The sequence below is a fragment of the Tamandua tetradactyla genome, chromosome 14 (assembly GCF_023851605.1).
Source record: "Tamandua tetradactyla isolate mTamTet1 chromosome 14, mTamTet1.pri, whole genome shotgun sequence".
Lineage (NCBI taxonomy): Eukaryota > Metazoa > Chordata > Mammalia > Pilosa > Myrmecophagidae > Tamandua > Tamandua tetradactyla.
The window spans coordinates 49920037-49992125 of record NC_135340.1 but is presented as its reverse complement, the minus strand read 5'-3'; the positions used below and the strand labels follow the sequence as shown (position 1 = coordinate 49992125).

The window sequence follows — 72089 nt, the reverse complement described above, 5'->3', positions numbered from 1 at the left end:
TGAAGGAGGATGCGATTTTGCCCGTGAATGCATTTTCTCTAAAAGTGTTGGCTTCGTTCCTCCTTTGGTAAAGAATATCAACGGATTTGCTAATGTGAGTTGCTTTTAGACTGGTCTGTGGTTTTCCTTCTTTTTTATTTTTTTCCCTCCCCTTTGGGCATTTTTTTTTTTTTTTTTTTTGCCTGCTTCAGTAAGGATAGAAATCTTTTTATAAATAACTGGAAAAGGAAACTACTCTAGGTCCTCTTTTTAAAGAGCATTTGTCTAAGTCGGGTTTTCTTTTGTCTTTATCACTTCATAAAGTAGCGCAATTAAAAAGGAGACATTGCATGAGTGTAAAGGGTGAATCCATAACACGGCGACATCATACGCTATTTTCTCGGCTGAAAGTTTGCAGTTAAATTACGATTTAGCTTTTTCTAGACTTAAAAATCAATATTTTCTCAATTAAAGAGAATTTTAATGCTTTACTTGTGAGTTGTTAAAGGCGCTGTAAATTTTGTTGCAATGTTTCTTGGCTTCGGAGTAGATGCAGGAGGAGACCGGTTGATTCTCCTGGTCTTTCCTCTCAAAGAACCTAGCCCAGGACCGACCCGTGGTTTCAGATCAAATCGAGGCAGCCAAGGTAAGGAGGATTCCAAGAGGGACCGGGCAAAGGGTGGGTGGCCCCCCAACGGGGCCCTCCAGAGCCAAAGGCCATTGTCTTGTCTATTTTCATCTCTCTCTCCATCCCACCTCCTGAAAGTGACAGAAATGCCCATTTTCCTCTAATCTTTCTCTAAGGGAAGACTCCCATGTGCTCTGTCAGAAAAGGAGCTGCATTGGGGGGAGCCTTCTAGACTCTTACCAATGCCCTCCTTTTTAATCTTTCTTTTCATTATTCCATCAAATTTTAACTCTAAACTTTTAGGCTCTTTCAAAAATTCTGCCATGTTTTATGTGTGTTCTGGCCTCTATGTCAGAAATCATTCCCTACCCTCCTGAGCCGCCACTTTGTACAGATGTTTTCTCCTTCCACACGTCCCACCCAGTAAAAGTGCCTGCAGAGAATTAACTGTGGTGTGTTAATAGCCCAGGTCTGCTACTGCTCTCTCTCCTCTGCAAAGTCGAAATCTGGTCAGATGGAGCTCGGCATTGAACGCACGTTTCACAGGAGGTCTGCAGAAGCCCAAAGACTTGAGAATTCCAGGCCCAGGGACTTGGTGGGAAGCAAGGTAGTGAAACTTTGAGAAAGTAAGGTAGAGAGGAGGATAAGAAAATGAGGCTACAGTGGAACCTAACAAGAGAAGGATAAGGGGAGGCGGGAAAAACGAACCTTTGGGACCTCTTTGTAATTTTCAAAGAAATGATAATGAAGAGAAATCCAATCTCTTAAGGCTTGCTATTAAATTTTTTGAACCCAACGTCTGTTTAGGAACAAGTCCTTAAAGATGCCAGGAAAGGCCTGCATTTCCAAAATGGAACTACTCACAAAGTTCTTTTTTGTGCTTCCCTGTTCAGTTAATTTGCTGGAAAAGGGCTATGTGTGTGGTGTACCAAGTGCTTAAGTAAGGGTGTGACGGGAAGGGGCACCTAGATATAATGAAGCTGCTGTTTTAAGCTGAATAGAAAAGGGGGGAATAGAGAAAAAGCCATACAACACCTCAATGCACTTTAAAATAGTTCTCACCCACCTACCTCCCTTTGTCTCTCTAATCACACACTGTATTGAATAGTATACATAGGTGGGGAAAATTTCTAGTTCATCATCTTTTGTCTGTGGACCCTCCGGCTTGATCCCCCTTCCCTTAGATTCCTGACATGTAAGCCTAGACCATGGCCTTTTTATCAAGTGAGTGGGGCTTTGTTAGTGTATTTGTACTTTTCTGCTTTCAGACTAAGTTTCTCCCTTTGGAGGAGGGAGGGGGTGCAAGAAAGGAGGGGGAGGGGAGCAGAACACAAAGTCTTTATCTAGTTCTCACCAAGCAGGTTTCAAAATAGGAACTTAATGGGAAGAAAGACTAAAGAATTAAAAAGAAGAAGAAGAAGGAGGAGGAGGAGGAGGAGGAGGAGGTGAGAATTGTTTATCACAACAGGTTTTCTTGTCTGGAAGAAAGATGATTCTGTGACTATTTTTCCATGTGCTGATTCTGTTTGCTTCATATTGAAACATTTTCAAATTTTAATCCTTTAGCAGACAAAACCTCAATATAAATATGACCAGGGCCACTGGCAAGAAAACGAACTTAAACTCAGTGCTAAAGGGGAGGGGGGTATGGGGAGGAGAGAGAGAGGGCCCTTTCTGATTAATAACTAGCAGGGTACTGTTGAGGGCTTTTTCTGCCCGATTGCCTTTTTGAATTAGAGCCGATTTCTTCACACTTCAATAGTGCCTGTCTCCTTTAAAATGACTGGCAGATTTGTTTCTCTTTTTTTCTCTCCCAGAGTCTTAATGATGTAAATTTTCTAATTAGTTAAATCATATTGCTTAAAGGCCTAATATTTACCGTGTAAGAAATGATCATCCTGATTTTGACCTCTTGAAATATTCCGAGAAATAACATTTGGCTCTTAGGTTGAGGGATGACAGAGGGAGAAGCTCTATTACGGGAAGCCGTTTAGAAGAGAGGAGGCAGGGACCCCTGCAACATGCTAAATTAATAGTTGAAGTTGAGCTGGGCTCACACCCCAAGTCCGCTTTTATTTTTCAATCAGAGAAGATTTAATTGGCAGCCCTCAGGCCCAGCGATCTGATATTTTCTCATTAGTTTCCCATCACTAATCTTGAGTGTTAGATTGGCCTAAAGGTTGTCAACATTTGACCAATTTTATTTAAAGAAAAAAAAATCACGCATCATGATTCTGGGATGAGATCTGCAAATAAATCCTGCTTGGATCAGCGGAACTAACAGGCGAAAAAAATGTTGACTATTCATCGTCGTATTTGATAAGTTGCATTAATGTCTATCTCAAGGTTAGGGAGAGAGATTATACATGTGCTGCGTAGATGCAGATGAAAAGAAAGCGGTTGATGGGGAAGGGAGTGCACAAATCGGGTGGGGAGTAAAGTGAGACGTAGATACGTGTCGAACCGAGGGTGAATAACCCAAGTGGAAGAGCTGTTGAGGGTTTAGGAGCTTACAATTTCTCCTCCCCTTCCTTCTGCAGCTGCGTTAGCCGCGGCTATTTCATCCAGAGATAACATTAGAGCGCCCCCTGCTGGCCAGCCGAGCAGACCGCTGAGGGTCAGCCCCCCGCCAAGCGGATGGTGGTTTTCTGCGCCTCTCGCCACCCCCGCCCACCCCCGCCCCCACCTCACGGATCCCTTCCACCGCCCCCCATTTCTGTTCTGCAGTAAAACCCCTGCGGCAGGGGAATAAACTGCCAGTTTAAATGATGAAAAGTAAAATAAAATTAAGGAACCCCCACCTTCATTTGGCCTCCAGGGACTAAACTATCAAATGCTTAGGAAACGGACTCGTTTTCTTTTTCTAAATCTCTTTACTTTCTGGGTTTTGCTGTTGTTTATTTGTTTGTTTGGGGTGTGTGTGTGTGTGTGTGTGTGTGTGTGTGTGTGTGTGTGTGTTCCTGCCGTACTGTGCCTTTTGAATCCAAGGAAATGTTTTTTAATAAATGCTGTAGAAGTTCTTTAACATGGATATCTGGTGCGGAAAGTGGCCAACACAAAACAATATTTGGCATCCTCGCGAAGTTGATCTCCCGGGGAACTCGCTCCGTTTTAGAAAAGCCCCCAGGAATCGCTTTCGGAATTCAGACAGTTCCTTGTCACAAATGACTTTTTTCCTGCTCCGCAAAGAAATATCGGCCCCTGCCCGTTTTCTTCCTCTCTCTCTCTCTTTCTTTTTTTCCAAAATAGAGATCGCCTTTAAAAGTTGTTGTCGTACCCCGCCCCACGCGCACGCATGCACACACTCACACACACACACACACACACACACACACACACACACACCGGCCTTTTCCATTCGTGTACCTGTCCTTTTCAGCCCGTGTTTCCCAATTTTGCTTGAAACGGAAAGGGTGGTTGAAGTGCACAAAAATAAACCTCCATGTCTCTGACACTTGATCTTACTACGGTGCTTCACGTCAAATGCCAGGGGTGGGACTGGCCCTGTCTGAGGGTGTCCGGGGTAGTTTCCAGCCGTCCGGGCGCGCCGCGGCGTGGTCCGGGCTCGGCAGGGCCCCGCGGCCGGCTTTGTGCCCCCCCCCCCGCGCCCCTCCCCCGCCCCCGCCCGGGCGCGCAGGTACCGCGCCGCCCCCGCCTCCCGCCCGGGCCGCCGGCGCTAGGGAGGCAGCCCCGGGCTCCGCAAAAAAAAAAAAAAAAAAGTCTTCTGACCATCCCTAGACCCCACAAAAACAGTGTAGGTGCGCAATGCCGAACGAGTTTAGTTGGCGGGGAGGTTTTGCCTTTGCTTTTGAAAGCCCCGGCCGGCAGGATCTTGTGAGAACAGTTCTGAGAACTGAGGCACCGGGGAAGCAACCCCGGGCGGGGAGGGCGGCCCGGGAAAGGTGGGTTTCTTGACTTTCATTTCTTACCCGGGTATCAGGATTCTCTGGTTTAAAAAAAAAAAAAAATCCCTTCTCTTCCCTCAGAACCCTCCGTCGCCCCTTTTCCGAGACCCACTGTGTGGGAGCGCTCCGGGCCGGGGCCCCGGGACTCCTGAGGCCGGCCAGAGGCGGGCGCAGCCCCGGTTTTCGCGGCCCCGAGCGACGCCTTGGTCGGGTTGGGTTTGAAGAGTCGCTGGGGCTATGGTGACCGAGGTAAAGTTGCATATTTATACTTCAAGCTGTTGTTGTTTGTTTGTTTGTCTGCTCTGAAGGTCAGTGCATTCAGACTTGCTTTGAATATAAACCCTGGTCTGGGGAAGCAGAAGCTGCCGCTTCCACTGGGTTTTTGATTTTTTGAAAGGTCCCCCATTAAACTCAGGAGTGGGAGAGAAGTTATCTGCAGACTTTACGGGGCCACTCGAATATACAAAGGCAAGGAAGACAAGTGTCCCCACCGACAGTTGATAGCCAGAGGAAAATATTTCTGGAAAGGTACACACACAATTGAAGAAAATATGAGACTCTTATTGTATTTGCCTCATTTCAACTTAATGAAATTTGGAGACATCGACAGTCTGGTCAGCGTTCTAAGGAAACGAATGAGAAGGTCTTTAGGAAGAGACTGAAAACACCTCCTGCCATTAATCTTAAACCACTTGAAGATTATGATTAAAAGAATGGGATCACTAAGCATTATCATCTCAAATAGCTGTTAACTGAAGCTCCCTCCCCCCCCCCCCCCCCTTATTGTGGCAACAAAATAAACTCTCCACTAGGAATGGCATGTCTTCCTTTTATATGTTTGTTTTTGTTTTGCTTTAAGGGCAAAGAAGGGAAAACAAAAGCAAAGAAACCCGTCTCAACAAACCTTGGAATTGCCACTATTAAAAAGCTACTGTTTGTTTCTCATCTCATCTTTTGCTACAAAGGAAAAAGAAATCGAATGATGCGTTCACATGTCTTGCGAAGAAAATAGTAATATTTAGGTGCATTTGTTTTTGTTATTTCCCCTAAAAAAATTTTTGAATATCCACCAATTTAGTGATTGAAAGCTGTGGAGATGTAAAAGATGTTCACTTATCCACATCTATTCTCTGACTTTTGTTGCTTGGGGTTTGTAGGCTTTTGTATCAAACAGAAATAGTGGGAAAGAGAATTAGGCAATTGTTAAGGAACAACAATGTTATACTCTTTCAAGTGTCTCCACCTAATCCTGTATTTGAGTGCTGATAGGGAGGAGGGGTGCTATTTTCTCCTAAAAAAAACCCCTCCAAAGCCCTCATTAGACCCGAAAGAGAGGGGTGAGAATGCCATTACTGGGCATTTTGACAAAAATGGAAGCAGAGCCCCTCTGTTCTTTGAGACCTAAGAAAGGACGCCTCTGAAAATATTCAAAAGCCGTTGTTTCTTCCCTTAGAGCCCTTGGTTGGGCGGACCTATCAGAGAAAGACACAATAATTAACATTTTAAAAAGCAAAATGCTGAAACAAGGACGGGTGGCTAACAACAACAAAAAAATAAACCGTGCTAAAAATTACTCTTCAAACCCTGCACATTTCTAGATGCCACAGAAAAATCAATGCAAACGCTTTCCCATCCTAAGAAGACACTTTCCTGCCGCGTGAGGATTCCAGTTTAAAGTGGAATAGGAGATCCCGCCTCCGCTAGAGCAATAGGAGACGTTACCCCGAGCCTTGGGTGAGGTGACTTAGGGGGGGTCACCCTTCCTCACCCTTCTCCCCGGCACGCGCTTCCCATCTGTGCCCTCGGCCCCAAGCTGGGGCACGGGAGAGGCGAGAAGCTGCGGTGCCCCCCGCCCGGGGTCTCCAAGGGGGTACCCGGAGCTACTGGGATTCTTACCAAACTAATGAGTAAACACAAATAGGGTCCCCAGAGGCCAGAGACCTAGCCAGAGGGTCGCAGCATCCCGGTCCCGGGGCGCGCTCAATGGCCTGCCCAGTCCGGGACGAGAAGCTCTTGGGCCACCGGCTTTGGTCCCGTGTGAGTGTGGAATGCCATGCAAGGGACGGTCTCCCCCACCCTCGTGTGAAAGCGTGAATGTGTGCGTGTGTATGTGTGTGTGAGAGAGAGAGAGAGAGAAACACGTGCGCTTGGTGCGGCCCTCCTGCAGCACACGTCAGCTGGGAAAGTTCACGGTACCCGCTTCCCGGGGCCGGCACCCAACCACCTCCTGCTCTATTTCCCCTCCCGCTTAAGCCCCTCCCGCCCCCCCGCCATCCTTCTCCCCAAATCTGGGCCACGCCCGGACAGGTGTGGTGGCAAGCGCCGGGGAAAAGATGCACGCGAGGAAAGGCGGCGGCGGGAGGTGGGCGGCAGGGGGAGGAGGGACGGGGAAGAAAGATGGCACTTCTAGGGCTCACACATTCCTATCTTGGAGTAATTGTCATCACACTCAATCTTTTCACCCTGACCTACGGTATCCAAATAGCAGAGATTGATTCGCCGGGAAATCGCGCTCAGGAAAACCTCGGGATCTGACGCGGACTCCCGAGACCCGCGCAGGCTTTGCTTTGATTCAAAAGTATGATTTTAATTTTCTTAATGAAGCCGCGCTCTAGAGCTCAGCTGGTAATGGCTGTGCTGAGTTTAATAGACTTCTGTCGAACAGAAAAAGACGGATAACTATCGGTTATAAGTAATCTGCTCTAATGCAATTATTTTCCCAGGTTCGAATGTCATTGTGCCGAGGGAGCAGGAGGGAATTAGGGCCCCAGGGACGGCGGACGCCGGGCAGGGTGACGGCCTGAAATACGGGCCGAACCTGTTCTGTGAGATGCACTCGGGTTAGGGGCCGCAGGCTTCAAAGCCCGCGTCCTGCCCGTGTGCAAAAACAACCACCAAACCTCTCCTGCTGGCTCTCTCCCTCTCTCCTTCTCCCTCCCTCCCTCCCTCTTTCCCTCCCTCCCTCTTTACCCTCCTCTCATCTCCTTTCCTGTCTCTCTTCTCTTCTCTCCATTTCTCCCCCCCCCAACCCCGCAAGCTTTTCCTTTTTCTCCGTCTTCTTTATTCTCACCTCTCGCAGGGATTATTTGTCAATTTCCCCTTCCCTCCTCTATTTTGCGTGTTTTGGGGTATTTCAAGCTGATTCATTAAATCCAAAGTGTTTATCTGAAACACTGTCGTATAGAAAGGTAGGCTCTCGGGGCTGTGGCAGTTCGTTCACCTTTCAAAATCCAGAAGACTTGGAATGTTTTGAGATACTAATGACGCTGTGTGAACACACCTGGGCAAAATGCCGGGAGGGGTATTTCTATAAGCCGATGAGGGTCACTTCAGTCCCCTTGCTTCCAACATAAATTGCCATTTCTTGGTAAATTTTACTAGGAATTTTCCGAACTCTTCCCAGCTCTCTATCTCGTCTGGTAAACACAACCGCAGGTAAAGGTGGTTTAAAAAATAATAATAAAACGATGGACGTTTCATAGTTTCCCTTCTTACAGAGACCCAGCCAGGTCGGTGGAAAGGAAAGCCTCGCGTTCTCACCTAGACGAAGGGTTTGGCGCTGTCCTCAAACAGGCGGGCCCGGAGCCCGGGGCTCAGCACCCCAGCTGAACCTGCGCTCACCGCCCCGCCAGCCCCCGTCTCCCGGCCAGCCCCTTCCCCCCGAACAAAGAAAGTCCTCCTTGGAACTGAGGCAAGAAAAGGGTTAAATGGAACCCTGCGCTGTAAGTGACAGTTCCAGACCCTCGAGGTGAGGGGAGAGTAGCTGGGTCGGGTGCGCCTTTGAGTCAAGTTCCACAGTCCAACTTGGTCTACCGGCTTCTTAGTCTTGTAAATCACCCTCCCTCCCTTCCTCCTTATTTCCCTGTTTCGCACGCGCGCGTGCACACACACACACAGGCGGCCTAGGCACGCGTGCACACACATCTACGAAGCTCTGCAATTACTATTTCCCCTCCCCCCTGACCCCGTCCCAGCCCATTGCCCTTTGCCTCTGCAACCACGCCTCTAAAGAGGACATCAACACAAACACAAATTCCTTTTGCAACCCCCCCCCCCCCAAGGTGGTCCCCCTGCAGGAGGAAGAGCTCAACTGGTGCCCTGACGCGGGAATCGGGGCGGGGCGGGGGAGCGCGGCCCCTCGCGGCTCCGGACCTAGCTGTGGGCGCCCCGCCCTGGAGGGGGTCGGCGTGGGGTTGGATCCCGGCCGCCTCCCACCCACTCCTCCCTCCACGCTCTTCCCGGGTTAGTGCGAACAGAATTGGGAAGAAACGCGGTCCTCAGGCCCCAAGTCACACGACAAGGAGACCGAGCGCGGGGAAGGGGGGCACCTTGGAGCTGTGCGGCTAGGCGGCCGAGTCCGCAGGCGAGAAAGTCGGAGGCCAGGAGAGCCGCGCCCGGGATCCTTACAGCGCTCAGCCTGGGGCGCCCTTTAAAACGACGGGGGAGGTTGTTCGACCCAGACCAGGCCAGGCGCGTTCCAGCATCCTCGGCTGGCAGGGGCTCGTCAGAGCCCTTGGGTCACGTCGGGTGGCCCTGGGAATGGAGGGTTCGCTTCTGCAGTAGCCGTAGCGGGAGATCTCTCTCTCTCTCTCCCTCTAGATCTCTGTCATCTCCTCCCACGGCCCATCCACAGGAACTCCCGAGTGGTTTTGGCCACCGGAGAATAGCAAAATCCCAGAAAACCCCAACAAGCTCTAGGTGGGTCCATTTCTGCTTTTGAAAAGTAGGTGGGAGAGGAGGAGAAGAGACCATCCTCCCCCTGCGAGTTTTCCAGAATCGCCTTCATCCAAGCAAGGTTGAGAAGGGCTTGGTGGAGGGTGAGGAAAAGCCAGTTATCCCCAAGAGCCCCCAAGGAGAAAGCTTCTTGGAGTAAGAAAATCACAACTTCCAATCCAGAACTTCTTGCTGACACATCTTGGGGTCCCATCCTGCGGCCCTGCCCAGGTCTCTAGGCGCTCTCAGTTCATTTTCACCCCTGAAGAAACTGACTAGGTGAGGTCTGGGGACACACAAGGAGGGCCACTCAGAATTAGGTTTGTTTGTCTCTCATTCACCCTTCCATTGTAACAGTAAATAGAAGGAAAGTGTTTTTGTTTTATTTTAAGGGATTAAAATGCACAATTCACATGGAATTCAGGTGTAAAAAGTATCTTTTCTCCAACTGTGCTTAGAAATGTCTACAGAAGGACTGCCCCCCCCCACAGTATGCTTTTGTAGAACAAGAAACTTAGATTTAAGTTTTAAGAATTAAAAAAATATTGAGTGCCTGATGTACCTTTCTAATGCTTTCACATAGAGAATAGGTCTCAAGATAACTCAGGTGACCAGAACTCTTAGATGAAACTAAACAATACATAAAAATAACAAACACTATTACAACTTCAAAGTCAGTTCCCTAAAAAGAAGGTAGAGTCAAATACCCGGCAGCTTTTTCTGCTCATTTATGGGTCCAGGTCTCTTCATTTTAATAGAGATTAAATAAACTGCTCAAACAGAATAATATTTTTTTTTAAAAAAGGTATAGTATTGCTCACCATAATACAGTGAGAGTAATTCAGATTATACTTTGAACCTTATCCTTGGGTCTTAGGCTCTTCCAACGTTCAAGTGAAGTGTAAATACAATAAGGTCACAGGTGATTGGCAAGTTCAAGCTACTTAGCTCAATAACAAACTTTTATTACTAAATTGTGTTCAATTTGATTTTCCTGCTTCACTATAAATAACTTCAGAGAGTCCAATGGGAGCAATGATATACCATGCCCTGTGTATCATTATTTATTTGTAAAAACATCTTGTTGTGTATGCCACCTTTAATTTTTCCATGAAGACCTAGACTTTTAAAATCAGAATTAGCAACATTGCTATCATGGTAGTTCAAAAGCAGTAACTTCAAAGACTCAGTAATCACTAAATTTTGACAACTTTCTAAAATATCTCTAAATTTCTACCTTGCTGGCAGAACCTGCAAACTGTTCAGAGTCTAATTCTCTGGATTTGGACTGGCTATATTCAGTCCCCAGCTATGCAAACACTAGGCAGGAGTGCAGTTCATAATACATACTCTACAACTCAATTTTGACATAATATCTCAGTGTTCTCATATACATTGTTTAGTAGATAGCCAAGCTCGTCACATCAAGGATCATGCAGCCACTATTGTTTAGTAGATAGCCAAGCTCGTCACATCAAGGATCATGCAGCCACTTCTGGGGATATTTCCTTTCCTTCTAGCTCTTCCTCCATTCACCGCCACCCAAGAGAGAAATAGCTGAATCCTCCCCTTCCACCATTATATGATAGCATCAGCTTTTAACCAGCAAGAGGCACTCCTATTTAAATTTACAGGATGACTCTTTATTTCATTTATCTTTTCTTTTGGAAGAAAGTGAAACAAGAGTACTACCCTTATTAATTATAAGATTGATGGGGTGAAAAAAGCCAAATGAATTTGGGTTGCAAATTATGAGTAGAGATATGAATATTTATAACTGTGCCGAGAACTGCAGTCATGAACCCAGGGTATCAAGCTTGGGAGACAATCTGGCCGAGGCAGGCAATGAGGGTTCAGTCTCCCCAAATCTGACATGTCAGAAATGGGATACTTCTAAATTAGACCCAGAGTAGGCTCCCATCAAATCAATTCTTTTTTTTTTTTTTTCCCTAATCTCGCTAAACCTGAACTTACTTGCGGTAGCTTCCATCGTAAAATCATAAAACTTTAAACACCTGTTAAGGTAGGGGCAGATGCCTAGAAGTTTTATGAAGAAAGTCTACTCTTGTTTTTTCTCACTTGAAATTCATTAATTTTTTTAGCGCAAACAACTGTAAAATATTTGTGACATTTTTATGTCACAACTTAAATTATTTAAATTTAAAATATTTTTATTCAGTGTAATAGTATCTTGGGTATAATGAGAGTTAAGAAGACACAATGTTGGGCGGGCCACAGTGGCTCAGCAGGTAAGAATGCTTGCCTGCCATGCCCGAGGACCCGGGTTTGATTCCCGGTGCCTGTCCATGTTAAAAAAAAAAAAAAAGACACAATCTGAGTTAGATACAAGAAGGGAGAGAGTGGAAAAGAAAACAGCAACGAGAGAGACGAGAGGCAAAGTTTTCTTTGCTTGTTTTCCATTTTATATGCTAAGCTTACCCATGATTTAGTCCCAACATGAGGAAATTTAAGTGAAACATGAAGGTAGAAAGGGAGAGGGTCAAAATAAGGATTTAATAATTCAGTAAAAGACAAAGTGTGTTTCCTTCTGTTCTTCCTCTTGATTATGCATTTAAGAGTTTCACAGTGTTGAGGGTAAAGGGGCTTAGGAGCCTGAGATATAATGAGTGCAACGACTCTACCATCAACAGTTTCTTTTCTGTAAAAGGATTTTTGAGTGGGAGGCTGATCCAATCCTGTGAAAATGGTTCATTCTGACATCAGAGCCAGCTTAGCACATATATTTTGAAAAAGAAGACAAGTTGCTTTCAAACAGAAATGCTAAGCACTCTAAAAAGCATAAGCAATTAAAAAAATACTCCTCAAATTTTCTGAAAAACTCCCAACTACATATATATGCATGTGTGTGTGTGTGTGTATGTGTTAAATTGATGCTTTATGTACATCCTGTCTCAACTTGTCTGTTCTTTGTAAGGATATAATTTTTTTTTAAGAAGTGATACCACTGACAACAATTTACGTAAATTCACAAACCTTGAAATTGATGCATTTCCTATCAATCACACTCAGTAGATACAGTAAAACACATTCAACATTTGTATATCAACAGTGGCACACAGACAAATCTGTTTTGTTCAATTTAAATGCTCTTCAATGTGTCATTTCATATTTTTCCTGAACATGTTATGGGTTAGTCATCCTGTTTCAGCTGATTGTTAAATCCTTACCCTAATGAAAATTCAAAATAGAGCATTTACTTGTGGATTTTAGAGCCGAAAGGTGGGCTGTAGGGACAAATTGCTTGGCCCCTCATATCTTTCTGACAAGGAAATGGAGATGCAAAGATGGCAATATCCAGTTCAACTCATAGAACTAATTAGCTACAGCTTTTGAGAAAATCCCAGAACTCTTACCTTAAGGTTGATTTTTTTTACTGTATAGTGTTTTCCCACTTTCTGCCTTTTATATTGGAGCAATATGTATAATATTATATGCAGGCTTTTCCACTAATGTTTTTCTTTCTAGCATACTGACAATGAAATTCTTATTAAATAATAAGAAGATATTGACTGGTCTGTTTGCCAATATGAAGATTTGTGGCTGATCTGTGATGTCTGTATTGATTAGGAAAGAATGAGGTCTGCTAGATCTCCGTATTGGCACAGAAACAAACTTTGTATTATTAGAAGTGCTAACCTTCTGTATTTACTGTTTGCACCTCAACTCAGCCAACCTAGAAATAGATGTAAATAGCAATAATCGAGAAGGGCACCTCAAAATCTCCAAAAACGCTCACCGAGGACACTGAAACTAATTCAAAAGTTCTTTCACTTGCGCACTAGTAGCTTGCTTTTAGGTAACTTTCTCCATCTGGCTCTTCTTTTCATTGAATCCTACATGTGTTCCATACTTTTTACATTAAGGGGACTCCTAAACGTGCCTGAAATGATCTTATATTTATGATGGCCTCTTTTGTCAAATTGTTATCTCGTGTCAGAAATATCACTCAAAGTTTTCTTCCCACCTCCCTTAACCATCTGCCGTAATAACTTAGAAAATCTAATCCAAGTAGAATCTATAGCTAGGAGAACTTTTTTCTCACCCCTCCAGCCCCATCCTCACCCTATTTGAGGGCTGCTCATCTCTCCTTCCTGTGTCAAAATTGTCCATCCAAACAGTTTCTCTTAAGATTCAAATACCCAACTTCTGTGAGAAAAGTTTGTATATCAATGTGGCTGGCTTATATTTTCTGAGTCTCTAATGCTTAGGTTAATATTTAGACAATAAACAAAATGACAATGAAACAAAAGAAGATCTCCAATTGCAGAAATTTCTGGAATAAAAATAGCAAATATTTGATTTTTAAAAACATAAAAGAATAAAATATTGAACTTGTTCAGGTGTAAACTCTTTCCTTTATCAGAATTGCCACCGTTTTGCTGTTACTATTTCATTATTTCTGCATGAATATGATAAATGGTCATTAATTCTAACCATTTTTATTTAATGTTCATAAAAACTGGTAGGTTTTCAAACAGATGTGGCCTGATATGGTTCAGTGAATTTAGTGGACTTCTCATATAAGTGGAATAATAACCATAGGGAAGATAAATTTTATACCCATGTTTACCTCTTCCAGAACTCATCTTATTATAATTACAAATAGTGTTTATTATGTTTTATGCAACAGACATACCATTGTCCAGACACTGCACAAAACATTAACTTGATCATTGCCATCTAGAGTTTATAGTCTGAGATATGCCGACACCAAAAATACCCAGAAGCATGGACAAATAGAAGATATGGCATGATATATATTCTTTTTTTAATAAAAAGAAAATGTAGTAGAGTCTAGTTCATGAATGAACAAATATTTCTCTTCTTCCAGTTTAAATATTTTTCTTTCATCCAAATAGGTGGTTGAGAAAGAAAGTTCATTTCATTTATTTTCTATCCATTAGAGATGACTTTGAGAAATAACTATTTCTTTTTATTTTTTAAAGAGATGACTGTATCAGTCAGAGCTAGGTGGTGAAGGTATAAGGATATCACTATCAAAGGCAAGGGAGCACAGTGGTTTCAAATATAGCTTCAGAGTCAAACTGCCTGGATCTAAATGCTGGTTCAGCCACTAAGTAGTTATGGGAACAATTCATGAAATTTAAACAACTTTTAATAATCATGTAGAAACACAACAACTTTTGTTAGTATAGATTCCCCACTTATTCTATACCCTTTAGGTCACTTCATTGGTTATATTTTTGTTTCTGTATACTTATCCTTTATTACTTTTTCTTTTTAAAGGCCTACATGGAGCACATATTTACATGCAAGTCATTTGGTAAATGGTTTATTAGGTTGTGGGAAGTCCACTGGGCTGGAAGCCAGAAAAACTGGATTCTAATTGTATTTCTGCCACTGATTGGCTTATGTGACTGAGCCTCAGTTTCCTCACCTGTAAAATAGTTGGAGTAGAAAATACCCAAAGTCTGTTCTGGCTCTAATAGTTGATTATTGCATGATTCTCATAGGAAACTTTTCCTAGCAGAAATCACATGCTAGGCCCTGGGACCTAAAGAGAAATAAGTAGAGTGTTGTCCTCAAGAAGCTCACAGTCTAGTGGAGGGGCAAACATTACATTGAAGCATGGTAAGTGCTATGCTAGAGGTAAATGTTGGCACCAGACAGATGCAACGTGTATTCAATGTGAAGCAAACACATAACCAATGGAAAGATCAGGGAAAGCTTTGTAGATGTGGTGGCACCCAAGGGAGTCTTGAAGAAGAAAGAGGAATTAGTAAAGATGTAAGGAGAAAGACAATCCAAAACAGGAATTGTGTATGCAAAGAAACAAAAGGGAGAAAATACCAGGTCATTTAGGGAACTCCTGGTAGTTCAACAATCTGTTTGCGTAAATCTGTAGAGATGAGGCTTCTCTTCACTCTTCCATCTCTCCCTAGTCAATTTCATCTCTCCTTCAGTCTTAGTTACCATCCATCTGCTTATGTTTCCCAATTTATATCTTTAGCTCAGGCTTGCTTTTGAACTTTAGACTAAAACACACTAGCCACTGGACATCTCTACTGGTCTGGAAGTACCTCAAACGCATGAGTTTTACCCACAGTGACACAGTTAGACGGCTTCTCCTGTATTCACATCTTGGTAAATGATGTTACCATCCACCCAGTTGCTTGTGCTAGAAATTTGGATTTTATTCCTGAGACTTCCATTTCTCAATCTCTGATATCCCCCACATAGAATCATTTCCCAAGTCCTAATGTTTATACTCCCTAAATGCATCTTTAATCTACATACTTGCCTCTGTTTCCATTACTATCACCCCTTGGACTTGATGGGTGGATGCTCTGGAATCCAGTCTGATTCTGTCATATTCTTATTTTAAATCATTCAACTGGAATCCACCATTTTTAGGATAAAGGTCAAACTTCTTAACAGGAATGGAAGCCTTGTTTGATCTCATAACTGTTATTCCATCTCCAGCCCATTTTTTTTTTTTTTTTTACATGGGCAGGCACCGGGAATTGAACCCGGGTCCTCTGGCATGGGAGGCAAGCATTCTTGCCTACTGAGCCACCGTGGCCCACCCGTCCAGCCCATCTTTAATCCCTCGTTTTCTTTGCTCCAGTCACATTTCCTTTCCTTATGTTGCACAAATGGTCTAACCTCCTTCCCGCTTTAGGGCTTTTGTACAATTCTATTTCCTCACTCTGAAAGGCTCTTCTCTCTTCCACTGCACTTCACTTCTAACTTGGCTAATTCATTTTTCAGATCTCAGGTTTAACGCCACTTTCACAGGAACTTTTTCTTGGCCATTTCTCCAAGATTAGGGTAGCTTCTCTTTTCGTGATTATATTTACATTTCATTTGTGCATTATCACACCTTAATTAATAATTAATCATGTAATTTTTTGCTTAATGTCTGCTTCCCCTGCTAGACTATGAATTCCATGAGGACAAGGTCACCACAGTAAACTCGATGTCTAATAAATATCTTTTGAAGGGAAAAAAGGATGAAAGAGAGGGAGGAAGCAGTCAAATAAGATAATACCTGTAAAGTGTCCCTTGGATTCAGCAACAAAAAGATCATTGGTGACCTCAGAGATGGCTGTTACAGTGGAGTGGTATGGGCAGATGACAGGCTGAAGTGGACTGAAGAGCAAAAGGGAAGTGAGCAAGTGGAGGCAATGCACATAAGCTAATTGCAAGAATCTTATTCACAGAAAATAAAACAATATGGCAGTAGATAAAGGGAAATGTAAGATCAAGGGGATGCTTTACTTTTTGAGATAAGAGAGATCTGAGCTTATTTATATGCTGTAGAGATTAGTTTAATAAAAAACAAAATGATTGGTTTTGTAAAAGTTAAAAATCATTTCTGCACTGAGAAAAGAAGAAAGTAGAAGCAGGTATACATATGGATTAAATAGAGGTGAGGAGCCCAGAAGAGATTGTGGGTTCTACTTGATAGCCTGGATTTTCTGTCACTTGTAGGAGGTGCTCTGAGAAAGGAGGTAGTGGGGAATGGATATAAAGAGAGGAGTGAAAGCTTAGAATCATGTTGAGGGAAAAGGGAGATGAAGCTGATCAGGATCAAGTTAAAATACGGCTGAAACTTGCCAAGGGAGATTTGTGGAGCCAATCATCCATATCATTGTGTAATTTTGTTCAGAAGTGCTCAGCAATTTCAGCAAGGAAGCAAGAGACTTGGATTCTTTCAAGTGTGAGAGTTTGTGGGGAAAGTGCATTTAGGGAGGTAAGAATCCATGTTGGGGAGTGTTTGAATTAATGAACTGTCAGGTCTAAGGATAAAGAAGGCAATGAAGACACAACATGGGTTGTGTGACAGATAGTGATACAAGGGTTGGACATTTACTTTGGAGAAAGGAAGTGAGAAATTTTGAGAAATGGGAAAATGTAGGGAGTGGGGTGAAATGAGAGATGATTATATCAGAATTTCAAATGAAGTGGTGGAAGTTTCCAGGGTCATAACTAGACCCAAAATGAATATGGGAGTAGATATCAAAAGAGTCATTTTCGTGCTTTCCCTGAAAGTGAGGACAGCCCCCTCCTTTCTTCTTTCCTGGCTTCATGCTATGAACTCCTTTTATGAACTTTGGGCCAGATCATTAAAACAAATGGGAAGGGAGAAAATGGAGATAGTTCTTTGTCATTTTAATTCAATTCACTTCAAGCAATATTTAGTGTGTGAATACTAGGTGTCAAGGCATTATTGTATGGTGGAGGATTTGTTGTTTAAGAAAGGAGAAGATACCTAAGTTGGGTCATGAAATATTGGTTAAGAAGAATTTTTGTCAGATATAATATATTATATGATGTCTGGGGAGGATACTAGTGAGGAATTCAGTATGATAAAAGCATGAAATGCCAAGTGGAGGTCAGGTCAGAGAAGGCCTCATAGACCTTATTAACATAGGTGATAAGGAGCTCTGGAAAGTTTTAAGCAGATGAGCAATGAAGTATTATTTGCATCTGAGATATGTCATTCTGCTAACATTGTGGAGAGTAAATTGGAGAGGCAAGACAAGAGGCAGCGAAATTAGTGGCTTCCACATTCAATAACTCTATGACTTTGGGGTATTTATTTAACCTCTCTGTATCTTAGCTCCTTCTTCTGCATAGTTGAAGTGATAATAGTGCCTATCTTGTAGGTTTGCTGGGAAGATTAAAATTATTTTTTTATAAAGTACTTAAAATGACGCCAGTCAGATTCCATGACTGGAAGGAGGGATATAATTTAATCTTGGAACATTCTGTGGTGCTAGAAGGTAAGAAAATGCTCAAACAAAAAATGATGGACACCCAAATCAATAGGCCATTCCCTCGATCCTGATGCTTACTCTTGTGAAGCTTATGTAGGTAGCATAGAAGTTTGGATTACCTATAGGCATGCCTAAGAGTTACTTCTGGAGGACCTCTGTTGTTGCTCAGATGTGGCCTCAGTCTCTCTAAGCCCAACTTTGCAAGTGAAATCATTGCCCTTCTCCCTAAGTGGGACATGACATCCAAGGGTGAACATCTCCCTGGCAACACGGAGAAGACTCCCAGGGATGAATCCAGACCTCATACCATGGGATCAACAATTGCATCCTGACCAAATGGGGGAAAAGAAATGTAACTAATAAAGTGTCAGTGGCAGAGAGAGTTCAAATAGAGTCGAGAGGCTACTCTGGAGGTTGCTCTTACGCAAGCTTCAGGTAGACCTTGCTACCTGTCGTAACCTGCCAAACCCCAACCAGGACCATTCCAGCCAATCCTAAAGAACACCTAGGGCAATTTATAAGATTCCACCAGGGTTCCAGGCACTAGAGTAACTTGCCAGAAACCTACAACCTCCAGATGGGTCCCAGGTCCAGATAAGTCCTGAAACTTAGCCCAGCCTCCCTAGAACATCAGATAGTTCCATCTACCTACTTCATATTAATGACAGATCCTTCCAATATAAAAAATTTAGAATTGCCACAGCCCAAACAACCCCAATGGGAGGTATGGAAAGATCAAAGGTGATGGTGGAATTATACATAGAAGATAGGACTTAACAATGAATATGAATGCTGAATCAAAGTGACATCTCTTTTAGTCTCCGGTATTTTAGAGCAGCTATAAGTAAAAACCTAAAATTGTGAAATTGTAACCCACGTCAAAGTCTGAAATATGTTCTACAACTAATTGTGATGCTGTGCTTGGAAATTTATAGCTTTTTTGTATATATGTTATTGTTCACAAAAAAAAGGGAAAAGAAAGTTAATTGTGATGATAAAAAAGTATTTAAGCCCTCTAGCCTCCTATATTCTGGAGCAGCTAGAAAGAAAAATATGAGAGGATCATATGGTAGCCCATGACAAACTCTGGGATACAGCCTATAACCACTTTTTGAAGAGTGCTTTGAAAACTATTGCATTTTTATGTCTTTGCTTTGTATATATGTTATACTATACAAAAAAAAAAAGTTTAAAAAAATAAGTCACTTGCTACAACATTGATCCCAGTAAATTATGTCAATCAAATGACTAAAAATGCCTCGCTTTCTACTATTAAAAAAAAAAATGATGGGGGCAAGAGTTTGCAAGAGTTTCCACTTACCAAATCTAGCATAATTTGGCCATCAAAATAAATAAGGACATTAATGGGTTATAATTTATTGAACAAAATAAGAATCCACGAGTCTATAATGATAAGTAGATAAAGAAGAAGATAAAGATCTTCTTTTCATATATATATATATAGAAGGAATTAAAAATAACTGTTTGCAGCCATAATAGAAAAGATAGATTCAGGCAAAAATCATTAAAGTATGGCTAAATTCAGTGGGAGGAAGTTGATGAAGAGCAGGATATTTACATGATTTCAAAATATCTTACTATAATTTACTTATTAATTACCAAAGGAGAAATTGTAACTATAAAGTAGAAAAAACAGAAAACATCTTTACCAAGTGATCAAAATGAGTATCACCAATAAAGATAATGTGCCTCCAACGGGTGCCATGAGAAGGATCCATCCTGACTGCTGTGCTTTCCTCGCTCAAATGCACACACGACCTGAGTGTAATCATGGTGACGCAGCACACAAACTCGTATGGAGGAACATTCTACAAAATAACTGGCCTATATTCTTCAGAACAAAGGCTGAGACTCCATTTCACATTAAATGAGACATGACAACCAAAGGTGATCAGTGGTCCTGGACTGAGGTCTGTACTGGAAAAAATTCCTGTGGGGGACATTATTGGAGAAATGGATGAAATCGGAATATGGATGGTCGATGAGATAATGGTATTAGGTCAGTGTTAAATTTTCTCAAATGATAACTGTACTATAGTTATTTAAGAAATTACACACTGGAATGTAAATGAGTAAAGTAACCTGATAAACAACCAATTTGAATTGTTTAGGAAAACAAATATATAAAGGAAGAAGGAGAGAGAAAGAGAAGAGAAAGTGCTAATGCAAGTGTTGCAAAATGATGTAGAAAGTTATTGAATTGGGGAAAGGATGCACAGGAATTCAGCATACTTCTTCCAACATTTCTGTAATTTTGAAATAAATTCAAAATATAAAGTTAAATGTGGAAAAAAATGCCTGACCCATTGAATGTTCTTGATAAAGTTAACTATCAAATTGTGGCAGTATTTCAAGTAAGAGCTATTGGATGGTCTGATCAAATCATCAGGCATTGGTAGAAGGGATTTAATAGACAGGAAATATTCATGCTAGTTGCACCAGAAAATCCGGCCACCATTCTGGCTCTATGCCACAGGATGCCACGTTGTTAGATATATGATATGTTATCTTGCTTCATACTTCCCATGGCCAATCCTTACTATGTGGCATGAGCTTTCAGTGGCAGACTCCTACTGTGTGCTAAGCAGCACAGCAGTTCATCAAGCTTAGTGCAGCTGAGTTGGCTGCTATGCCCTATGAAACCTCTGTATGTGCAGAAGTGGAGAGAAAAGTCTAGTTCATTTTTGGATAAACAAATATCTTCTCTCTTCCGTTCCATTCTCCTAGGGAGAAAATCAGAGGGAGGAGGGAGTAGAGAAAGGAAAGTAGTGAGAACTGTTATGGGAATGTTCCAGAATGGGTGTTCTGGAAAACAACTCCTTTCTCTATTCCTGTAGACCTTCTTTGGCTGCCAGCCACTTAGCCGAGAGTTGTTTATACCTAAGCCTGGCTCCCTTTCAAGTCTAGAAGAAGGTGAGGTATCTCACCTCTTCTTTCAGATCTACTTAAGATAGTCCTGTGGTTTAAGAGTGACATATGTGACTTATTTATGGCTGTAAAGCTGCATTCCAACTCAGGCAGCACACACAAAATGCGATGGGATGGATTATGTCATCTCAGCAAAGTGTTGATTAGTGGAATAAAGCGAGTTTGAGCAAATAAAATGAGTTAGATCAGATATGGTTCTATTTGAAGCCTTTAGTACTTCCTGTTTGCTGACAAAATAAAGCTCAACATGACTTTCTACCATCTTGAATTAGTCTACCTTACCGATCCCTCCACACGGATACATGAAAACCACTGGACAACAGACCAAGCCAACAACGTACCCTTTGCTTCCCTTCTTCTATGGTTTTGTTCATTCTATTACTGAAATCAGCAACCCTTTAGCATACCACTGTTTTATTTATCATTACAGAGTTAACACAAATGCTACCAACTGCTGGAAGTCCAAGATACCTCCAAGCGGAATAGAAACATCTATCTTCCTCTGGTCTATATAAAGTATTTTCCCTACATACATATGACCATTCTATCAGAAAATTCAACCTAAATAAGTTAACTCATATTAAAGTCCCTCTTAGTCTTCTCTTCCTATGCTTACGTCTTAAAAAGACTTGAAGAACTAACCAGAAATGAAAATTACTGCAGGAGTATAAATTGTTGGATGTTGGTTAGAGAGAGGGGGATGAAGAGAAAACATGAAATTAGAGACACTACAATTGGCATGCCGGGTGTAAAATTGTGTAAGGAAAGTATTTCATTTGATATGTGGAAAGTATTTCATTTTTAGAAAGTTGGGCTCCCTTGAAGAGCATTCATTTTTATATCATGTTAAGCAAAGATGTTACTGTTTTGCATATAAAAACTTTATCTTTTGACTATTTACCTTTTCTTTTCTTTCAGTAACTGTTGTCCTTCCAGCTCCATCTTCAGGGGCAAACAAATGGTCAGCCAAGTGGCATCATTAATAGAAGCATCAATTTTAGAAGGTCTACTTCTGGAGGAGGAATAAAAAGGAGGTGTAACCCTAAGTTTAAGATACCCACTGGTAATGAGGGTCTTTGAGTGATGGTAATTGGCAAGGAGAAAGACTTAAAGATCCATCTAGAGACCAACCATCACACTCCAGGCATGCTGCCAGACAAAGACTAAAATTAGCATGTAAAATGGCAAGAAAAATGTGTTCCTTGGTTTCTTCATTGCCATAAAAGTCAGTAGGGAGGGCTTAAAGAGAGACACCATTCTGAACTACTTGTTCACTGAACTTCTTGTTCCATGACTTGAGTGAAAACTTTTGACTTCAAGGAATGAGGACACAGAATATCATCTTCAACAAAGTATAACCCTCTGGTCTATCTACTCATTAACAACAACAAAAAAGTTGAAGTAAGCAAGTTCATAGAGAGGTCATCCTTTCAGATTCAGGGCTGGTCTTGGAACAAGGTAAGCACCTTAACAATCTATTTTCTTTCTTTCAGACTAAAATGTGTTAAATCTTTAATCTTTCTTTTTTTTTTTTTAACATGGGCAGGCACTGGGAATCGAACCCGGGTCTTCGGGCATGGCAGGCAAGCACTCTTACCTGCTGAGCCACCGTGGCCCTAAATCTTTAATCTTGAGGATGACAATTTCATTAGCAATGTGATAAGAATTTTTTAGTCTCTAACAAATTCCAAGAATATAGTCACAGCTCCTTGCTCTAGGAAATCTCTATCAATTTAATTATTAAAACTGGTTTAATTTTGGTGCTCCCTCTTAGCAGAATTTTTAAATGACATGAGCCCATTCATATGCCATTATTTCATTGACATTTAACATGTTTTTTGCAGCTGTCAAGCTGTATCTACCCAAATATAAATCAGTAAATTATACCAGTTCAGTCAGTGAACAAATCAACTAGTGTGGTGGCCTGATGAACCAACTAGTATTTGACATGTTATAAACCATCACATTGAAGGAAATTGGAGGAAATGAAATTATGTTGTCTCCTGGGCCACTTAACATCTGAGTGTGTTTCTTTTTCTGTAAAATGGGTATATTAATATTTTGTCTTGCCTGGGTAAGAATTAGAAATAATTGATATAAAGTATATAGCATGTAGCAGCTACTCAATAAATGGTTGCTCTATTACTGCTAGACTAAAAAAGTGCAAGTTGCTTTGAAGAAACTAAGCAATTAATTGCTGTTCCATGTGGATATTAAAAAAAAACTATCTAGAACTAATAAAATAAAAAAATGAAAAGACAAAAAAACCCATCTAGTACTATTTTTTAAATCAACTTAAGTATAATGACAATAAGCAGTTTAAAAGTTAGATTAATCCAATTTGTCATGCAGCATAGAAAGCAATCTGGACATTTATTTTAATTTATTTTTTATCTGCCTTTATTTTAATTATCCAGCCTTTTAGTTTGAGTTGCTTTGTGGGATATTTTTAGGAAATAGCTGATCTGACATTCTGCTAATAGTAAAAACTAAGTAAGAGAATAATAGTAATTGAGAAAGGGGCAGGCTACTGTTTCTAGCTCAACATTTTATAAAATGGATACTGTTTCTAGCTCAACATTTTATAAAACGGATTGTGAATGAAACAAAGGCAGAATTCTTATACGGAGGAATCCCCTTTCTCTTAAGACCACTGGCAGTATAAAGAGTGTAAGCAAAAAGCAAAAAAGCAATAATCACCCAAAAGAAACTTTGGAATTTTTTTTTTTTTTTTTTGCAAAACAAGAAAACCACTAAATAATTTTGAGCCTATATATTTAAAGTCTTTCTGACTTTCTGATCTTAATTAGCTTTCTGATGCCATTGGCATCTCTAAGTTACAGTTTGGAGGAGATTCTGGATTGCAGTTGTGCAGTCAGAGGGTCATTCTCCCTGGTAATAAGGCAGCTAGGGGTCCTTGGGAGAGAGGAGAAACAATCGTGTCATGAAAGCTGAAACATACTGAAGATGAGGGAAGGTTCTTGGCAGAAGCCCAGCTCTTCTTTCTCAAAGCATTTATCATCATTGTATTGAAGAAGAAAATGGTGGGGTTCTCACAGATAGCCATACTGTGGGGCCAAATAACAAGCACAACAATGAAAAAAATGTAAACTGGAATAGACTTGAGGACTATTTTTTAGAGTATTCTGTTTTTCCATTTAAACACTGTTGAGTCACATGTTAAGGGGTGTGGATCCCATTAAAAAGAAGCATACTGCTTCTTTTGAAGCAAATTATTATCAAATGACTATGCTTCAAAACATTTCTTAATTTCAATTTGAAGTGAAGTCATTTGAGTTTGAAGCATATGCCTTTGCTAAATTGTTGCCAACTTAAAAAAAAAAAGAGAGAGAGAACATGTGAGAGACAACTTAATTTTTGCATTCACTGCTTACAAAACTGTTGATTCAATATGTGACTGAAAGTTCAAGTCCTGGCAGTAAAGCTTTATTTACTGAGGCCTGGAGTGACCCACGCTCATTATCACTGGTGATTTTTCTCTTCATAAAGCCAAAGGTAAGCTTGAATAATTGTTATATTTAGTCCAAATGAAGATTGTGCTAGGCTGTGAATTGTATCTATAATTTAAATCAAAATAAAGATTTCAATAACAGTGGCAAAAAAACAATTCAAAAACAGTGGATACATGTCTATGTGTATAGGCCTATGTTAGGTCTGATAAAATATCTGCAAAATAGTATTTGAGGAGAACTTAACTCTATCCATGTGTAGTTCAACTTCTTGGATTATAATGAACAAAAGCTTCATCTATCTATCTATCTATATATATATAGATGACTTTGGGTTTTATGGGACCATTTCCTTATTGATTTTCCCCACCTTGGGGGTGAAATTTGGATTATTTTGCTTATTTGATTGTTTTTTGAAATACTAATATACTAACATGGTAAGAAACCCAAACAATATAAAAATGACATCCCATGAAAATGACTTCCTTCCATTCTCAACTCCCAGTGACATTTCCCCTCCCTGGCAGTTGTTATACCATTCTAAATGGATTCTCTGATATTTGAGTGTACATTTATATATCTCCACCCCTTGTTTATTTCTGTTTAACATAAAAACCTATTTGGGTTATAACAGGAAACAGAGGGCATGCTCGAATTTGGAAATTAGAGGGAAGTGTCTCTACAAAGAGATTATCAGCAAATATCTGGATTATATAGGGAACCAAAAGGAATAGATTAGCGGTGGAGCTGTTACTCCCCCTAAACGCAAAGGAAGAAGGAAAGGGAGTGGGCACCTGAACTTGGAAGAAGTCGTGGGGGGCAAGGAGGCAGGGATATATACATAGCCCAAGGCAGGGAGGGGGCAGTGGGAATAAATGCTCTTAATGACATGTTCTCTTCCTCTGATCTCTTGCAAGGGTTTTCCACTGGCCAAACCCAACCAGCAGCCAAAGGACCTGGGAGCCCAGTGATGTAGTCCATATAGGTCTCAGCCTCCCAGGGCAGAGAGCAGGGCTAAGTAGACTGGAGGGCATATCTGGATGAGTAAAAGGAAGACATCTGCCATTTACTCTTCTGTTTCTTACTTTTTTCAACTTACGTGTATGGGAGATCATTCCATGTAGCAGTATTTTTAAAATATAATATTTTGTATGCAAACAGCCTCCAGATATGTTCACACAAACAGACAAAAGTGTATATGTGGCTGCTTATTACAGCTTAGCAATAACAAATATTGCACCCAAATAATAGGAGAATGGTTCAATAATCCATCCTATATCTTTTATTTTAATCATCACAGTCAACTTTTTTTTTCTTTTTGTGAAAGATAACATATATACAAAAAAAGCAGTAAATTTCAAAGCATATCACAACAGTTAGTCGCAGAACAAATCTCAGAGTTGAGTATGGGTTACAATTCCACAGTTTTAGGTTTTTACTTCTAGCTGCTCTAAACACTGGAGACTAAAAGAAATATCAATATAATGATTCAACAATCATACTCATTTGTAAATCTCTACCTTCTCTCTATATAACTCCACCATCACCTTTGATCTTTCTCCCACTCTTTAGGGGTATTTTAAATTTTTTGTGTTGAAAGGGGCTGTTGATATTATGGAATGGGGGGTGGAACTAATTGACGTTCTGGAGAGGTTGGGCCCTCTGCATTTCAGGACTTATCTGGTCCAGGGACCCATCTGGAGGTTGTCGGTTTCTGGAAAGTTACCCTAGTGTATGGCACCATTGTAGAATCTTATATATTACTCTCGGTGTTCTTTAGGATTGACTGGAATGGTTTTGGTTGGGGTCTTGCAAGGTATGATAGGTAGCAATGTCTAACTGACGCCTCTCAACTCTATTTGAACTCTCTCAGCCACTGATACCTTATGTTACACTTTTTTCCCCCTTTTTCCACCCATTCTTTTGAATGAGATAATCCATTGCATGGACGAAACATTATTTATTTATTTGGTCTTCTATTATTAAATATTTAGATTGATTTCTTGTTTTCTCCTAACACAAACAACACTTTAACAAATATGTTTGTACATATGTCTTTGGGCACATTTGTGCTATATCTGTTGCATAAATTCCTAAAGTGGAATTGCTTCCATATTAGTTGGGGGGAAGGGGTAAGCAGAATTTTGGTGCTTATTTCTCCCAACAGGAAAATAAAAAGGCATCACTTGCACATTTGGGCATAAAGTGGTCAAAAATAAGGGAGGTTTTGAGTCCTTATTGTCCCCAAATCTAAATTACTTACTGCCTAAAAATCCAAATTCCTTTCAATTTTTAAAATGTCAAAATAGTGTAGAAATTAAGAGCATGTACTTAGGAGCCAGACTACATGTGCGTGCTCAATTCCTGGCTCCCATGCATGACCTCAGGCCAGTGCTTGCTTGACAACAACTGCACACCATAACCTAGCCAAGTTTACATAAGAATGTAACCATCATAGTTCTCCCCTTGCCAACTTGGCACCCATACACATCTCCTTAAATCATACTTAATCTCTAAGTAAAACAATAACAGTTATACTTTCGCAGAACATAATTCAACTGTCCTGCAAACAACCAAAACACACTAACCCCAGAAGAGGATGCAAGTCCTTGTGTATTCAAACTTGATATCCCGTGACTCAAATACTATGCCATAAAGCTAATAGGAATTATTTTATATGATAAGGATAGAAAACAAAGATATTTGCTCTATGTATGTATATAAACATATTCATCACAAAGTAAAGAAGAAATACTTATAACCATTAGAGTCCTTATACATGATATAACTGGTCATGTAAACAAAGCTCATATTTGTAAGTGCCTTCTCTTACTACCCATTCCATATTCCTTACTACCCTCAGCAATCCCCTTAGCTGGTCTTGGTTCTTTGCCTGGTAGGGCGACAGAACTCTTATTTCTGAAGGGTCTGGGCCATTAGTAGTCCTTCCTGCACTGAGTTGTTGCTGTTTAGCACAGGCTTTAATCATAAGATTGGGTAGTACCAAGAGACACTCCCTATAAGGGATCACCTATATTCCAAGGAAACTCTTCTTTATCTCCATTGTAAAGTAGCAGTCCTAATTCCTCTGGATAATCAGGGTCAATCACCCCAGCAAATGGTTTACTATTTTGCTAGGTAGAGACAGTCTTTTTAGCGTCCACTAAGCCTTTTTTTTATCATAATCGCCCTCACTCTACAAGTCAGAGAACCAGTGTGGGAATTCTGTCAATTTCTGAGTATGTCTATTTCAATTATGCTTTTCAGAACTGGGGAAATAACCACAAAATGGGTTTGAGGACCAAATGGACCCACTGTGAGATTAACCTGAGTTAAAGCTACATTGATCACCTGCCCTCATAAGACCCTACTCTGACTAGTGGACCACAGTGATGTTTGGGGTCTCCTGGAATTAATGTCAGTTCAGAGGCAGTGTCTATTAATCTCCAAAATGTCTGATCATTTTCTTTTCCCTGATGCAGTCACCCTGGTATATGACCATAGGTCCCTTTGAGGAAGGCTAGAAGGATGATTTACAGTGTAAATTTTTGGCAGTATAGAAGGGTCCTTCCACAGGGAACCCAAACTTCCCTTCATTTAAGGGTTTCTTGGTCTGTAAACTGTTTCAAGTCTGGGACTTGACTAAGGGGCTGCGACTCTCTGTCTCTGTGATTTAAGTTAGACTTTGGTTCACTTGACCTAGAACTCTCCTGTTTAAACAGATCAAGTAAGAATTTAGAAGACTTCCCATCTACTTGACTTCTAGGTCCCCCATGTTCAACTAGCCAAGCCATAGATGTTTGTGAGTCATACTATTCTGATTACTACTTTGCCTCTGCTGTCCATTACAGTAGTCATATCTACCTCGTATTCGACGATTAGGTGCTGCTGACTGACCCCTGCCCACTCAGGATCTGATCAACCCCATTGTGTTTAAGAATCCCAGTTCAGTGGCAGCAATTCCCACAGAAATGTCTGACCTACAGAGAAGAACGACCACAGAGCTCTTCAAGGATGATGGAGACATTTTCACAAATGTATTCATCACGGTCCTGGTGAAAGGTGTGTCATCTGGACATTCCTGGGGTGAGTAACCAGGTCTTATATGCTAAATCCATTTTAACATTCTAATCTCTCTAAGCCTTTGGATCCCTTGTGCATATTATACCAGGGCAGTTCTGGCATTTCAACTTATGGTAACATAGGTACCGTTGTTCCAGGTTTCAGCTAACCACCCCTTGAATTATAACATTGAATATAGAATCTCTGCTTAGTGGGCCTGCATTAATAATTCAGCCTGATCCAATTTTATGTTCCTTTCTATATTATCTCACACCCTCAGTATCCATTCCCACACATATTTCTCTGATTTATGTCTACATAAGTTGGAAAGCCATGCAATTCTTTTGCAGTGTGCAGCTCCTCATGGGTCACACTTTCTTTAAAATATATTTTTATTAAGAAATATCCACACACATACAGTCCAACCATAATATATAAATAGTGGCTCACAATATCATCATATAGTTGTGTATTCTTCACCATGATCATTTTTAGAACATTTACATCGCTCCAGAAAAAGAAAAGAAAGAAAAAAAAAAACGTGTACATCTCATATCCTTTATCCCTCCTGCTCATTGACCCACAGTATTTCAATCTACCTAATTTTTTTTACCCTTTATCTCTCTTTACTATTTATTTATTTTTTAATTTTTTTTTACTCATTTGTCCATAACTCTGTATAAAAGAAGCATCAGACACAAAGTTTTCACAATCACACAGTCACATTGTAAAAGTTATGTAGTCATACAGTCTTCTTCAAGAATCAAGGTACTGGAACATAGTTCAACAGTTTCAGATACTTCCCTCTAGCCACTCCAATACACCATAAACAAAAAAAGATAGCTATAGAATGCATAAGAATAACCTACAGGATAACCTCTTGAATTTGTTTAAAATCTCTCAGCCACTAAGACTTTCTTTTGTCTCATTTCTCTTTTCCCCCCTTTAGTCAAGAAGACTTTCTCATTCCCATGATGCCAGGTCTAGGTTCATCCCTAGGAGTCAGGTCCCACACTGCCAGGGAGATTTATTCCCCTGGGAGTCATGTCCCAGAAGACGTGAATTCACCTGCTAAGCTGACTTAAAGAGAGAGGCCTCATCTGAGCAAAAAAAAAAAAAAGAGGTTCTCCGGGGGTGACTCTTAGGCATAATTATCCATAGGCTTAGCTTCTCCTTTGCATGGGTCTCACTTTGTACCTCATATTTTGGGACTTGTTGGGACTTTAGTCTGGTCATAGTCTGGAAGAAAAGAGCAATAATGTGGGTGGGTCATGAGAAAAATTAGCAGTGTTGTTCTAGTTTGCTAGCTGCCAGAATGCAACACACAAGAGATGGATTGGCTTTTAATAAGAGGGAATTTATTTCATTAAAAATGTATAGTTCTTCACCTGGCCATTAGAGAAATGCAAATCAAAACCACAATGAGATATCATCTCACACACACCAGAATGGCCATTATCAACAAAACAGAAAATGACAAGTGCTGGAGAGGATGCGGAGAAAGAGGCACACTTATCCACTGTTGGTGGGAATGTCAAATGGTGCAACCACTGTGGAAGGCAGTTTGGCGGTTCCTCAAAAAACTGAATATAGAATTGCCATACGACCCAGCAATACCATTGCTAGGTATCTACTCAAAGGACTTAAGGGCAAAGACACAAACGGACATTTGCACACCAATGTTTATAGCAGCATTATTTACAATTGCAAAGAGATGGAAACAGCCAAAATGTCCATCAACAGAAGAGTGGCTAAACAAACTGTGGTATATACATACGATGGAATATTATGCAGCTTTAAGACAGGATAAACTTATGAAGCATGTAATAACATGGATGGACCTAGAGAACATTATGCTGAGTGAGTCTAGCCAAAAACTAAAGGACAAATACCGTATGGTCCCACTGATGTGAACGGACATTCGAGAATAAACTTGGAATATGTCATTGGTAACAGAGTCCAGCAGGAGGTAGAAACAGGGTAAGATAATGGGTAATTGGAGCTGAAGGGATACAGACTGTGCAACAGGACTAGATACAAAAACTCAAAAATGGACAGCACAATAATACCTAATTGTAAAATAATCGTGTTAAAACACTGAATGAAGCTGCATCTGAGCTATAGGTTTTTTGTTTTTTTTTACTATTATTACTTTTATTTTTTTTCTCTATATTAACATTCTATATCTTTTTCTGTTGTGTTACTAGTTCTTCTAAACTGATACAAATGTACTAAGAAACGATGATCATGCATCTATGTGATGATGTTAAGAATTACTGATTGCATATGTAGAATGGTATGATTTCTAAATGTTGGGTTAATTTCTTTTTTTCTGTTAATTAATAAAAAAAGTAAAAAAAAATGTATAGTTCTTCAGAGGAAAGGTAGCTAACTTTCAACTGACGTTCTTTCTTACGTGGGAAGGCACAGGGTGATCTCTGCTGGCCTTCTCTCCAGGCCTCTGGGTTCCAACAACTTTCCTCAGGGTGATTCCTTTCTGCATCTCCAAAGGTCTGGGCTGAGCTGTGAGTGCTGAGATGAGATATGCTGAACTGCTTTGGCTGTGCTACATTGCAGTCTCTCATTTAAGCTTCCAGCCAATTAAATCAAACATCATTCATTGCAGCAGGCATGCCTCCTAGCCGACTGCAGGTATAATCAGCAAAAGATGAGGTTCACATGCCATTGGCTCATGTCCACAGCAATACAACTAGGTGCCTGGCCAAGTTGACACCTGAGCCTAACTACCACAAGTGTCTTGCAAGATAGCTACCTCAGGACATTCCATTATAGTTTCATCTGGTAAAACAAGGCTAATCTCTTCAGAAGGAGATGTGAGGGCTGTTTCCTCAGGAGGGGTAGTAACAGTTTGTCAGGCATAGTAGGTGGAGTCAGGATGGCTGATTCTTCAGTGCATACTATTATAGGCTTATATGGCAAAAAACACTCAGCAGAATCTAGGGTTTTAATGTCCCTACTGTCATCATTATCAGCCCATATATCCCCATTCCAATTTTCAGGTTTCCTTTCCTTCCCCATATATGCCCTCACTTTAACAGCTGACACCTTGCAAGGTTGGGGATTCAATTTATGTTGTAATTAAGCCACTCACACAATGACACTCTGGGTCTGGATTTCAGAATGCTCAAGTCTGCAGCTATAAGAAATAAGAGTTTCGCACACATAGAAACTTTCTTGTCCTTCATGTGGTGCTAGAGCTGGGAATTTGAACCTTGAGTCCATCCTTTTCTTTAACAACTGTATCAGCAAGTTTAGGGACAACCAGCCAACATTATTATATGTTTTAACTCCACAAAACTCTGTTAAGGTATCAAATATATTGTCAACTAGAGCATCTCTCTTGTAAGCATTCCAGTAGCAATATTCATTGGTGATATTTTGTGCATCTCAATTGACAATCCATGCCAGGGTCTATCAGTGCCATTTTTACCTCTGGAAATAGAGTAATTAATGACTTTTATTATAATCAGATTACAGAACCAATTCCAAAATCCCAGAATCTCATCCTTATGATTCTGTTACTCAAGAAACATTCTCTGATCAGTTGTGGGAATATGGAAGAGTAGGGAACTCCAGGATTCAGTACTTCCAACAAAACAACTATTAAACAGGCAGGAAAAGTCTGAAACAATTATTTTGAAACCCCAGAAGCTAGAAGAGCAAGAGGAAGAGACTGATAAAATATGGTAAAGAACAGCCATTGCTATGACATGCCTGGACAAACACAGTGGCAGGTATTGTTTTAAACTGCCTTGGAGATGGGTCATAGCTGTGAAGATTTAAAGATGCTGCACTTTCTCAGGGCAGTGAGGGAGAGTTAGCTGAAGGGCTTCATTTGCTGGGCAGGCAGGAAAGCTCAGCTTTGAGGATCCATCAGAGAAGCTCTTGGTGCCCTTCCTGAATTCTTCCACAGAGACCTGTGGAGCCAGCCTGTACCCCCATAACAGGTGGGTGGCCCTGTTATGGCTGGGAAATACTGACTTGGGAAAATCCTCTCTGGTGTTCCCCTCCTTCCAAAACTTCCCCTCTAGGATAAAGCACCTTAAGATGGTGAAAGGAGGATAAGAAACGATAGAGGCAGAGAGTCTGGGGCAAAGTCCTTCCGGCTTCAAACACCTGGGAAGGGAAGTCTGTCTCCTGGGAAACAGAGGCAACAACCCAACTCCTGCAAAGGGGGGACATCCAAAAGAACTAACAAATAATTGCTCAGGGCAAGACAGAGGCCCAGAAAGACTGGGAAAATCCTGTACACTACATTCACCTTGAGCAGTAATTCCTGGTAGGAGGATTGAAGCTCAAGAAATCTCTGTCTTTAATGAGCTGGCTACAAAACCAAGAAACAAACATCTCAGGGAATAAATACCAGAGTTAACTATTAAAATATTACAATGTACAGTGTGCAGCAAAAGAATACAAGAGAAAAAAAGAAACAGAAAATGATGCTCATGCAAAAGAAAGGGATAAAGATACAGAAAACACCAATAAAGAAGACCAAAATATGGACAAACTGAACAAAGCCTTAAAAAAAAAGATCTTAAAAATGCTCAAAGAAAAAGCTAAAGGATATCAGGTAAATAGCTAATGATCAATATGAGAATCTTAGCAAAGTGAAATAAAGTTTAAAAAGGAACCAAACCGAGTGACTGTAGTTGAGACAACAATAACTGAAATGAAAAATTCCCAGGAGAATTTCAAGAGCAGATTGGTACTGGCAAAAGAAAGAATCAGTGAATTTGAAGACAAGACACTTGAAATTAGTGAGGCTGAGAAGCAGAAGGAAAGAATTATTATAGGCAAATTTAGCTGAAGACACTTCTGTGACAACATCAAGAATGCTAATATAGTGCTCGCTTCAGCAGCACATATACTAAAAGTGGGACGATACAGAGATTAGCATGGCCCCTGTGCAAGGATGACATGCAAATTGGTTAAGTGTTTCATATTCAAAAAAAAAAAAAAAGAATACTAATATATGCATTATAAGAGTTCCAGATGGTGCAACCACTATGGAAGGCAGTTTGGCGGTTCCTCAAAAAGCTGAATATAGAATTGCCATACGACCCAGCAATACCATTGCTAGGTATCTACTCAAAGGACTTAAGGGCAAAGACACAAACGGACATTTGCACACCAATGTTTATAGCAGCATTATTTACAATTGCAAAGAGATGGAAACAGCCAAAATGTCCATCAACAGAAGAGTGGCTAAACAAACTGTGGTATATACATACGATGGAATATTATGCAGCTTTAAGACAGGATAAACTTATGAAGCATGTAATAACATGGATGGACCTAGAGAACATTATGCTGAGTGAATCTAGCCAAAAACTAAAGGACAAATACTGTATGGTCCCACTGATGTGAATGGACATTCGAGAATAAACTTGGAATATGTCATTGGTAACGGAGTCCAGCAGGAGTTAGAAACAGGGTAAGATAATGGGTAATTGGAGCTGAAGGGATACAGACTGTGCAACAGGACTAGATACAAAAACTCAAAAATGGACAGCACAATAATACCTAATTGTAAAGTAATCGTGTTAAAACACTGAATGAAGCTGCATCTGAGCTATAGGTTTCTTTTTTGTCTGTCTGTTTGTTTGTTTGTCTTTTTTTTTTTACTATTATTATTATCTTTATTTTTTTTCTGTATATTAACATTCTATACCTTTTTCTGTTTTTTGCTACTTCTTTTCCTAAATCGATGCAAATGTACTAAGAAATGATGATCATGCATCTATGTGATGATGTTAAGAATTACTGATTGCATATGTAGAATGGAATGATTTCTAAATGTTGGGTTAATTTCTTTTTTTCTTTAATTAAAAAAAAAAAAGAGTCCCAGAAGGAGAAGAAAGAAAGAAAGGGGCAGAAGAAACATTCGAAGAAATAATGACAAAGAACTTCCTAAACATAGCAAAAGATGTAAATATGCACATCCAAGAAGCTCAGAGAGTACCGAACAGGATAAGTTAAGAAAAATACACCCCATCATATTGATCATACTATGAAATGCAAAAGACAAGGACAGAGTTCTGAAAGGTGTAAGTGTTCTGAAAGGTGCAATATGTTAGGTACAAGCCAGCCTCAATTAGATGGTATGCTGATTTCTCATCAGAAATCATGGAGGTGAGAAGCCAGTGGGTTAAAATAGTTACAGTGCTGGAAGGAAACAACTGCCAGCAAAGAATCTTCATACCTGGTGAGACTTTCTTTCAAAAATGAGGGCGAAGTAGACCCTTCTAAGGAAAATAAAAAGGCTCCATATAGACAGGGTAAGAAACAAGAAAATTAGAACTGAAAAATTCTGATCCATTAAACAAAACCTATACTAGAGGTCTAGAATAAGCTGAACTGAATGTCGAAGATCAGATAGAGAACAAAGCCATCCAGCAAGAAAATCCTAGGTAAAAGAATGAAAACAATCTGCAGAAAAAACAAATTAAGGAAATTAAATGCCCAGACGCCAGCAAAAAATAATGAGTCATACTAGGAAAATTGAAGATATGGCCCAGTCAAAGGAACAAACCAACAATTCAAATAAGATACAGGAATTGAAACAACTAATTCAAGATGTTTGAACAGACATGGAAAATCTTATCAAAAATCAAACCAACAAGTTGAGGGAGGATATAAATAAGGCAATAGGTGAACAAAAAGAAAAAATCAAAAGTTTGAAAAAACAAATCACGGAACTTATGGGAATGAAAGTCACAGTAGAAGAGATGAGAAAAACAATGGGAACCTACAATGTTAGATTTCAAGAGGAAGAAGAGAGGATCGTGAACTGTAGGATGGGACATCTGAAATATGACAAACAAAAGAAAACATAGTGAAAAGAATGGAAAAATATGAGCAGGGACTCAGGGAATTGAATAAGAACATGAAGCACACAAATATATGTGTTGTGGGTGTTCCAGAAGGAGAAGAGAAGGGAAAAGGAGGAGAAATACTAATGGAAGTAATTATCACTGAAAATTTCCCAACTCTTATGAAAGACTTAAAATTACAGATCCAAGATGTGCAGCATACCCCAAACAGAATAGATCCAAATAGACATACTCCAAGACGCGAATCAAAATGTCAGATGTCAAAGAGAAAGACAGAATTTCAAAAGCAGCAAGAGAAAAGCAATCCATCATACACAAGGGAAGCCCAATAAAACTATGTGTAAGATTACTCAGCAGAAATCATGTAGGTGAGAAGACAGTGGTATGATATATTCAAGATTCTAAAAGAGAAAAACTGCCCACCAAGAATTCTATATCCAGCAAAATTGTCCTTTTCTGAGGGGGAAATTAAAACATTTTCAGACAAAAAGTCACTAAGAGAATTTGTGACTAAGAGATCGGCTCTGCAAAAAAATACTACAGGGAGCACTAGAGGTAGATAGGAAAAGACAGGAGAGAGAGATGTGAAGAACAGTGTATAAATGAAGAATATCAGTAAAGATAAAAAGAGAAAAAAATCAGACATATGACATATAAAATCCAAAAGCCAAAATGGTAGTAGTAAGTACTGCCCTTACAGTAATAACACTAAATGCTAATGGATTAAACTCCCCAATCGAAAGACACAGACTGGCAGAATAGATTAAAAAATAGGACCCATCTATATGCTGTCTACAGGAGACACATTTTAGACTCAAGGACAAACATAGGTAAAGTGAAAGGTTAAGAAAAGATATTTCATGCAAACAACAATCAGAAACGAGTAAGGGTAGCTATACTAATATCCAACAAATAAGACTTCAAATGTAAAACAATTAAGAGAGTTAAAGAAGGACACTATGTATTAATAAAAGGAGCAATTCAACAAGAAGACATAACAATCATAAATATTTATGCACTGAGCCAGAGTGCTCCAAAATACATGAAGCAAACACTGTAAAGAGAAATAGATACATCTACCATAATACTTGGAGACTTCAATTTCCTGCTCTCATCATTTAAATTGATCACAGAGGATCAATAAAGAAACAGAGAATTTGAATAATACAATAAATGAACTAGACTTAACAGACATTTATAGAACAAAAAAGAAAAAAAAGAGAGAAGTTAGGACATTCTCAGATAACCAAGAGCTGAGAGAGTTCATCACCACTAGACCCACCCTACAAACAATGTTAGAGGGAGTTCTTCAGACTAAAAGGAAAGGACACTAGACAGTGGTTCAAAATGGCATAAAGAAATAAAGATCTGTCATAAAGATAACCATTTGTGTAATTATAAATTTTTAATGTAGTCTACTTTTTGGTATGTAGCTCCACTTCTTCCTACGAGTGCTAAAATGCAAATGCATAGAAAGTAATGATAAATCTATGTTTTGGATATACAATGTACAAAGATTTAAGTGGTAATAAATACAAAAAAACATAAGATGGGGGTATAGGGGAATATAGGAAAAGCATATGTGCACACTATTGAAGTTAAGTTGGTATAAAACCAAATATGATTGTTTTATATTTAAGATGTTAAATTTCAACCCCATGATAACCGCAAGTAAAATAGATGAAAATTATATCTACAGACAACAGAAAGCACTCAATATGGACAAAAAAATCAAATGAAAAATGAATAAAAATATAAATATAAATTAAAAATAAGTAAAAAAAATCGTAAAAGTAGGTAATAACAGAAGTAAGGGAGAAAAAGGTATAAGGCTTACAAAGTCTACCTAGCATAATGACAGAAGAAAGTCCTGCATTATTAGTAGTGATTTTAAATGTAAATGGATAATACTCTTCAGTCAAAAGGCAGAGATTGGCAATTCTATGCTGTATCTCCTTAAATTCAAAGATATAAGTAGGTTGAAAGTGAAAGGATAGAAAAAAAATACCATGGAAGTAATAACCAAATGAAAGCTGGGGTATACTTTGTCAAAAACTTTGTCAAAAACTGTTACAAGGGACAATGATGGTCATTAAATACTGATAAAGGGGATGATTCAACAAGAAGATGTAGCAATTATAAATATATATGCACCTAAGAGCAGAGTCCAAAATACATGAAACAAATATTGACATATTTGAAGGGAGAAATAGCCGGTTCTACATAAATAATAGGAAATTTTAATACACTACATTCAATAATGAATAGGTGCCCTAGTCAGAAGATTAACAAGGAAATACAAGACTTGAATGATACTCTAAACCCACTAGACTTAACAGATTTATATAAAACACTTACTTCATCCAACAAAAACAGAATACACATTCTTCTCAACTGCACATGGATCATTCTCCAGGATAGACTTTATGTTAGATCACAAAACAAGTCTTAATACATTAAAAAATATTGAAATCATCCAATGTATGTTCTCTGGCTACAGTGGAATGAAGCTAGAAATCAGTAACAAAGGGAGAAATGAGAGCTTCACAAATATGTGGAAGATAAACAATCAATGGGTTAAAGAGGAAGTCAGAAGCAAAATTAGGAAATATTTGAGGTGGATGAAAATGAAATAAAGCATTCCAAAACTTATGGGATGCAGTGAAGGTAGTGCTGAGAGGAAAATTTTAGCTCTGAATATTACATTAAAAAGAAGAAAGAATTCAAATCAGAGACCTAATCTCAAAATTAGAAGAACTTGAAAATGAAGAACAAACTAAACCCAAAGGGAGGAGAAGGAAGGAAATAAAAAAGATTAAAGCAGAGATAAGTTAAATAGAAAAAAAAACCACTAGCGAGAATCAACAAAGAACCAAATACTATCTTTTGTATTATCAAAAGATAATAAAATTAGGAAACATTTAGAACAGTAGGAATAGATGAAAACTTCCTTAAAATGATAAGGGCATATATGAAAATCCCACAGCTAACATCCTAATCACTGGCGAAAGACTAAAAGTCCTCCCTCTAAGATCAGGAACAAGACAAGGATGCCCACTATCACCAATGTTATTCAACTTTATATTGGAAATCCTTGCCAGAGCAATTAGGCAAGAAAAAGAAACTGAATGCATCCATATCGGAAAGGAAGAAATAAACTTTCTCTCTTTGCCCATGATACAATCTTATATACATAAAATCCTGAAAATTCCACAACAAAGTTCCTAGACATAATAAACTAATTGAGCAAAGTGGTAAGGTATGAGATCAACACCTCCAAATCAGTAGTGTTTTTGTACACAAGCAATGGATAATCAGAAGGAGAAATCAGGAAAAAAAATCTATTCACAATAGCAGCTAAAGAATCAAATATCTAGGAATAAATCTAAATAAGGTTGTAAAGGACTTGTACACAGAAAACTACAAAACATTGCTGAAAGAAATCAAAGCAGACCTAAGTAAATGGAGGGACATTCCAAGTTCATGGATTGGTAAACTAGATATCATTAAGTTGCCAGGCTTACCCAAAATAATTTATAGATTCAATGCAACCTAATAGAAATTGCAACAATCTTCTTTGCAGAAATGGAAAAAAAAATCAATCATTAAATTTATATGGAAGGATACGGGGACCTGAATAACTAAAGCCATCTTGATAAGGAATAATTCAGTAGGAGAACTCACAACTTCTGATCCCAAAATTTATTACAAAGCCACAAATATTGAAAATAGCATATTTCTGGCACAAGGACAGACATAAAGACCAATGGAATTGAATTGACATCTCAGAAATTAACCCTCACATCTATGGCCAACTAATTTTCAACAAGGGTGCCAAGACCACTCAACTGGGAAAAAATAGTCCCTTCAACAAATACTGCTGGGAAAACTGGGTCTCTATTTGAAAAAAAAAAGAGGACACTACCTCACACTGTACACAAAATTCAAGTCAAAATGGATCTAAGACCTAAATATAAGAGCTAGGACTATCAAACTCCTGGAAGAATGCATAGGCAATGGTTTCTTAGACTTTAAATCCAAAACACAGGCAGCAACAACAACAACAAAAATAGATAAATGGGACTCATCAAAATGAAAAACTTTTGCATCTCAAAGGACTTTATCATGTGCAGGTGAAGGAAGAGGTGGGGTCTTTGGATTCTATTGGATTCTATTGGTCTTAGGAGTGATTCCTTTAACCATCCAGGCTGCTGTCCTCTGGCTTTTTTGATGAAGTCTGCAGTTGGAATAACACATAGACTGAGCTTTCTCTACTTTGTTGGGGCCCAGTGGTGATTTCTGGACTTATTGGCCTTCTCACAAATCTTACTGAACCCTCTCAGGCCCTGCCATGTCCTCTCTACACAGTCAGCCTCTGGGGCAGATGATCACTCTTTGCTGTGGAATCACACTATATTTTAGAACATACTCTTGGTAGGCTCCCATATCCCTCATGCTACACAGAAACTGAGGGAGGCACAAAGTATAAATTAAACTGTCTCCTAACTGGCCACACTATTCTGCCCTCCTAAGTATGCCACATTGACATAGGACCTTTCTTCTCTTGGTGTTATCCTCAACTTATCTGTATATTCTATATGTGTTTATACACTTTGCAAAGGGATCACTTTCAAGTTGGAGGATGGAGAGCAGAGAAGGTCAACATTGTGGTATCTTTCTTCCTCTTCTCCCCTTTCTCTATCTTCCTCATTTTTCTTGCATTATCCAGAGATTAAAGGGAGTAGGTTTACCCCTTAATTATATATTATATCATCCTTCTATCAGCAAGCCTAAGAGCAGAAGGAATATCCTTTGTATACTCTGGGAGAAATCCTTGAGCCAGTCCTCTAGACTTGGTTCTTGAAATATTAAGGGAAGATAAAATAATTTAGGAATTCCTCTGTCAAGACAATGGTTATTTTATAAGGCATTAGAAGACTATTTTATCATTAAAAGATTATATCTGAACTGTCAGAATCTGCTAATTTTGAATCATTTTACAGCCCTCTGACCTCTTTTCTTCCTCCATCCCAGGGTTTTCTTGGGCTAGCTAACCAAGGAGTTGACTTTAGAAGGCAAAAGAGAAAAGACTATTTCAGGATATTTTATTACTTTCTATTCTTATCTAATTAATTGATCTTATTAGGCAAATAATTCAATTCCTTACAGCAAACTCGATTGAGCATGCCTTCATATTTTCTTGTCTAATCATTCAGTGGCCCACTTCTGGGTCTTTAAAAATTTAAACATGTCTTTCTTACTGAGGCACAATGACTGCATTGTACAAGTGTGCTATGGTTCAGATGTATTATAGTATCATTCTGTGATTTAGAAGAAGGATAATGCTTGGACCTTTTCCAGGTAATATTTAACATTATATGAATCTCATTTGCTATGATTCTCCATTATTGGTAAATGACATTGAACACAGTAGAGCTCAAAGCTGATTAAAGTACTTCACAATGGGAATTCCACTGACTGCATAAGGTAACATTGGTGGTGGGAGGGTATTAGGACATTAGTTTCCACATTAGCCTTAAATTAATCTCCCATCAAATTGCATTAGGTTGAGTAAGGAGCGAAAAATGTTTTGCAACACTAAAGAAGAAAGTAATTCTGCACAGGATTTGTATTTTGAGTTTCCAAGTGCCTTAGATTGACACATCAACTGAAACAATAACTCATCTGTGGAATCAACATTACAACCAAAATATTAGAAATATATAGAAAAAAATTACAATGCCTTCACCTTAACAAATGATTCATTTTTAGTTTTTGCTATTATTTTGTCATTCCTGTCCACATGTATACATCACCTGTAATAAAATCTTATTGAAAGTAACGCTTTCAACACATTTTGATTTCTCATACTATGCTTATGTTCTAATTAAAGCAAACTTGACTTTGCAAGACTGAAAATTTATTTTTACCTAAGAAGGATATAAGTAGATTAGTTTATATGATGACTGATCTTTGATAGGGCAGTCAAGCCAACCCACCTGTGATAGAGCAACCCCTTCAATAAATAGTGTTTGGAGAACTGGATATCCATATGCAAAAGAATGAAAGAGGATCCATATCTCACACCCTATACAAAAATTAACTCAAAATGAATCAAAGACCTAAACATTAGAGTTAAGACCATAAAACTTTTAGAAGAAAATGTAGGGAACTATCTTATAAATTTTGCAATAGAGGGTGGTTTCCTAGACCTTACACCTAAAGCACAAGCAAGGAAAAAAGAAATAGATAATGGGATTTTCTCAAAATTAAACACTTTTGTGCATCAAAGAACTTTGTCAGGAAAGTAAAAGGCAGCCTATGCAATGGGAGACAATATTTGGAAACCACATATCAGCTAAGGATTTTAGTATCCAGAATATATAAAGACAAAAAGACAAACAACCTAGTTAAGAAATGGGCAAAAAACATGAACAGACACTTCTCAGAACAGGAAATTAAAATGGCTAAAAGGCACATGAAAAGATGCTCAACATCCCTGGCTATTAGGGAAATGTAAATAAAAACCACAGTGAGATATCACCTCTCATCCACTAGAACAGCCATTATAAAAAAAAAAAAAAAACAGAAAACAAGTGCTGGAGAGGATGTGGAGAAAGAGGCACACTTATCCACTGTTGGTAGGAATGTAAAATGGTGCAACCTCTCTGGAATGTAGTTTGATGGTCCCTCAGGAAGTTAAGTATAGAATTGCCATGTGACCTGGCAATCCCATTACTAGGTATATGTTCAGAGGAATTGCAAGCAAGGACACAAATGGACATTTTCCCACTGATGTTTATAGCAGCATTATTTACAATTGCCAAGAGATGGAAACAGACCAAATGTCTATCAATGGACAAGTGGCTAAACAAGCTGTGGTATATACATATGATGGAATATTGCACAGCTGTAAGACAGAATAAATTCAGAGACATGTAACAAAGTGAATGAAACTTGAGGACATTATGCTGAGTGAAATTAGCCAGAAACAAAAGGACAAATACTGTATGGTCTCACTAATATGAACTAACATTAATGTGTGAACTTTGAGAGTTAAAAGTTAAGAGCACAAATTATTTATTGAAAGTAATTTACCATGGCAAATATATGAATAAATTCTCTGGTGCTATTTCTTTAAAAAACAGATTAAAATTCTTTTCTTTTGTTTTTTTTTCAAAGTACCTGTGAGATTATTTCTTGTGATAGAGTACAAGTGTTATCAAGCTTTTGCCATTTAGTTTTTATCACATCATTTCTATTCTTTCTCTTCAGTCTTCAATGATAACCAATAGTCTTGAAAATTTTCTTGGCTGTTTTTGTCATTTTGTTTTTGGATTTTTTGGCTTATTTGAGGGAGAATTGACATTTCTATGATATTGGAGTCTTCCTATCCATGAACGTGTTCTATCTTCCATCTATTTAGGTTTTCCAATATGTTTTTAAATATCTTGTAATTTTCTCCACAAAATGTCATGTTTGAATAATTTATTTCTAGTTTCCTTAACTTTTTGTTGCTATGAAATGTTAAAATATTTCTAACTTTTTAAATTAACTTTGTTGGGGTATAATTTTCATATAATAAAATGGGCCCATTTTAAGTGTATAGTTTGATGTGTTTTGACAACTGTATACACCCATGTAACCAGCATTCTAATCAACACAAGGAAAAATCACCTCATCAACATTGACCTCCACCCTAGCCCCAGGCAGATACTGGTGTTCTTTTTGATATTATAGATTTATTTTTTCTGTTCTAGTATTTCATATGAATGGAACCACCCAGTTCCCATACTTTTGTGACTGGCTTTGGCTTAGAAAAAAAATTTTTTTGAGATTTATCTATATTGTGTATATAGGTAGTTTGTTCCTTTTTGTTTCTGAGTAGTCTTCATTGTATGGATATACCACAATTTTTTTTATCCATGTAACTGTTTCTGGAAACTTGAGTGTTTCCAGTGTTAGGCTATTAAGAATGAAGCTGCTATGAACATCGGTGTACAAGTGTTTTGTGGACATCTGGCTCTAATTTTAAGTCCAGGGAAGGAGCGTATAAACACTCATTAATGAAGAACAGACTTAGTTGACGTCAATATGTACTTTGGTGTATTTTTTGTGTGTATATGCTGCTTGAGTTTATTGAGCTTCTGGATCTTGGAATTTATAGTTTCCATAAAATTTGGACATTTTTCAGCCAAATATTTTCCCCCACTTCTCATCTGGCTCGCCAATTACCCATATGTTAGGCCACTTTTTATTGTACCACAGGTGATTGAAGCTCTGTTTAGATTTTTTTTTTTTTTTTTCCCTCTGTGCTTCAGTTTGGGTCATTTCTCTTCTATATTTCAGAGTCACTGATATTTTTCTTCTAGGACATCTGCTGTTAACTTCATCCAGTGACTTTTTAACTTTAGGTATTGAATTTTCCAGCTCTGGATGTTTCTATTTGTTTTATAAAAATATCTTCTGTCAACTTACTATGTTCAGGTTTTCTTTTAAGTCCTTGGCCATACTTACAATACCTATTTTCAGGTCCTTATTTGCTAATTCCATCACCTCGGTCATTTCTGTTTGTTTAATTGAATTAACAACCTCTTGGTTTCATGACTTTTTCTGCTTCTTTATATGTATAGTCATTTTTAAATTGGGTGATAAAAACTGTGAATGTTATATCATTGAGCATCTAGGATTTGTTGTTTTTTCTTTAAAGAATGATGAGTTTGTTTTGGCAGGTAGTTAAGTTACTTGTAGACCAGCTCGATCTTCTTAAGGTTTGTTCTTAAGTTTCATTAGGGTAGCTTTAGAGTGCCCCTAACTCTAGAGGTAATTTAACCCTACTAATAAAGAATGACCCTTCTGGAGTCTCTCCTGGATGCTCTGAGTGTTCAAAAAGTCTCCCCACTCCGACTGGTCATAATTCAAATGTCTCTCAGCTCTTTGTGAGCTCTGAGAATTGTCCATCTTATGGCTTCCTGGAAGCTGTTTTCTGCCTGGCATTGTGGAGTCTCATCCTATGTAGAAACAGAGTGCGCCAATGAGTCAAGAGGACTTCTGGAAAGATTTCTAGAATTTTATTCTGTTAAGTTTGTGAAATATATTAATAGATTTTCAATTGTTAAATCTTTCTCACATTTTGGTATCATTTCAAGCTATTCATGATGTCTTTTCCCCTTGTGCATTTAGTATGCTAAACTTTTAGTTAGGATTTTCCTATCTGTGGTAATCAGTGAGATAGGACTACAAGCTTTGCTTCTCATACTCTCTTCATACAGTTTTGATACAAAAACGATATTAGACTTATGAAATATTGGAGAACTGGCTCTCATTTTCTGTTTTGCATAAGAATTTGACTAGATCTTTTTCTGGTAAAATTTTGAATTTCTTTTATGTTAGTAAATTTAAAGTAGCGGGTTCAATTTCTCGAATTTTCAAATTTATGTCTGTTTTATGTACTTTTCAATTGAGGTATAACACATGCATGTATCCATGTCCTCATGCCCAGATCAAGACATAGAACATTGCTACTACCCCAGAAGTTTCCTTTGCTCCTTCTTTCAGTTAATACCTTATTCCAGAGGAAACTTTCTACTTTGGTTTTGTTTATTTTTTGAAATTCTTATAAATGGAATTACATAGTATATAAATACGATGTTTGGCTTCTTTTGTTCAACATAGTGTCAATGAGATGCATCAGTGTTGTTCAGTGTAGCAGTAATTCCTTCTTTTTTATGTTCTTTTTCTTTTGCTCTATAATAGTTCCTTGTAGGAACATAGCACAATTTATCAATTCCTTGTTGATGGATATTTGGTTGTTATTTCTTTTTTTAAAAAAATATTTTTATTGAGAAATAGCCACGCACGTACAGTTCAACCATATTATACAATCAGTGATTCACAGTGTCATTACATAGTTGTATATTCTTCACCATGAACTTTTTTAGAATATTTGCATCAGTTCAGGAAAAGATAAAAAAAGAACTTATACATCCCATACTCCTTACCCCTCCCTCTCATTGACCAACAGTATTTCAATCTACCCAATTTTACCTTTTATCTCCCCCTATTATTTATTTATTTTTATCCTTTTTTTAATTACTCATTTGTCCAAAACCCTGTATAAAGGGAGCATTAAATATAAGGCTTTCACAATTACACAGTCACATTGTAAACTATATAGTCATACAGTCACCTTCAAGAATCAAGGTTTCTGGAACACATTCATCAGTTTCAGTACTTCCCTCCAGCCACTCCAATACACCATAAACTAAAAAGGGATATCTATATAATGCATAAGGCTAACTTCCAGGATAACTTTTTGAATGTTTTAAATCTCTCAGCCACTGAGAGTTTATTTTGTCTCATTTCTTTTGTCCCCCTTTTGGTTAAGAAGTCTTTCTCATTCCCGTGATGCTGGGTCCTGGCTCATCCCTGGGAGTGAGGTCCCACATCGCCAAGGAGACTTACTCCCTGGGAGTCATATCCCATGGAGGCGGAAGAGGGCAGTGAGCTTACCTGCCAAGTTGGCTTAGAGAAAGAGGCTACATCTGAGCAACAAAAGAGCTTCTCTGGGGGTGACTCTTAGGCATAATTATCAGTAGGCTTAGCGTCTCCTTTGAAGGAATAAGTTTCATAGGGGCAAGTCCCAAGATTAAGGGACCTATTGAATTGATTGTTCCTACTGCTTATGAGAATATCAGAAATTCACCAGATGGGGAAGTTGAATATTTCCTCTTTTTTTTCCCAGTCCCCCAGTGGGACTTTGCAAATGCTATTTTATTCTCTGCCCTAATTACTTTGGGATATATTGGGGATCACACTAACCTGTACAAACCATCAAGATCTCTCATTCTATTCAAGATTCCACGAAATTATGGTGTTCAATTAAACTGAGCATACAAGTTAAATTAGATAATGTGCTACCCAAAGCATAAATTTTGCACCAAACATCTCTCCCTTTGGTCTAGCCCGGAGGTTGAAGCTTGAAAACACGGGCCATAGCATCCTTCACCCAGTATTCTGATCTCTCCCAGTCCCATCCAGATCAACTTCATTCATATCTCTAGTTGAAGTCTGATCACTTTTTCAGCTTTTTTAACAGTTGCTGAATGGGGTAGCTGTTTCTTATTTGGCGCTATTATGAATAAAGTTGCCACAAAATTTTTGAATCTGCTTTATAGTGAATGTATGCACTAATTTCTTTTAAACATAGAACTGGGAGTGGAATTACTAGGTCATAGGGTGGGTATATGCTTTAGCAGATGATGCCAAATAGTTCTCAAAGTGGTTATAACCATTTACGTCCCCAGCAGCAGCGCACTGGAAAACAATTCCTCACATTCTTGCCAAGCTTTGCCGTTAATCTTTTTAATGTTATTCTTTTGGGCATGTATTAATTTCTTACAGTAGTTTTAATTTGCATTTCCCTGATTATTAATGATGTCTATCTTTTTATACACTTATTGACCATTTGAATATTCTCTTTTTTTAAAGTGACTTTTCACATATTAGAGGGTTTTTTTTGTTTTGTTCAGTTTAGTGCGTTCTTTTTGTTGTTATTGATTTCTAACCAATGATCAGGGAACATGTTTTTTTTTAATGTTTAAATTTTGATATTTATACGAACTTGTTTTATGACTTTTTTTTGTAAATGTGTATTTGAAAGGCATACTCTAATGTTAGGTTGTTCAAATCTTCTGAATCCTAACAAACTGTTTTCTTGATATGTCAATTACTGAGAGAGGTGTTGAAACCTTCCACTATGCTTACGCATTTGTCAATTTCTTTTTGTGTCGAACAGTTTTCTGCTTTTTGAGATTATTTGTTAGATGCACACATGTTTTGAATAGTTATACTTTTTTATGAGCTTTTCTTTTTATTATTTGGTGATCTTTATTGCTGATAATGATTTATGTTTGGTGTTATTAAAGATATATTCAGTTTACTTTAGGTAGTATTTGCATGGCATATTTTTTATCCTTACAATTACACCATTTCTGTGTCCTTGTATTTTAAGTGGGCCACTTGTAAACAGCATATAGTTAAATGTTTGTTTTTGTTTTATAATTCAATCAACCTATTAGTCTTTTAACTGGAAGATTTAGACATTTGTATCTAATATGATTACTGATGTATTTGGATATATATATATATAAATTGAAGCTCTAATAAGACATAATGGCACTTTAGAAATTTAAGAAAGTGTAATAAAGGATCATTTGCAAAGTGGGATCAGAATATAAGGAAACCTGAAGGAAAGTAAAGAGCCCCAGAGTTAGAAATGGCAGGTTCCATTTCTACTCTAAGAGCTGAATGGAAAAGAAAGACTGGTTATCAGAATTTCAAGATCTCACGGAGATCTCTATCTAGAGACAGACACGGGTAGGTACAGAGGGTGATCTGACAAGAACAGCCAGCCTGATGTAACCCTGCAGTGCGCAAGCTGGGGAAACCAATTACCCTCCATCCTTTCCTTCTGCCTTCTGATATGCTGCTGCTCTTTCCCTTTGACTGAATCCAAGGCAAGGAAATCTTCTAGATTTTGGCCAGAGAAGTCAGTTTCTCAGAGTACACAGAGGGTAGAAAAGAGAGAGAGAGAGAGAGAGAGAGAGAGAGAGTTTGGAAAGGCAAACAAAGATATCCAAAACATATTTCTACTCTCTTAATTTGTTTTTTATTTACCCTGATTTTTAATTTATACTTTATTTAGGTATAATTGGCATGCAATGAATTGCACACAAATAAAATGTAAAATATGATAATTGTGGACATATGTATACCCCTGTGAAACCATTGCCATAATCAAGATAATAAACATATCCATCACCTTGAAAAAATTCCTCCTATGTGTGTCAGTTTATTACTTTTAATTGCTGCATAGTAAGCCTTTATATGGATATACCACAATTAGTTTACACATTCACTTCTTGATAGATATTTTGGTTGTTCCAGTTTTTGGCTATTACAAATAAAGCTGCTATGAATATTCACTTACAGTCTTTGTATGGACACATGCTTTCACTTATTTGTTTAAATACTTAAAGTAGAATGGGCTGGATAATATACTAGTTGTCTAACGTATTAAGAAACTGCCAAGTTTCCCACCTGCAGTGGAAAACATTCAGTGTGTCAGAGTTCCAGTTTACCTCCACATTCTCACCAGCACTTGGTGTGGTCCATCTTTTTAATTTTATTTATTTTAATAGTGGGCAATGTTATCTCAAGTGGCTTAATTTGCATTTTTCTAATGTCTAATGATGTTAAGCATCTCTTCATACATTTATTTGCCATCTGTATATCTTCTTTGGTGAAGTGTCTTTGCAAGTATTTTGCCCATTTAAAAATTAAGTTGTTTTCTTGGTATTGACAATCGAAATTTCTTTATATATTATGGACACAAATTCTTTTTATCAGATAAATAACGTGACAGTATTTGTTTGCAGTCTGCGGCACTATTATTCTCTTTACAGTGACTTTTACAGAGCAGAAGTTTGTTTTAACATTTTTTTATTGTGAAATATAACATCTATACAAAAAACATTAAATTTCAAAGTACACTTTAACAAGTAGTTATATAACAGATTTAAAAGTTTGGTATGGGTTATGGTTCACAATTTCAGGATTTTCCTTATGGCTGCTCGAAGACACTGGAAACTAAAAAGAAATATCAATATAATGATTCAGTAGCCATGCTCATTTGTTAAATCCTAACTTCTTTGTTATAACTCCTCCTTCCCCTTTGATCCTTTTCCCAATCTTTAGGGATATTTGGATTATGCCCATTCTAACACTGAAAAGGGGAGTCGACAATATGCAATGGGGATGGAAATGGTTGATGTTCTTGGAGATGCTGGCACCTCTGGGTTTCAGGACTTATCTGGCCTAAGGACCACCTGAAGGTTTTAGGTTTCTGAAAAGTAAACTTAGTGAGTGCAACTTTCATAGGATTTCAGACGGAGCCCTGGATGTTCTTTATGGTTAACAGGAATGGTGTTGGTTGGCAGTTGGCAAACCGTAGCAATTAGTAATATCTGGCTGAGGCTTGTAAAAGAGCAGCCTCCGGAATAGCCTCTTGACTCTATTCGAAATGAGCAGAAGTTTTTCATTTTGCTGAAGTACAACTTATTAACATTTTCTTTTATAGATTATGACTTTAGTGTCGCATATATTATAATCACTTCATGTATAGTATAAAAACTTTTGTGATAATGTATTTCACTTTCTCCCCTCGTGGTCTTTGTACTACTGTTGATATGCATTTTACTTTTCATTTGTCATAAATCTTTCACTACAATGCTGCTGTTGTTTAAACAATTACTTTTTTTTAAAGAGATTTAGATGTACTGTATAGTTGTCCATGTATCTACCATTTCCAGTGCTGTTCTTTCAATGCGTAGATCAGTATTTCCACCGTATTTCCTTCTATCTAAAGGACTTTCTTTGCTTTTTCTTCTAATGCATGTCTGAAGGTGACAAATACTTTCTGCTTTTGTATGTCTGAAAACATCTTTATTTGGCCTTAATCTTTGAAATATATTTTTGTTAGGTTTATAACTTTAGGTTGATATATTTTTTTTCTTTCAGTACTTTCTTGATGTTGATTCACTATGTTTTCACTTGAATTGTTTCCTGTGAGAAATCTGCTGTTTGCCTACCTTTGTAATGTGTTTCCCCCCCTTAGGCTGTTTTGGATATCTTTTAATCAATAGTTTTGGGCGATTTTATTATGATATGCTTTGGTGCACTTTTTTTTTTTTTTTTGATGTTTCTTGTGCTTGGAGTTTATTGAGATCTGACCTAAAAGTTTTAAGTTTTCATCACATTTGGAAAACAACCAGCCACTAATGTTTTAAACATTTTTTTCTGTCCCCTCCCACCACCTTGGAAACCACAGTTATATGTATTTTATCATGCTTGAATTCGTCCCATAGATCACTGCTTCTTTTCATTAAAAAAATGATTTCTCTCTGTTTCATAATAGTCTTAATTGCTTTCTCTTCAAGTTCTTGTTCTTATCTTCTGAAATTTCTAATCAGCCATTAATCGCATTCAGTGTATTTTTCATCTCAGATATTGTAGTTTTCTTTTCTGGAAGTTTCACAGGAGTATTTTTGAAAACGTATATCTATATTCCATGTTTTTCTGAACATTTTGAACCGTGAATGAACTCTGTCTACTAATTCTAATATCAGTGTCACTTTTAAGATGGTTTCTATTCATCAATTTTTTTTCCCCATTATGAGTCATGTTTTCCCGCTCCTGAGCATGTCTGGAATTTTGACTTCATGACAGACATCGTGAATTTTAGTTTTTTGAGTTTAGAGAGATTTGAGTTTAGAATACTATAGGTATTCTAGAGCTTTTTTATAGGACATAGTTAGATCGCTTAGGAACAGTTTGACTTTCTTGGGTCTTACTTTAAAGTTTGTCAGATGGGAATAGTACAGTGCTTATTTTAGTATTGATTATTCCTCAATTATGAGGAAAGACCCTTCCAAATAGTCTGTGAAATGCACCAATAATTTTCCATTTTTCCATCCAAATTGTTGGATATAGAAACTATTTCTGAACCTGCGTGAGCAACTGGTACTCTTTCTTCTAATCATTTTGAATTTTTTTTTCTTGGCCTCAGCTAATTTCTTCACATACATGCACTGATCCAGGGCACTCTTTGCAGATCTCCAAAGTGCACTCTCTGTACTTCTCTGGTACTCTGTCCTGTGGACTTGAACTCCTTCAGTCTCCTCAGATGCTCATCTCTGTTTCCTCAACTCAGAGAACCTGTTGGGCTCTGAATTCTGCTTGCCTGCACAATGGCCTGGAAACTCTCTCCTGGCAATAAGCTGGGACAACAGGAGAATTCACATAATTTGTTTCTCAATTCTCAGATTTCACCCTCCTTCATTGCCTCATACTCATCACCTAAACATGATTGTTTCATATCTTTTTTTTTTTTTGATTGTTTTAGAAGGAAGAAAAACCCAGTCTTGTTACTCCATCTTGGTTAGAAATAAAAGTAAACCAGCCCTGCTTTTATATGCTTTTTTTTTTTTTTTATCTTTGCTACCTTCTGTTGGATTGATTGGGTCTTTATTCAATTTCTTTTCTGTTTTAATTTCAAAGTAGTGCACTGTATTTCTACTTTTTTTAGTGTTTAACTTTAAAGTTTTTAACAAACATAGATGAATAAACTGGTTCTAAGGTTAACCAGTATCTTTACCCTTATCCCACATAAAGACTTAGTAAAACTTTAGTTCCTCATAATTTACCATTTATTGTTGTCTAGTATTTATTACCCTCCCCAAATTAATCATCATTACTATTGTAATACCTGGTTGATGCTTATTTAGAATTTCTCTCAAATTAACTACTTTCTTTGCTCATTATTTTTTCTTGCATCTCATTCACTCCTTCTATATTCAATATCTAGTAGGGGTTCAGTTACTAATATCTTCTCTGTGTTTTGTTTATTTCTGAAAATGTCTTTATTTTATTCTTGTTGAATAATTGTTTAGCTGGTGTGCCAGTTTGAATCTTGTATATCCAAGAAAAGCCATGTCCTTAAATCCTCATTCAATATTGCTGGGTGGGACTGTTTTTTTTATTGTTTCAATGGAGGTGTGACCCACCCAATTGTGGGTGGTAACTTTTGATTTGATGATTTCTATGATAGTGGTCTCCATCCACTCAAGGTGGGGCTGCTTACTGGAGCCCTTTGAGAGGGCACCATTTGGGAAAGAGCCTATACAATTGGAGACAAAGAAGGAAAATGCCCCTGGGAGCGCTTCATGAAACAAGAAGCCATGAGAGAAAGCTAGCAGACCTTGCCATGTGCCATTTTTTTTGAGAGAAACCTTGAACTTCATCAGCCTTTCTTGAGTGCAAGTAACCTCCTGTTGGTACCTTAATTTGTGCATTTTCATGACATTAGAACTATAAACTTGAAACTTAATAAACTCCCCCTTTTAAAAGCTGTTCCGTTTCTGGTATATCACCTTCCAGCAGCTTGAAAACTAGATCAGCTGGTTACAGATTTTTAGGTCAATAATTATTTATTCTCAGGACTTTAAAGATATTTTACCATTGTCCTTTGGTTTTTATTGTTCTTATTGACATTTGTGTTGTTAGTCTGATCACCTTCTTATGAATATATGTCATTTTTCTCTGGTTTTCTTTAAAATAACTTCCCTGAATATAGTATTCTGCACTTCACTACAATATTTCTAGGTGCCTTTAGGTTAATTTATTCTGCTTGGGGCTCATTGTGATTCCTGAATTTAATTCTGCAATTCTAGAATAGTCTCTTCATGCTTTCACTTTAAATATTGCTTCTCCCATATACTCTATTCATTTCTATTAGATAATTTTTACAACCTCTAATTTTATCCTCCATGTTTCTCAGTACGTTTTATATTTTCTCTTTCCTTTATTATGAGTAATTTCTTCAGACCTAGTTTCCTTCATTAATTTTCCTTTCACCTATATCTAATCTCCTGACTTTAAAGTTTCAGTGGCTGCTACTTACATTTCTATAACTTTTATCTCTTCACTTCTGCTTGGTTCTTGCAATTTAACTCAGTTTTACTCCTTCTTTTATATTTTCCATCATGTCAAATACTTATTTTAAAGTTTCTGTGTGATACTTTTAGTCCTTGGGATCAAATTCTGCTGCCTCCTTGACTGTTAAGTCAGTCACAGCAAAACGCTTGTTTGTATATTTTGTAATTTTGGATTGTGATCTCATGTCAGCTGGGCTTTATCTGTGAAAACCTTCTGCATCTTGGTTTGAGGTTATATTCTTCCGGAGAGTTTTTGCATTTGCTTTGGCCAGCTGGACTAGTAGTATCAACAGCACAGAACAGATTATTACATTACTTTCTTGACATAAGATACCTAGATTATGCAATATAAATCACGGCTGCATGTGTATGTGTAATACAGTATATATTTGTGTGCAGGAAATATAAATAAGCATAAGTAAGAACTTTGTGAGGCAAGGTCATGAATGCAAATTCTTAAGGAACACTTTTCTTTTCTATCCAGTGTATTTTGTTAGAATAGCTGTATTTTCTTGGCTAGTATTATACTGTTTATATTATTGTCATTTTATATTTTAGAGCCCTCCTTTATTACCCAATTATTATCTTTATCCCATATTTATTATTTGAAAAAATAAGGTTGCTTGTCATCTTTTTGGGCCAATAGGTATCTATTTTCAAGTTCCTTCTTTTCACAGATTATACCCCTTCAAAAGTCCTAAGCTTATTCAGAATAGGGTCAGTTTACAGGTAGTGTTTGTGTTTTTCTTTCCTGTTCATTTTTCCCCATGGATTTCCCTTACTTACTTCTGAACTCTGCCAGGTATTTGAAAAAATGCATGCAATTTTTTAAGTGGGATGCTATCATTTATAATAAACAAGATCTAAGTGCCATTAAAGAGTAAGGTTGTTCTTTCATTTGTTTTTTTGCCTCACATGGTTGTAAATCTGCTAGTCTGGCTTGTTTTCCATGTCTCTCCTGGCATGTTTTTATGGCTCTGGTAGTAGTGCAAGAGGTTTTTATCACATTTTAGCAACGTGATATGTATCCCATTTATTCAATTCTCGTTTAATATTTTTTCCATATGATCGTCTTTTTGGTGTTCACATATTTTTTATTAGGATAATGTTATTTTTTCCCCATTTTTTTACACTCATATCAATAAAATATATGCTATTCAATTTCTATGGAAAACATGTGACACTATTAGTAGGAATAAATAAAGGTTACAGCTATGATTAAAATAGAAGTGTTCTCAATTTTCAGTGTGCACCAGAATTACCAGAGAAGCTTGTTAATTATACAGATTTCTAGGCTTCATGAAGAGCTATTGAATCAAACTCTCTAGAGATGGAGCACAAGAAGCTATATTTTTAACAAATCTCTCAAGATCATTCTTCCAAAGGTGAGAGCTTAAGAACTATTGGAACAGATTGATTTTGGCCAATATTTGCATTAGCATAAATCTTCAACGTCTCTAATCTTGCCACTTTATACTCATTTCACTTTAAGCAATGTTTACCCTCAAGATTTTTCAGAAAGATTGTTAAATAAAAAGCCTGTTAGAAAGTGTTGGTAATATTGGGTTTAAAACAAAAATGATGTGATTTTATTTCCAGTTGATGACCTACAGCATGCTTCAGAAAACAGTGTTCAGATACTACTTAGGTTCTCAAGAATTTGGATAAATTCAAGAAATCTTTATTCACTATGTTGAGTTAATCTTGTCCACGACACCACCTTTTCTAATAGAATTCTTGAATTATACACTGACCAATCCTTCCTCATGTTCAACTATAAAAAGTCTGTTTAATGTGCTAATAATACTGGAGAGCTCTTTCTATCTTTTCCTGACAAATTGCTTAGCACAATAAGAGCAGCTCCCTTTAGACTGGCAGCAAGAAATAGTGCTTTCTGTTCTCCAGTCTGATGGTTCATTTGGCTCATTATTTTAAATTAGGCATAATAAGCTTCCCAGGATGATTTTCCTTCAGAGTTGACTGGTCTCTGCATTGGCCAATTATACAAATTGTTCCTATTGCCCCTTGTTCCTGGTTCTTGTGGCTAGAAACTTGATTCAGAGTTACTTGACTCAAAGGAATAGTGCTATCCTTCTGGCTTAAAAGAGACTTGTTTGACTGCTAGCTCAAGAGGGATGTAAACGAAGTTTCCAGAAATTATCTTCTCTTTCTCATGTATTCCTCAATATTTAGTCTTCCCTTAAAACAATACTATGGTAATCAATTCTCCTCGGCCTATCGAAGTCTTGACATTTTATTCTCAACTTGGTGAATTGTGAATTTGCTAATATTGTTTGTTTTGTTATGTTTTGTTTTGTTTTGCAGCAGAGATGCTTTGAGCAGGTGTGGTTTCTTTTGAAAATCTTGGCTGACATATGCCATTTTTCCTGAAATTTTTAGATTTTATGTTGCTTACTATAATATTAATTGTTGGGATTTCTTTAGTTTCCAAGAATCTAAGGAAAGCTTTGATGAAAAAAATTCAGAACATTTTAATTGTTTGCACTGCCCATTCTTATGTGTACATTTAACTTTGTGGACTTCTTAGGTAAACATTTGAGAGGGTTCAGTTTAGGGAAAGACATTGAGATATAATTCTTTTTCCTCTGTCCCTTTTATAAGAAGACTGTTCAAATTAAGTATAAGAGAAAACAACGTGTAGGACATACCTTAATTGCAGCCAATTATGTGTAATAGGCAAAGGGGGGTTCCAATGATGTAGACAGAAGATTTCTCTTGCATATTTTCTTGTCCAGCTTCCATGGTGTTTATGACTCCTTGATTGTACTGTTTTCAACTCATGTAAAGTAGTTTCTACTGATTAAGAAGAGAAATATCAATGGTAGATTTCAAATCATTTAATCATCCAAGCTCCAGCAGTTACTTTTATACCCAGCTATTTATAGATCCTGTTATTAATAAGTTCTGTAAGATACACCCACCCATGAGTACAGTTTTTCAGCTTTTGAAATGGTGCTCCTTTAGAAATTAATTTTTGAGTGTCCATTAGATAATTTCCCATAAAATGCCTTACTTCTGTTACTCCAAATTCATCTGTGGGAGAGTATAACAGGAAATACCCCTGATTTAACTTGTGAGTCTTGCCTCCCAAAGTAGCCCTATCCTGAGGGTAGGAAAAGGAGTAAGGAGGAAAGATGCTTGGATTTCACCCTGAAACCAGAAACATGGATGTCCTTATTATCTGATTATTCATATCCAAGTTCTGATGTTATGAGGTAGTCTAGAGAAAAGTGGTCATTAGCCAGAAATCTTCATTATTGAACTAATCACTTATGCAATTAGTCCCTGCTCCTGGTTTAGCACAATATTTGTACCTGCCCATCATGCTAATACTCTGCAGTCTTTCACTGACTATCAAATATAGTAAAAAGTCAACAGCATGATACAACATAATCAAATCAATTGTAAACAGAAATGACATATCTTTGAAAAGATGTAGAGTTTTATGAAAGCAATTAAAGTAATGTTGGTAAACTGCATAAGTAACATTTAAAGTCATAATTAGACACATAAGGATCTGGCAAATTAGTTAACAACTAGAGAAGAGGAATCAAGGATAAAGATATCTAAGTAGAGAATGGGGATATCAAGGGCTTCAGAGAAACCCTTGGAAAAATCAAGGGAAATGAGCCTTCAAATATTTCCCCAAAATGACAGTATTGTGCTGTAGAAGTCAAAAGTGAAATGAAGGGTATATTTTTCTGTCTTACAATTTTGTTGGAAAAATAAGAACAAAAAAATCAATACTTGATTCACTCTTCTTGATGCTAAGAGGTACTGTATTGAATTATAAAATATATTTTGCTACTTATAAAATAAAATGCATTTGCTTTTATAATTCTTAGTTTCATTTTAAAAATTGATCTAAGCAGATCCTTTTGAACTATTTACTATCAAATTGTGGTTCCATTTTAAGAGCATTCACTGGGAGATGCCTTTTGTTGGTAGTAATTTTCCCTTGGTGATGAGGACCTCTTGTACAATGAAGTAATCTACTTTCTTCCTCTCTTTCCCCTTCTTCCACTCTCCACTCCACCCCTCTTTTGGCTCCTTTCATTCTCTATCTCTTGTCTTTATTATAATGTGCTGTTCTTCATTTCCATCTGTTATCACTTCTCCTCTTGTAGGGCTCAGCAACCAGGAAACCAGGTGTGTGAATGTGTGTAGTTGGTCCCTTGACATGCTTCTGAGCAATTTTACTTTGTAAAGAAACATAGAAAAACGTATTTATATGTCTACACCCCTCCTTAATTTCTTTTTTTTTTTTTTTTTTTTTTTAAAGGAAAGACAGAGAGAAGGAAGGAAGGATAGAAGGAAGGAAGGAAGGAAGAAAGGGAAACATTTTTAAACATTTTCTTGTTTTATTGTATTCTGTTTCTCCGTTTTTGTTACATGGGCTGGGGCCGGGAATCGAACCGAGGTCCTCCGGCATAGCAGGCAAGCACTTTGCCCGCTGAGCCACCGCGGCCCGCCCCCCTCCTTAATTTCTAACCATTGCAAACAAGTAATCATATCCTATGAAAGATGCTTTATTTTTACTTCATTTTATTAGGAAAGAGAAAAATTGCCCAAGCAATATTTAGCTTGCATTGCCTGGAGGCAAAGAATTGGGGCAGGAAATTATAGTAGGAGAAAGGGAAATGGTTGCCCAAAGGGGGTTGATTCTTTAAGAAGAATAACTGTAGATCATTGTATGACCCCTTTTGAGAACCAAACTAGAATTTGGTACATGGCAAATGCTCAATAAATATTTGTGGATTGGCCAATTGACGGATGAGTGGCCAGTCTCAGGACCTCTAGAACCAAGTCATGGCAAAACCTAGGCACAGTGCACACCCTTACAACTTTTGTTGATCAGTGCTCAGGCTATTTGCTATATTGATCAGAATTTCTTACCTAGACTTTAGAACAGTCCAGGGAGCTTAAAAATAATTCTGGTGCCCAGGCCACACCCCAGAGCAAACATTAATGTTTTTAAAGATCCCTTGGTGATTCCAATGAATAGCCAAATTTGAAAATTAACATTCTAGATGATGGTACCTCTCTGTTTTCCTTGGGGTATATTCTTCATGGTTCTGAGGTTTCAAATAGTCTCTTTTTTCCTCCTTTTTTTTCTTAATCTCTATAGCAGACATAGGTGATTCGATTCTACTGGGAACACTCAAAATTGTCCCTGGAGTATGACAAAGCAGAGTGCTCGGCCTAGATACAATGATTGACATAATTTAGGTGGGTGTGGGTTGGAGGCTCCCCCACCAAGTGAAAGCTTTTTTAGCATACACAGTTCTCAGGCTGGCTTGTCACAATTTCTTTCCCCCTATATGACTCCTGATGATGTTCTTTTAAGCTAGATGACAGCTCTTTTAAAGGGTGCTATTTCTTGGGGATGGTCTTGCAGAGAAGTCTCTTGGGGGCCTGCCCTTTTTCTTCTGAGTTCCCCTTCATGGTCAGGCTGCATTCTTGAGATGTGAAGCCTGAAACACATCTTTGGTCCTCTCCCGTCACGCTCACTTTCTGGGTGATGGGCAGCACACAATATTCTAGAAGTGCTATCCCTACCCCCAACTGTGGTCAAGTATGAGTAGCCTAGAAAATAAATTAAGCATACAAAATTCCTGCCCTGGCACAAAGTCTATATTTTAAACTGCGCATATTGCAAGAAAGCATTGGTTAGGATGTAATGTAAACATTGATTTACAAGCTTTGGTGTGCTCTATGTTTTTGTTGTGTAAGTAGCTCATTGAAACTGAAGGGGAAGGAGATTTATCATCTTACTTCCATAAGCCAGACAAAATTCTGTGGGGGAAGAGAGATTTTAGGAGCTCTTTAAGTGGCAAGAAAGAGGGTATTTGGTTTTAGCAAGAAGTGAAGTGAAAAGAGGGCAACATTTGGAGAAAAGAAATTAATCTACCCAGGAAAGCTAAATTACTGTATTCAAATAACGGTATAGAGGTCTAAACTAGGTTTTATACCAATACATAAAAAGATATTTGTGAACTCTTCTATTTAAAAAAATATTTTGATATTATAACAAGCATAGCTACATTTATTGAGTGATTAGCGTATATAAATACATGCACTTTTTGCGACAATTCTAGATGCAGATAAGCTTATTATACCCATTACACAGATGAGGCACTGAAAACTTATTCAGGTTGCTCAAAGTTGCATGTCTAATAAGTGGCACAAGTAAAATTCCAACACAGACAATCTGGATCCAGATTCCATGTGCATGAAATTCAATTTGATTTTTCTGTGCTATTTTATTCGCATAACTGCTGTAACTGCTTACTTCACTTCCTTGCAACTAAGATAAAGATTTGTGGATGGATCAGATGATTCTGCTAAGTTCATTTGAGATGAACGATAATTGAAAGTACCATTTAGTGATGTTTATTCTGTTGATCTCATATTATGAATGGAGAATTTCTGGCAGGACACTGGAGTATGAATTAATTGACTTTCTTCACAAGTATTTATTTTCTTGAACTGAAAATTAGATTTAGTTCTTTAATAACAATTTCCTTTGATAAAAATGGGAGAACAAATTCTCCCATTCCAATTCCAATTTATTAAATTTCTCTAATAGGTAAATCAAACTTTTGGGGAGTTTAAAGGTGAGGAAATTATATATGGATAGCAGAGAAGACTGTATTTCAGAGGTAAAACCTTGAGGAAGTTTATGAGATGTGATAAAAATCATCTTAAAAGGCATCTTACAAAGTGTAGTGAGTGGGAGTGGTTTTCCTATAATTGGTTCTATAGGCTCCTTAAAAATGTTTTACATCACCATTATAGCAGAGGGTAATATCTTTAAAAATTCAGAATTTAAAGGTTTAGAGCAGAGGGTAATAACTTAGACATTCAGAATTTAAAGGCATAGCACAGTCCCTGGCCTTTAGTAGGCATGCAATAAATGTTCGTGTAGTTGTTTAGTAGGCATACAATAAATATTCTAGATTATTAAATTATTGCCACAAGACAGAAGGATACAGGTTCAGACTTTTCTTCTGTTGAATGTTTTTCTCCTTTATATTTTTTCATGCAAAATACATCTATTAACATCACTAATGAATGTTAAACAAATGGGTCAAATTCAGCTACTCACATTTCAGATAAAAGGCTATCTTGAAAGAAGACAATAACCACATTTCTTCGGATTTCCTTAAGCCAAGTGTTTGACATATTCTGGGATTCCATTCTAGAGTCAGTGTTTGTCTTTTCCTGGCAATCCTTTTTCTTTCAATTCTTTAAACTTGATTTGCTTTCTAAAATAATTTTAAATACACTGTCTGCTACTCCCCTCCTTTTAATTCAACAATTTCTTTCTTCCATGTGATGTTTTTGAATCCATCATCCTTCCCACTCTTTCTACTCAATATGGTATTGGATATTGGCTCAGGAGAAAAAAATAAAAAAACAAATAAACAAAAACAAAATTGGGTGTCAGCCATCCTGTCGGTTCCTCCGAGCCAGTGGACGGCACCAGGAAAATCAGAGTTAACATATTCTTTTGGTCTTGGTCCTGCCTTGATAGAGAGAATGAGCTTGCCTGGCAAGTGGTTACCTGACTGCATCAGTGTGCCACTATAAGTAACGGCCATACATCTGTCTTGTTTTAACCCAGTACCCTGTTGAATGAGAAGCAAAATCCAGGATAGAGTTGGGGAAGCAAGGCCTTCATCTCTGAAGGGAACCTCAGGTTTAACAGCTGCAATTTCAAGCCTGGAATGAACACTCGGGGCCTGTCTTTGCCTGAGCTCTTGGTCAGGGCAAACAGTGCCCTGAAGTTCTGATTTTCAGTCTGTATCTCAAAGTAATATCTAGAAATCAATTTTCTATGTGTCCTCTTGTTTAGTCAAGGGGAGAAATTTGCTGCTTATGAAGGCTTGAGGGCTTGACACCACTTCAAGTGAGCTCTCCAGGATCACAGGTTAAGGTATCTTCTGCATAAGCTCATCCTCCCTACACTGCAGAAAGCCTCAACCTTGACCAAAGGGAATTTCCTTACTAGAGAAGAGCATGGAAATTCTGTTTCCATGTTAACGGAGGGAGGTCTCCCCCTGTCACTGACTGTTAGCTGTTAGCTCTATGGGCTCTGGGAGTCCAATTATGTGTGCAGGCATTAAAAAAGAAGCCCGTTCAAACTGGCGTGCAGAAGACATGGACATAGATCCTGTCAACAAATAATGGAATGTGCTGGTGTGTTGGCACACATATTTGTGGTTTGGAAGATTACCTTTCAAAGTGGACTTACTGAGTAGTCGGAAATGAGCTAAGACCCCATTTCTATACCTTTCCTGCTTGGATGGTCTGGATGCCATCGGCACAGGCAGCCGAGAAAATAACAGCAGGGTTAACTGTTCATGCAAGTGTAATAATAGTCTTTAACAGAAGAAGAGTAATTACCTTTGTCTAGTTTTTCCTGCTGTAAAATGTAATAAAATAGAGACCCCGTGCCTACTGCCGATATCATGCTTCTCTTCTGAAAGACATTGCGATGCCTCGGATTAGAAGCTGAATGCACATCTTAATTTTGAAAAAAATATCCATTACTGATGGGTAGATTCCCTGAATGTACTTGACAGCTCTCAGGCCAGTGCTATTTGTTGAGGAATCTGAAAGCCACAGGAGATTTACAGCCTGGGAGATCACAGAGGGTGAGTGGGTGCAGCCCCACCCCCCATGGGTTCCCTAGCATCATGATGACAGGGGGTATCTGTGTGGCAGAGGGAAGAGCTTGAGAGGGGTGGCTACGTTTGGAAATAGAAGCCCCTGTTAGCAGCCGGAAGCAGTGGTGCTGAAAAGCAATCGCTGGTGTCAAGAACTTTCTTAGTGAAGCAGTGCAGCTGGTGGCAATAAATAGCATTCTAATAAAGGAGGATGTTCAATCCATGACATAAGTGCATACTGTTTCAACTACCAAACATAATTTATGAGGCTGCATATGTCTGAAATGGATTTTCCCCTATACATTTATAAATAAAAATGCAAAGATTTCAATAGGAAGAAAAGATCTGCATTTTAAAACAAAGTAAAATGGAGAGATCAATGAGAAGTGTGCTGCTTTTTTAAGTACACCATGATACATAACATTTTACAGATGCTCGGGGTGTCACATAGCACAATTACCTCCATTCCTGAAAAAGAGGGATGTTGTTTCCTATGATAGTGAATGCTGTATTTATGACAAGAGGTCTTATAACGCTCCACCTCTTCCTAGAAGCTGCAAAAAGGCAGATGTATATACTGAATATCTTGGACCTTACATTCAAAGATATGAGCACATGGCCCTATGTAAGCCATTAATGACACCCACTCAATTTCACATAATCCTTAAAATGGTTCTAAAGGAACTACTGAAAATGATGAACAGAAAAGCCATGCCTACTATTAGTGAGGGTTAAACAACAGGCTCATCTGACCTCTTAACTCATTGACTCTGCAGGAGTAAATAAGTTATTAGTTTTGACATAACCAGTGGTTTATTTTACCATCCACTGCTGTTCTTTGTTACATGTTCTATTCATACCACATGTTATTGCTCTTTATAATTATTGTGGAACATAGCAATTGCACAGACTGTATCATATCCCACTGGGATAAACATTGTGGATGAGGGACCAGAAGAACTTGCCTTTGAACTAAAGTTTATTCCTACTGCTTTCTTTAGATGAGAAAGATTTCTTACTGATGCCAGTCACAAAACTAACTCTATGTTTTAATGATTACGGAGCCACTTTGAATAGTACTTTATCCGGGAACTCCAAATGCAATTTGTTTTCTACTGTGAGGTATGTGCTCAAGCTTATGAAATGAAGAGCTGGTTAATCTTTTATGCTATTACTCAAGATAAAAATCTGCTGAACCTGACAGCAACATACAGCATTCACACTGCTGTTCTTTGAAATCTAGTTTTTCCATACCGTGCCTTTGTAAAAATGTGTTAGTATGGTATGTTTGCTTTTGAAAGAAAGGCAATGGAAAGCTAAGATGTCAATAAGTACCAATATTTTCCTTACCATTCTGTTGCTGGTGAAGGACACTGCTTAGTGATAGAGAAGTTGAGTGTCTACTATCTTCAGTATGGAAACATTAAAAATTAGTAGCGAACAGCATAAAGACATTGTTATTTAGATACTACTTTTATGCTGTTTAACTGTAAGTAGCAACTACTGAAAATGATGCACATTCTATATGGTAAAGAGAAAAAAAAGCATTGACATTCCATATGGTAAAGAGAAAAACATTTTAGATGATCAAAAGGTATAGAGCTACTTAGAAGAATTTTACTCATTCTCTAACTGAATGAGTTCTCTAAAGTGCTCAGAACCCGATGGTTTCAAAATATATATACATGAAACTGAAAAAGAATTTGAATCCAGTGGTCTCTGGGGAATCCAAGGCATATGTCATCAGGAGATGCTTAAAAAGTTAAAAAGCAGTAATGAATCCCCTTAAACATCCCTTAAAATACATAGGGAAAAAAAATGCCTAGGGAGTTCCCACTTCCACACTCTGATTCTGTGTAGGAGGCTGATAACTGTAAGTCAAATAGGGGAATAAGTTACTGGAGATTTTAAACCACTTGCATACGTGGTATTTCTCTAAGTCAGCAACAGAAAAATCTAAAAGTTTATCTTACTTTTCAAGGAAGCATAGATGGGCATATGGAGAACATGAATTATCTTTAAAAATAAATTTTGGTGGCAGTGTGATGGTGGCTCAAGGGCAGAATTCTCACCTGCCATGCTGGAGACCTGGGTTCAATTCCTGATGCCTGTCCATGCAAAAAAAATTGGTTATGTCTGTATATTACCTCTTCTTTGACATTATTAGATCAAGATTGAATTTATCTGGTACATGTGTACATCATTAAAGGAAGGGGTGACAGCCCCTCTGTCATCATTCCATACAGTAGGGAATAGAACATACCTTTGCCATTGATTGTGGGTGAGAGTTGGATAATTTTAAGAACAATATGGAGTTATGAGTAGTGCCCCTCTGATCTTAACATAGAATTCCACCATGCATATTTAGATTTTAGAATCATTTGAAATCCAATGGATAAACAGCTTAGTGACGATTTAATTGGCATGATCTTTCACTAATAATCTTTGTTATTTTCACTTATTAAAATCATTGTTTAATTAGCGAAGCTGTAGGTTTACAAATAATCATGCAGAAAATACAGAGTTCCCATATACCTCCACCTTCTATAAACATTTTGCATTAACGTGGTACCTTTTTTACAATAAATGAAATTGTACTATTAACTGAGGTTCATGATTCACATTAAGGTTCACTGGGTTGTAAATGTGACTTTATTTTTTAACTTTTTTATTGTATAGTGTAACATATATACAAAGCAAAGAAATAAAAAATCAATAGTTTTCAAAGCTCTTTTCAATAAGTAGTTACACGACAGATCCCAGAGTTTGTCAAGGACTACCATATGATCCTCTCAGATTTTTCCTTCTTGCTGCTCCAGAATAGAAGGCTAGAAGGCCTAAATATTTTTTTGACATCAAAGTAGACTTTTTTCTTCCTTTTCTTAGTGAAAATAACATATATACAAAAAAGCAATAAATTTCAAAGTACAAAACCCCAATTAGCTGTAGAACATATTTCAGAGTTTGACATGGGTTATAATCCCACAATTTTAGGTTTTTACCTCTTGCTACTCTAAAATACTGGAGATTAAAAGAGATACCAATTTAGTGATTCAGCATTCATATTCATTTGTTAAATCCTATCTTCACTGTATAACTCCACGATCACCTTGATTGTTCCATTACTCTCTTTAGAGAGTTTGGGCTATGGCCATTCTAACTTTTTCATATTGGAAGGGTTTGTCACTAGTATGGGGTAGGGAGATGGGACTATCTGATGTTCTGGAGAGGCTGTGCCCTTGAGGTTTCAGAATTTACCTGAACCAAGGACTCACCTGGAGGTTGCAGTTTTCTGGAAAGTTACTCTAGTGCATGGAACCTTTGTAGAATCTTATAAATTGCCCTAGGTGTTCTTTAGAATTGGCTGGAATGGTCCTGGTTGGGGGTTCGAAGGTTATGATAGGTAGCAAGGTCTACCTGAAGCTCGCATAAGAGCAACCTCCAGAGTAGCCTCTCAACTCTGTTTGAACTCTCTCTGCCACTACTACTTTTAGTTATACTTCTTTTCCCCCTTTTGGTCAGGATGCAATGGTTGATCTCATGGTGCCAGGGCTGGATTCATCCCTGGGAGTCCTCTCCCATTTTGCCAGGGAGACTTGCACCCCTGGATGTCATGTTCCATGTAGGGCAAAGGACAATGATTTCACTTACAGAGTTGGGTTTAGAGAGCGTGAGGCCACATCTGAGCAACAAAAGAGGTCCTCCAGAAGTAACTCTTAGGCATATCTATAGGTAGTCTACACTTCTCCACTACATAAATAAGTTTCACAAGAATCAGCCTCATGATCATGGGCATGGCCTATTGATTTGGGTGTCCCTAATGTTTGACACAGTATCAGGGAATTCCCTGATAGTAAGGTTTAATAGTTCCATTTTCTTTGTCCCATCCCTCAAGGGACTTTGCCAATACTTTTTGATTATCTGCTCAATATACTCTAGAATGTATTCAGGCATTACAATAATCTATACAGGATTAAGAGACCTTTTTCTTATTCTGGACTCTCTGTGTCTCAATTGTTCAAATGAGCTATACAGATAGGCTGGGTTAGATTCTGTGCTACAGAAAATTTCTATTCCAGACCAAATAAACCTTTCTTCCTTTGGTCTCAGAAAGTATGTATAGCTCTAAAATGTAGACACTGTCTTCCTTACCCCTGTGTTCAGAATTACTTTAACCCCAACCTGATCAGCTTTGTTCTTATCTCTAGATATCGGGTTGTGTATATATATAAAACAGCCTCTCAAAATATAGGAATAATAATCACCACTCTGGACTTAATGTGTCTGCTCTAAAACCTTACAATCTACGCCCTATTTCCTTATAAGTATTTTCTAAAGGAGACCATACCATGGTTGTTCTTTTGTTTCTGGCTTATTTTGCCTCACCAAATGTCTCACATGTTCATTCACATCGTTGCATGCCTCACGACTTTGTTCCTTTATGTAGTGGTACAACCTTCATTCATAAGTATACACCATCGTTCACCAAACTACTTCTCAGTCAGTGTATCCTTCAGCCACCTGCATTCTTCAAGCATCACATATAGTGCCCAAAGTCTACAGTTCATCAACATTCTCAATTTTAGATAATTTCATTGTTCCTAAGAGAAAGAAAATCAATAAACACACCTTCACCAAATAGGAAATTGAAACCTCCTCTTAACTCTTGTTTCTCCTCCCATGATTTACATCTGCTGTTGCTGTGGTAGTGCTGATGTTTTCCTTTCAAACATAGCCCATCACATGCAATAGCAGTTTCCCATCTGTACCCTGAACTTAAATGCTCTTTGTACATGAATCATAACTTTGAAATAATTCTTGCAAGAACTAATTCATATTTCTAGTGTTGATCAGTAAGATACGTAGGTCTGTACAACCCCTTTCAAGCTTGTTCATCTTCAATATGGTAATATTACTTTATTGACCCACTAGAGAACCGCCTTCACTTCTATCTATTCCCTTACATTGGAGTTCAACCTCATTGGCTAACGGTTCACTCATCTCTAGCTTCTGTGTATCTCTAAGTCCCCTGTATTCTGGATTATAAGCCTCTGATTGTATCTTTATGCTGGTCATAAAAGGAAATCATACAGTATCTATCATTTTAGTCTGGCTTATTTTACTCAGCATTATGTCCTCAAGGCTCATCCATCTTGTCATGTGCTTCAGGACATCATTTTGTCTTACTGCTGCATAATATTTCATTGTTTGTATATGCCACATTTTGTTGATCCACTCGTCTTTTGATGGGCATTTAGTTTGTTTCCATCTTTTGGCGATTGTGAATAATGCTGCTATGAACATCAGTGTGCAATTGTCTGTGTCATTGCCTTCAGCTCTTCTGGGTATATACCAAATAGTGCTATTGCTGGGTCATAGGGCAACTTGATATTTAGTTTCCTAAGGAACCGCCAAACAGTTTTCCATAGTGGCTGCAGCACCATTGTACATTCCCACCAGCAGTGCATAAGTGTAGCAATTTCTCCACATCCTCTCCAACATTTATGGTTTCCTGTTTGTTTAGTAGCAACCATTCTTATAGGTGTGAGGTGGTATCTCATTGTAGTCTTGATCTACATTTCCCTTATAGCCAATGAAGCACATCTCTTCATGTGCTTTTGAGCCATCTATATTTGCTCTTCAGAAAATGCCTATTCATATCTTTAGCGCATTATATAATTGGATTGTTTGTTCTTTTGTTGTTGAGTAGTATGATTTCTTTGTATATACAGGAAATCAAACCTTTGTCTGATGTGATTTCCAAATATTTTCTCCCAAGGAATTGGCTGCCTTTTCACATTTTTTTTCTTTTTGCATGGGCAGGCAGTGGGAATCGAACCCAGGTCTTCAGCATGGCAGGCGAGAATTCTGCCTGCTGAGCCACCATGACTTGCCCTTCACCTTTTTGACAAAGTCTTTTGAGGTGCAGAGGCATTTGATTTTGAGTAGTTCCCATTTATCTATTTTTACTTTTGCTGCTTGTGGTTTGGGTGTAAATTTTAGGAAGCCATCTCCTATTACTGGGTCTTGAAATTGTTTCCTTTTATTTTCTTCTAGAAGTTTTAAGCTGCTAGTTCTTATATTTAGGTGTTTGATCCACTTTGAGTTAATTTTTGTGTAGGGTGTAAAATAAGGGTCCTCTTCCATTCTTTTGGCTATTGATGTTCTTCCATGCCCAATTATTGAAAAGACTATTTTGCCCCAGTTCAGAGGATTTGGCGGCCTTGTCAAAAATCAGTTGACCATAGATTTGGTGGTCTATTTCTGCACTCTTGATTCAATTCCATTGGTTCTATCTTTGTGCCAGTATCATGCTGTTTTGACCACTGTGGCTTTTTAATAGGTTTTAAAGTCAGGGAGTGTTTTACCTCCCAGTTCATTCTTCTTTTTTAGGATGCTTTTAGCTATTCAGGGTCTCTTTTCCTTCCAGATGAATTGGGTAATTAGCTTTTCCAAGTCTTCAAAAAAGGTTGCTGGAATTTTGATTGATACTGTGTTGAATCTGTAGATCAATTTAGGTAGACGTGACATTTAGCTACATTTAGCCTTCCTATCCACTAGCAGGGAATGTCTTTCCACTTATTTAGATCTCCTTTGATTTATTTTAGCAATGTTATATAGTTTTCTGTGTACAAGTCCTTTAAATCCCTAGTTAAGTTCATTCCTAAGTACTTGATTCTTTTAGTTGCTATTCTGAATGGAATTTTTTCCTTAACTGACTCCTCAGCTAGGTCATTGGTTATATATATATATAGAAACATTACTGATTTTTGCACATTAAGTTTATATCCTACCACCTTGCTGAATTTATTAGCTCAAGTAATTTTGCTGTGGATTTCTCAGGATCTTCCAAGTACAGTATTATGTCATCTGGAAATAGTGAGCATTTTACTTCTTCCTTTCCAATTTGGATGCCTTTTATTTCTTTTTCCCATGTGATTGCTCTAGCTAAAACTTCCAGCACAATGTTGAAAAATAGTGGGGACAGTGGGCATCCTTGTCTTGTTCCTGATCTTAGGGGGAAAGCTTTCAGTCTCTTTCCGTTGAGTATGATGCTGGCTATTGGTTTTTCATATATTCCTTTTATCACATTGAGGTAGTTACCTTTGATTCTTATCTTTTGGAGTGTTTTTATCAGAAAAGGATGTTGAATTTTGTCACATGTTTTTTCAGCATCAATCGAGATGATCGTGTGATTTTTTCCCTTTCAATTTGTTAATGTGCTATATTACATTAATTGATTTTTTTGTGTTGAACCATCCTTGCATTCCTGGTATAAACCCCACTTGATCATGGTGTATAATTCTTTTAACGTGTTGTTGGATTTGATTTGCTAATATTTTGTTGAGAATTTTTGCATCTATGTTCATTAGGGAGATTGGCCTGGAGTTTTCCTTTCTTATAGCATCTTTACCCAGTTTTGGTATTAAAATGATACTAGCTTCCTAAAATGAGTTAGGTAAAGTTCCTGTTTCCTCGATTTTTTGGAAAAGTTTGAGCAGGATTGGTGTTAGTTCTTTTTTGAATGTTTGATAAAATTCCCCTGTGAAGCCATCTAGTCCTGGACTTTTCTTTGTAGGAAGATTTTTGATGACAGATTGAATCTCTTTACTTGTGATTGGTTTGTTGAGATCTTCTATTTCTTCCTGAGTCAGTGTAGCTTGTTTGTGTGTTTCCAGGAATTTGCTTATTTCATCTAAGTTGTCTAGTTTGTTGATATATAGTTGCTCAAAGTATCCTTTTATGATTTCTTTTATTTCTTCAGGGTCTGTGGTTATGCCCCCCTTCTCATTCCTGATTTTGTTTATTTGTTTCTTCTCTCTTTTTTTTTGTCAGTCTTGCTAGTGGCCCATCAATTTTATTGATTTTCTCAAAGAACCAACTTTTGGTTTTATTGATTCTTTTTATTGTTCTTCTGTTCTCCCATTTATTTATCTCTGCTTTAATCTTTGTTATTTCTTTTCTTCTAATTGCTTTGGGGTTAGTTTGCTATTCTTTCTCAAGTTCCTCAAGGTGTGCTGTTAAGTCCTCGATTTTTGCTCTTTCTTGTTTTTTAATGCAGGAATTTAGGGCAATGAATTTGCCTCTTAGCACAACGTTTGCTGCATCCCATAAGTTCTGATAAGTTGTATTCTCATTTTCAATCATCTCCAGATAGCTACTGATTTCTCTAGCAATTACCTCTTTGACCTACTCATTGTTTAAGAATGTGTTATTTAATCTCCATGTATTTGTGAATATTCTCATTCTTTCATGGCTATTGAAATCCAGCTTCATCCCATTGTGATCAGAGAAAGTGCTTTGAATAATTTCAATGTTTTTAAATTTATAAAGACCTGTTTTGTGCCACAACATATGATCTATTCTGGAGAATGTTCCATGAGCACTAGAGAAGAATGTATATACTTGTGTTTTGGGGTGCAATGATCTACATATGTCTGTCAGGTCTAATTTATCAAGTTATTTAACATCTTTATTTCCTTGTTGATCTTCTGTCTGATTGTTCTATCTATAGAGGACAGTGGTGTATTGAAGTCTTGACTATTATTGTTGAAACATCTATTGCTCCCTTCAGTTTTGCCAATGTCTGTCTCATGTACTTTGGAGCTCCTTGATTGGGAGCATAAACATTTATGATTGTTATATCTTCTTGGTGAATTGACCCTTTAATTAGTATATAGTGACTTTTTTTTCTCTTATGATGTCTTTACATTTAAAGTCTATTTTATCAGATATTAGGATAGCACTCCAGCTTTCTTTAGTTTACTACTTGCATGGAAAATCTTTTTCCATCCTTTCACTTTCAATCTATTTGTATCCTTGTGTCTAAGATGAGTGTCTTGTAAGCAGCCTATAGCTGGATGATATTTCTTAATCTACTCTGACAATCTGTATCTTTTAATTGGTAAGTTTGGTCCATTAACTGTCAAAGTTATTACTGACAATGTGTTTCTTGAATCCACAGTCTTTTCTCTTTGATGTGCCTTGGAAGTAGCTAAGGCATAAAAGGTAAATATACTTGCAAACCCATGTCAAAATCAATGTGTAAATCTGATGTAATCTATAGATGGTACCTACAGATTTTTGCTGGTACTGGTCACATGCTGCTATCAGGAAAAATAAATTGTGCATATACTCTTAAATTGTTTATACTTATTTATGAGTGATTGATATATATTAGTAAAATATCAGGCAATATTGGTAAAATGAGTAATGTATACTAAGTATTAGTAAAATTAGTGTTTCCTTTTTTTTAAATGCAGTTTTTCTGGAGATTCATTCACACACCATAAAAATCATTATGCTGGTTTGAAAGGATGAATGTTCCCTAGAAAAGCCATATTTTAATCTAAATCCCATTTTGTAAAGGTAGAATAATCCCTATTCAATACTGTATGTTTGAATCTGTAATTAGATCATCACCTGGAGATGTAACCCAATGAAGAGTGGTTGTTAAACTGGATTAGGTGATGACATGTGGGTGGGTCTTGATTAGGGGGACCACCCACCTATGTGGGTGGGTCTTGATTAGTTTCTGGAATCCTATAAAAGAGGCAACATTTTGGAGAAAAAAAGAGATTCAGAGAGAGGAGAGAATGCTGCAGCACCACGAAGCAGAGAATCCACGAGCCAGCAACCTTTGGCGATGAAGAATGAAAACGTCTCCCAGGGAGCTTCATGAAACCGGAAGCCAGGAGAAAAAGCTAGCAGATGATGCTGTGTTTGCCATGTGCCCTTCCAGCTGAGAGATGCCTTGACTGTCTTCACCATGTGCCTTCCACTTGAGAGAGAAAATCTGAACTTCACTGACCTTCTTGAATCAAGGTATCATTCCCTGGATGCCTTTGATTGAACATTTCCATAAACCTATTTTAATTGGGACATTTTCTCAGCCTTAGAGCTGTAAACTAGCAACTTATTAAATTCCCCTTTTAAAAAGCCATTCTGTTTCTGGTATATCGCATTCTGGCAGCTAGCAAACTAGAACAGTCATCCAAAGTATACAGTCGCTGACTCACAGTATCATCACATAGTTATGCATGCATCCCCATGATCCATTTTCGAACATTTTCATTAAGTTAAAAAATAACTAGGATATAATTTTCCTACATCATATGAATGCCCCTTGAGTCCACTGGCCTAATCCCAGACCATGAAGTGCGTCAATAGTAAAGCTCTCCTCACTGTCACTGATCAATCTTTCATTCTATACTTTGTGGAAGGGAGAGATCAGTTCAGCTGTTGATCTTAATAGAATGACCTCTGTCCATCTCTCTTTGAAATACAGGAAGAGCCCTTTATGGCCTGTGATATAACCTACTAGTTCTATGTTGGGTGATGGTTCTTAATATTCTAGACTTAATTTTCCATTATACCCTCCTGGTGGATATAGCAGAAGTATGAATATGTAGTTCATACTTCCCCTATTCATGTACGTTAAGTAGTACATGATTTTCTAATAAATCAAATAATGATTCATGTACGTTAAGTAGTACATGATTTTCTAAAAAATCAA

General features: G+C 37.8%; 1 long non-coding RNA gene and 1 other non-coding gene across 4 annotated transcripts in view; both read left to right on the top strand.

Moving 5' to 3' along the window:
* The window catches only part of LOC143655103 (uncharacterized), a 4020-nt gene extending 775 nt beyond the window's left edge, over positions 1–3245 (top strand). For 2 of the 3 annotated variants that reach the window (XR_013162047.1, XR_013162048.1), the window contains exons 2-6: positions 6–94; positions 530–625; positions 1072–1214; positions 1981–2052; positions 3148–3245. This is a non-coding gene — a long non-coding RNA (uncharacterized LOC143655103). Of the gene's footprint in view, positions 95–529; positions 626–1071; positions 1215–1980; positions 2053–3147 lie in introns of all 3 variants that reach the window. The other variant, XR_013162046.1, reaches the window with a different exon arrangement.
* A 30090-nt stretch (positions 3246–33335) lies between these two features.
* Positions 33336–33439, top strand: LOC143656628 (U6 spliceosomal RNA). Its single transcript, XR_013162543.1, has one exon. It is a non-coding gene; the product is annotated as a U6 spliceosomal RNA (small nuclear RNA).
* Positions 33440–72089: the final 38650 nt, after the last annotated feature.